General features: G+C 45.5%; 2 protein-coding genes across 3 annotated transcripts; one reads left to right on the plus strand and one right to left on the minus strand.

Annotated features, from left to right (window-relative positions):
* Positions 1 to 32039: 32039 nt before the first annotated feature.
* Positions 32040 to 32705, minus strand: LOC109760450 (ethylene-responsive transcription factor ERF061-like). Its single transcript, XM_020319271.1, has one exon. The coding sequence runs from the start codon at positions 32703 to 32705 to the stop codon at positions 32040 to 32042; it is 666 nt and encodes a 221-aa protein (XP_020174860.1).
* A 1014-nt stretch (positions 32706 to 33719) lies between these two features.
* On the plus strand, positions 33720 to 39094 carry LOC109760451 (adenine phosphoribosyltransferase 2). 2 transcript variants are annotated; one of them, XM_020319272.4, is made up of 7 exons: positions 33720 to 34024; positions 34118 to 34228; positions 35668 to 35760; positions 36348 to 36497; positions 37745 to 37803; positions 38694 to 38792; positions 38880 to 39094. In XM_020319272.4, the coding sequence occupies exons 1-6, from the start codon at positions 33829 to 33831 to the stop codon at positions 38775 to 38777; spliced, it is 693 nt and encodes a 230-aa protein (XP_020174861.1). In that variant the 5' UTR covers positions 33720 to 33828; the 3' UTR covers positions 38778 to 38792; positions 38880 to 39094. The 2 variants fall into 2 exon arrangements, with proteins under 2 accessions (XP_020174861.1, XP_020174863.1); XM_020319274.4 differs by having other exon boundaries at positions 38712 to 38792.
* Positions 39095 to 72089: the final 32995 nt, after the last annotated feature.

Below are 72089 nucleotides of genomic sequence, written 5' to 3' on the forward strand. Positions count from 1 at the left end.
TTGCACAATATAACATACTCCTAATAGAAGATCAGACAGTTAACCAAACCAAGCATGCTTGACAACTTGGAAAATTGCACCCTGAAGAATTGAACATCACATTTGCAGAATTGAGCCAAATAGTTAACTGAACACCACATTGCACGACATATAGAACATATACACTAGAGCAGAAGATTGCATGGTAAAAGTAGATAGCACAATTCACTATAATTTGTTAAGGAAAGGCAGTAGCTAGCAAACTGAACATGGGTCCTTATAGTGAGCTAATAAGACAAGCTACTCCTCATTGTCAGAGATATCGATGACGATTGGCTCCTTGGACATGGAAGAGGGCGAGGCCTCCGCCTCGTGGGTGCCCTCGTCGTAGTGGTGAGTTGCCTGAGCCGCTCCGTGCACCAACCTGCTGGCTCTCGAGATGAGGTAAGCACATGCACGCTGAGAAAACACCTCGTAGTCTTCGTCTAAGGAGTAGGGATTGCCATGCAACGGATGCACTAGAGCTATAAGTGTATGAAAGCTCAAACTAAAACTAAGTGGGTGTGCATCCAACTTGCTTGCTCATGAAGACCTCGGGCATTTGAGGAAGCCCATCATCGGAATATACAAGCCAAGTTCTATAATGAAAATTCCCACTAGTATATGCAAGTGATAACTCAAGAGACTCTCTATATGAAGAACATGGTGCTACTTTGAAGCACAAGTGTGGTAAAAGGATAGTAACATTGCCCCTTCTCTCTTTTTCTCTCTTTTTTTGTTTTTTTTTGTTTTTTTGGGCCTTCTCTTTTTTTGGCCTTTCTCTTTTTTTATTTTTTTATTTTTTTCATCCGGAGTCTCATCCCGACTTGTGGGGGAATCATAGTCTCCATCATCCTTTCCTCACTGGGGCAATGCTCTAATAATGATGATCATCACACTTTTATTTACTTACAACTCAATATTACAACTCGATATCTAGAACAAAGATATGACTCTATATGAATGCCTCCGGCGGTGTACCGAGATGTGCAACGATCTAGCGTAGAAATGACATCAAAAAACGGACAAGCCATGAAAACATCATGCTAGCTATCTTACGATCATGCAAAGCAATATGACCATAAATGCTCAAGTCATGTATATGATGATGATGGAAGTTGCATGACAATATATCTCGGAATGGCTATGGAAATGCCATGATAGATAGGTATGGTGGCTGTTTTGAGGAACATATAATGAGGTTTATGTGTGATAGAGCGTATCGTATCACGGGGTTTGGATGCACCGGCGAAGTTTGCGCCAACTCTCGAGGTGAGAAAGGGCAATGCACGGTACCGAAGAGGCTAGCAATGATGGAAGGGTGAGAGTGCGTATAATCCATGGACTCACATTAGTCATAAAGAACCCATATACTTATTGCAAAAGTTTATTAGCCCTCGAAGCAAAGTACTACTACGCATGCCCCTAGGGGGATAGATTGGTTGGAAAAGACCATCGCTCGTCCCCGACCGCCACTCATAAGGAAGACAATCAATAAATACCTCATGCTCCGACTTCGTTACATAACGGTTCACCATACGTGCATGCTACGGGAATCATAAACCTCAACACAAGTATTTCTACTAGTCCACAACTACCCACTAGAATGACTCTAATATCACCATCTTTACGTCGCAAAACTATTGCAAGGAATCAAACATATCATATTCAGTGATCTACAAGTTTTATGTAGGATTTTATGACTAACCATGTGAATGACCAATTCCTGTCATCTCTCTAAATAGATATAAGTGAAGCAAGAGAGTTTAATTCTTTCTACAAAATATATGTCCACGCTCTAACAAATATAAGTGAAGCAAAAGAGCATTGTACAGATGGCGGTTGTCTAAGTGAAGAGAAACAGGCAATCCAAACTTCAAGTGATATAAGTGAAGCACATGAAGCATTCTATAAAGCCATACTCAAAAGATATAAGTGAAGTGCAATGAGCATTCTATAAATCAACCAAGGATTATCTCATACCAGCATGGTGCATAAAATAAAAATGAAAACTAAATGCAAAAGACGCTCCAAGATCTGCACATATCACATGAATGAAACGAATCCGAAAACATACCGATACTTGTTGAAGAAAGAGGGGATGCCTTCCGGGGCATCCCCAAGCTTAGACGCTTGAGTCTTGTTGAATAATTACTTGGGGTGCCTCGGGCATCTCCAAGCTTGAGCTCTTGCCTCTCTTCCTTCTTCTCACATCGAGACCTTCTCGATCATCGAACACTTCATCCACACAAAACTTCAACAGAAAACTCGGTAAGATCCGTTAGTATAATAAAGGAAATCACTACTCTAAGTACTGTTGCAAACCAATTCATATTTTGTTTTTGCATTGTGTCTACTGTAATATAACTTTTTCATGTCTTAATCCACTGATATAAATCGATAGTTTCATCAAAACAAGCAAACTATGCATCAAAAACAGAATCTGTCTAAAACAGAACAGTCTGTAATAATCTGAACATTCACCGTACTTCTCATATTTGAAACATTCTGCAAAAATTAGGAAAAATAAAACATTTGTACAGAAATACAGTGCAAAAAGAATCAGAACCGTTTGACGTTCCAGTAAAAAATTAAAAACTGCACACTACAGCCAAAGTTTCTGTCCTGCACCGTACAAACCAACAAGCATTGTAAACATCCTAAAGGCAAACCTTGGCACATTATTTTTATAATACAATGGAATTGTACAAGGGGATAATTATTTTTTTTGAAAATTTTCTGTAATCAAGATTCACAAAGTTTCCGTGAGCATGAACAAAGTTCAAGGCTAGCTCCCACTTCAACAATGCTCGTCTTTCTCACTTTCGCTTTTCTTTTTGAAAAGTTTCGGGTTCCCCTCTTTATTTTTTTTGTTTTTAAACTATATGAAAGCACTCAACAGAAATAAATGACTCTCTAAAACTTCCAGGTTGTCTCCCTGGCAGCGCTTTCTTTAAAGCCATTAAGCTAGGCATATAGTGCTCAAGTAATGGATCCACCCGGATCCCAAAGTATATCAAAGCCAATTTTAATTAACAATGATTTAGAATTTAGTAGTGAGCACAAAGCAACATATATCATGCAACAACAAAGTCTAACTCTCTTTCTATGCATCGGCATGTCATAAAAGAACAATTCATGCATACATAGTAAAGGCCAATGCATAGTATAAACAGTTTCTTGCAATTTTTTCGTGTTGGAAACATGGAGAGGCGGAGATGTAGTTCCTCTCTCATAATAATTACAAGTAGGAGCAGCAAGCACATGCGTATTATATTCATCAAAATCATCATGTGCAACGGTAAAAGGCAACCCATCAATATAATCCTTAATAAAAGCAAACTTCTCCGATATAGTGTAGTTTGGAGAATTCAAAAAGATAATAGGACTATTATGTGTGGGTGCAATAGCAACAATTTCATGTTTAACATAAGGAACTATAGCAAGTTCTTATCCATAAGCATAATTCATATTGGCATCTTGGCCACAAGCATAGCAAGCATCATCAAAAAAGGATATTTCAAAAGAATCCACGGGATCATAAAAATCATCATAGCAATCATCCTTGGGTAAGCACGAAGGGAAATTAAACAATGTATGAGTTGAAGAGTTACTCTCATTAGAAGGTGGGCACGGGTAGCTAATCCGCTCTTCCTCCTTTTGTTCTTCGCTGTCCTCCTCATCTTTTTCATCCAATGAGCTCACAGTTTCACCAATTTCTTCTTCCATAGATTCCTGCAAAATATTAGTCTCTTCTTGGACAGCGGAGACTTTCTCAATAAATGCATCAATATCGGAATTGAATTCATAATTGGCATAGCAATATTTAAGGATAGCTAAATTTTCAGGTCTATAAACAGCATCATAAAGATTTTCAAACTCTTTGAACATAGATTCAATTTCATAAGCACCCATAAAAGCAACAAATTCTTCTTTTTGTTCCACATCATAGTAATCATATATACCATTAGCATAAGAAGCTAAGGTTTTATTATCATTAAATTTGCATGAAAAGGGGAGGTGTGGAGCCTTCATCCTAGAGCAACAAGTATAATCATATCTCAAGCATACTTGCCGAGCATACCACTTCAACATATAAATTTGATCCCATAATAGTTTCCCTTTTTGAGTCAAGCGATAATCCCTAAGGTATTCACGTTGGTCCAACGTGTCTCCCATTACATAATTAAATGAGGTTTTCTCAGGATTATCAAAGTGGTACATAATATTTTTCACATAATGATCATCGAGGGTTTTAGGAGGTTCCCCATCTCCATGAGTAGCAAGTACACCTAATATTTTTGGTATTTCGTGTTCCATATCCATATCTAAAGATAAAGAACAACTAAGAACAACAAATAAAAATTACTTAGTGATAAAGCAAACAAGCACACACGAGAATATTCACCCCACGCTATTGCTCCCCGGCAACGGCGCCAGAAAAAGGTCTTGATAACCCACAAGTATAGGGGATCAATTGTAGCCTCTTTCGATAAGTAAGAGTGTCGAACCCAACGAGGAGCTAAAGGTAGAACAAATATTCCCTCAAGTTCTATCGACCACCGATACAACTCTAAGCACGCTTAACGTTCACTTTACCTAGAACAAGTATGAAACTAGAAGCACTTTGTAGGTGTTTTTGGATAGGCTTGCAAGAATAAAAAGAGCACGTAAATAAAATCTAGGGGCTGTTTAGATAAATACAAAACTAAATTAGTTTTAGTAAAGAGTTTTTCGTCACGAGAAAGTTATTTGTCCCTAGGCAATTGATAACTAGACCGGTAATCACTATTGCAATTTTATTTGAGGGAGAGGCATAAGCTAACATACTTTCTCTACTTGGATCATATGCACTTATGATTGGAACTCTAGCAAGCATCCTCAACTACTAAAGATCATTAAGGTAAAATCCAACCATAGCATTAAAGCATCAAGTTCCCTTTATCCCATATGCAAACAACCTACTTACTCGGGTCTGTGCTTCTGTCACTCACGCCACCCACCATAAGAAAATCATGAACATATTGCAAACCCTACAGCGGGAATCCCTCACGCTTGCGCGACACGGAGAGCACCATAGGACAACACCAATAATAAAACATGCAACTCAAACCAATCTTGATCATCAAATAACCCATAGGACAAACGGATCTACTCAAACATCATAGGATAGCCATACATCATTGGGAAATAATATATAGCGTTGAGCACCATTTTTAAGTAGAGATTACAGCGGGTAAGAGAGAGGTTACACCGCTGCATAGAGGGGGGAAGAGTTGGTGATGATGGCGGTGAAGTTGTTGGTGAAGATTGCGGTGATGATGATGGCCCCGGCGGTGTTCCGGCGCCACCGGAAGAGAGGGGGAGAGGGCCCCCCCTCCTTCTTCTTCTTCCTTGACCTCCTCCCTAGATGGGAGAAGGGTTTCCCCTCTGGTCCTTGGTCTCCATGGCGTGGGAGGGGCGAGAGCCCCTCCGAGATTGGATCTGTCTCTCTGTCTCTCTCTATTTCTGCGTTCTCGTCTGGTGCCCTTTCACCGTTTCGTATATATATGGAGATCCGTAACTCCGATTGGAATGAAACCTTCGCTATGATTTTTCCCCAAAAATTAGCTTTCTTGCGGCCGAAGAAGGGCATCAACCGCCTTACGGGTGGCCCATGAGGGGGGCAGGCGCGCCCCCTGCCTCGTGGCCACCTCGGGCACCGTCTCGCGTTGATTCTTCCTCCCATATTCTCCAAATATTCCAAAAATATTCTCCGTCCATTTTTATCCCGTTTGGATTCCGTTTGATATGGGGTTTCTGCGAAACATAAAACATGCAACAAACAGGAACTGGCACTAGGCACTGGATCAATATGTTAGTCCCAAAAATAGTATAAAAAGTTGCCAAAAGTATATGAAAGTTGTATAATATTGGCATGGAACAATCAAAAATTATAGATACGACGGAGACGTATCAGCATCCCCAAGCTTAATTCCTGCTCGTCCTCGAGTAGGTAAATGATAAAAAAGATAATTTTTGATGTGGAATGCTTCCTAGCATAATCTTGATCATGTATCTAATCATGGCATGAATATTAAGACACGAGTGATTCAAAGCAATAGTGTATCATTTGACATAAAAACAATAATACTTCAAGCCTACTAATAAAGCAATCATGTCTTTTCAAAATAACATGGCCAAAGAAAGTTATACCTACAAAATCATATAGTCTGGCTATGCTCCATCTTCACCACACAAAATATTCACATCATGCACAACCCCGATGCCAAGCCGAGCAATTGGTTCATACTTTTTAATGCGCTTCTGCTTTTTCAACCCTCACGCAATACATGAGCGCAAGCCATGGATATAGCACTATAGGTGGAATAGAATATGATGATGGGGGTTATGTGGAGAAGACAAAAAGGGAGAAAGTCTCACATCGACACGGCTAATCAACGGGCTATGGAGATGCCCATCAATTGATGTCAATGTGAGGAGTAGGGATTGCCATGCAACGGATGCACTAGAGCTATAAGTGTATGAAAGCTCAAACTGAAACTAAGTGGGTGTGCATCCAACTTGCTTGCTCATGAAGACCTCGGGCATTTGAGGAAGCCCATCATCGGAATATACAAGCCAAGTTCTATAATGAAAATTCCCACTAGTATATGCAAGTGATAACTCAAGAGACTCTCAATATGAAGAACATGGTGCTACTTTGAAGCACAAGTGTGGTAAAAGGATAGTAACATTGCCCCTTCTCTCTTTTTCTCTCATTTTTTCTTCTTTTTTCTTCTTTTTTTGGGCCTTCTCTTTTTTTGGCCTTTCTCTTCTTTTTTTTTTCGTCCGGAGTCTCATCCCGACTTGTGGGGGAATCATAGTCTCCATCATCCTTTCCTCACTGGGGCAATGCTCTAATAATGATGATCATCACACTTTTACTTACTTACAACTCAATATTACAACTCGATATCTAGAACAAAGATATGACTCTATATGAATGCCTCCGGCGATGTACCGGGATGTGCAATGATCTAGCGTAGCAATGACATCAACAAACGGACAAGCCATGAAAACATCATGCTAGCTATCTTACGATCATGCAAAGCAATATGACCATAAATGCTCAAGTCATGTATATGATGATGTTGGAAGTTGCATGACAATATATCTCGGAATGGCTATGGAAATGCCATGATAGGTAGGTATGGTGGCTGTTTTGAGGAAGATATAATGAGGTTTATGTGTGATAGAGCGTATCGTATCACGGGGTTTGGATGCACTGGCGAAGTTTGCGCCAACTCTCGAGGTGAGAAAGGGCAATGCACGGTACCGAAGAGGCTAGCAATGATGGAAGGGTGAGAGTGCGTATAATCCATGGACTCACATTAGTCATAAAGAACTCATATACTTATTGCAAAAGTTTATTAGCCCTCGAAGCAAAGTACTACTATGCATGCCCCTAGGGGGATAGATTGGTAGGAAAAGACCATGCTCGTCCCTGACCGCCACTCATAAGGAAGACAATCAATAAATACCTCATGCTCCGACTTCGTTACATAACGGTTCACCATATGTCGTGGAATTGTCACGGCAGATGTCCTCAAGCTAGGACTTAGTCATGGAGCCATCGCCGCTAGGAAGCTTGAAGGGGTTAACGGGACAAGGAACACGAGGGTTTATACTGGTTCGGCCCCTTACGGTGAAGGTAAAAGCCTACGTCCAGTTGAGGTGGTATTGATTAGGGTTTCGATGACCAGGGAGCTTAACTGCTATGCCTGGCTCTCGACGAGATCTTTTTCCTGCCCCTAAACCGCTGCCGGGTCGTCCCTTTATATAGGGAGGCTGACGCCCAGCAGCTCTCAGAGTCCCGGCCGGCTCATAAGAGTGTCCGGCTCGGACTCTCAACTATTCTTGCCCTATACTACAAGTTCTACCATAATGATGATTGTAACTACGGGCTTTGAGCCATATCCTGGTCTTAAGCCCATCTTTGGCCCACCGTCTTCAAGCTTGACGCCGGGCTTCTGGCAATGACCATTATGAGTAACCCGGCCCCTCCTGGCGGGTGACTCTAAGGTCTATATCCTCAACACCATACGTGCATGCTACGGGAATCATAAACCTCAACACAAGTATTTCTACTAATCCACAACTACCCACTAGCATGACTCTAATATCACCATCTTTATATCGGAAAACTATTGCAAGGAATCAAACATATCATATTCAGTGATCTACAAGTTTTATGTGGGATTTTATGACTAACCATGTGAATGACCAATTCCTGTCATCTCTCTAAATAGATATAAGTGAAGCAAGAGAGTTTAATTCTTTCTACAAAAGATATGCCCACGCTCTAACAAATATAAGTGAAGCAAAAGAGCATTCTACAAATGGCGGTTGTCTAAGTGAAAAGAAACAGGCAATCCAAACTTCAAGTGATATAAGTGAAGCACATGAAGCATTCTATAAAGCCATACTCAAAAGATATAAGTGAAGTGCAATGAGCATTCTATAAATCAAGCAAGGGTTATCTCATACCAGCATGGTGCATAAAAGAAAAATGAAAACTAAATGCAAAAGACGCTCCAAGATCTGCACATATCACATGAATGAAACGAATCCGAAAACATACCGATACTTGTTGAAGAAAGAGGGGATGCCTTCCGGGGCATCCCCAAGCTTAGACGCTTGAGTCTCCTTGAATATTTACTTGGGGTGCCTCGGGCATCCCCAAGCTTGAGCTCTTGCCTCTCTTCCTTCTTCTCACATCGAGACCTTCTCGATCATCGAACACTTCATCCACACAAAACTTCAACAGAAAACTCGGTAAGATCCGTTAGTATAATAAAGCAAATCACTACTCTAAGTACTGTTGCAAACCAATTCATATTTTGTTTTTGCATTGTGTCTACTGTAATATAACTTTTTCATGGCTTAATCCACTGATATAAATCGATAGTTTCATCAAAACAAGCAAACTATGCATCAAAAACAGAATCTGTCTAAAACAGAACAGTCTGTAATAATCTGAACATTCACCGTACTTCTCATACTTGAAAAATTCTGCAAAAATTAGGAAAAATAATTTTTTTTTACATAAATACAGTGCAAAAAGAATCAGAACCGTTTGACGTTCCAGTAAAAAATTAAAAACTGCACACTACAGCCAAAGTTTCTGTCCTGCACCGTACAAACCAACAAGCATTATAAACATCCTAAAGGCAAACCTTGGCACATTATTTTTATAATACAATGGAATTGTACAAGGGGATAATTATTTTTTTTGAAAATTTTCTGTAATCAAGATTCACAAAGTTTCCGTGAGCATGAACAAAGTTCAAGGCTAGCTCCCACTTCAACAATGCTCGTCTTTCTCACTTTCGCTTTTCTTTTTGAAAAGTTTCGGGTTCCCCTCTTTATTTTTTTTTGTTTTTAAACTATATGAAAGCACTCAACAGAAATAAATGACTCTTTAAAACTTCCGGGTTGTCTCCCTGGCAGCGCTTTCTTTAAAGCCATTAAGCTAGGCATATAGTGCTCAAGTAATGGATCCACCCGGATCCCAAAGTATATCAAAGCCAATTTTAATTAACAATGATTTAGAATTTAGTAGTGAGCACAAAGCAACATATATCATGCAACAACAAAGTCTAACTCTCTTTCTATGCATCGGCATGTCATAAAAGAACAATTCATGCATACATAGTAAAGGCCAATGCATAGTATAAACAGTTTCTTGCAATTTTTTCGTGTTGGAAACATGGAGAGGCGGAGATGTAGTTCCTCTCTCATAATAATTACAAGTAGGAGCAGCAAGCACATGCATATTATATTCATCAAAATCATCATGTGCAACGGTAAAAGGCAACACATCAATATAATCCTTAATAAAAGCAAACTTCTCGGATATAGTGTAGTTTGGAGAATTCAAAAAGCTAATAGGACTATTATGTGTGGGTGCAATAGCAACAATTTCATGTTTAACATAAGGAACTATAGCAAGTTCATCTCCATAAGCATAATTCATATTGGCATCTTGGCCACAAGCATAGCAAGCATCATCAAAAAGGGATATTTCAAAAGAATCCACGGGATCATAACAATCATCATAGCAATCATCCTTGGGTAAGCACGAAGGGAAATTAAACAATGTATGAGTTGAAGAGTTACTCTCATTAGAAGGTGGGCACGGGTTGCTAATCCGCTCTTCCTACTTTTGTTCTTCGCTCTCCTCCTCATCTTTTTCATCCAATGAGCTCACAGTTTCACCAATTTCTTCTTCCATAGATTCCTGCAAAATATTAGTCTCTTCTTGGACAGCGGAGACTTTCTCAATAAATGCATCAATATCAGAATTGAATTCATAATTGGCATAGCAATATTTAAGGATAGCTAAGCTTTCAGGTCTATAAACAGCATCATAAAGATTTTCAAACTCTTTGAACATAGATTCAATTTCATAAGCACCCATAAAAGCAACGAATTCTTCTATTTGTTCCACATCATAGTAATCATATATACCATTAGCATAAGAAGCTAAGGTTTTATTATCATTAAATTTGCATGAAAAGGGGAGGTGTGGAGCCTTCATCCTAGAGCAACAAGTATAATCATATCTCAAGCATACTTGCCGAGCATACCACTTCAACATATAAATTTGATCCCATAGTAGTTTCCCTTTTTGAGTCAAGAGATAATCCCTAAAGTATTCACGTTGGTCCAACGTGTCTCTAATTACATAATTAAATGAGGTTTTCTCAGGATTATCAAAGTGGTACATAATATTTTTCACATAATGATCATCGAGGGTTTTAGGAGGTTCCCCATCTCCATGAGTAGCAAGTACACCTAATATTTTTGGTATTTCGTGTTCCATATCCATATCTAAAGATAAAGAACAACTAAGAACAACAAATAAAAATTACTTAGTGATAAAGCAAACAAGCACACACGAGAATATTCACCCCACGCTATTGCTCCCCGGCAACGGCGCCAGAAAAAGGTCTTGATAACCCACAAGTATAGGGGATCAATTGTAGCCTCTTTCGATAAGTAAGAGTGTCGAACCCAACAAGGAGCTAAAGGTAGAACAAATATTCCCTCAAGTTCTATCGACCACCGATACAACTCTACGCACACTTAACGTTTGCTTTACCTAGAACAAATATGAAACTAGAAGAACTTTGTAGGTGTTTTTGGATAGGCTTGCAAGAATAAAAAGAGCACGTAAATAAAATCTAGGGGCTGTTTAGATAAAGACACAACTAAATTAGTTTTAGTAAAGAGCTTTTTGTCACGAGAAAGTTATTTGTCCCTAGGAAATCGATAACTAGACCGGTAATCGCTATTGCAATTTTATTTGAGGGAGAGGCATAAGCTAACATACTTTCTCTACCTGAATCATATGCACTTATGATTGGAACTCTAGCAAGGATCCGCAACTACTAAAGATCATTAAGGTAAAAACCAACCATAGCATTAAAGCATCAAGTCCCCTTTATCCCATACGCAAACAACCTACTTACTCGGGTCTGTGCTTCTGTCACTCACGCCACCCACCATAAGCAAATCATGAACATATTGCAAACCCTCTAGCGGGAATCCCTCACGCTTGCGCGACACGGAGAGCACCATAGGAAAGCACCAAAAATAAAACATGCAACTCAAACCAATCTTGATCATCAAATAACCCATAGGACAAAACGGATCTACTCGAACATCATAGGATAGACATACATCATTGGGAAATAATATATAGCGTTGAGCACCATGTCTAAGTAGAGATTACAGCGGGTAAGAGAGAGGTTACACCGCTGCATAGAGGGGGGAAGAGTTGGTGATGATGGCGGTGAAGTTGTTGGTGAAGATTGCGGTGATGATGATGGCCCCGACGGTGTTCCGGCGCCACCCGAAGAGAGGGGGAGAGGACCCCCTCCTTCTTCTTCTTCCTTGACCTCCTCCCTAGTTGGGAGAAAGGTTTCCCCTCTGGTCCTTGGTCTCCATGGCGAGAGCCCCTCCGAGATTGGATCTGTCTCTCTGTCTCTCTCTGTTTCTGCGTTCTTGTCTGGTGCCCTTTCACCGTTTCGTATATATATGGAGATCCGTCACTCCGATTGGACTGAAACCTTCGCCATGATTTTTCCCAAAAATTAGCTTTCTTGCGGCCGAAGAAGGGCATCAACCGCCTTACTGGTGGCCCACGAGGGGGGGCAGGCGCGCCCCCTGCCTCGTGGCCACCTCGGGCATCGTCTCGCATTGATTCTTCCTCCCATATTCTCCAAATATTCCAAAAATATTCTCCGTCCGTTTTTATCCCGTTTGGATTCCGTTTGATATGGGGTTTCTGCGAAACATAAAACATGCAACAAACAGGAACTGGCACTGGGCACTGGATCAATATGTTTGTCCCAAAAATAGTATAAAAAGTTGCCAAAAGTATATGAAAGTTGTATAATATTGGCATGGAAGAATCAAAAATTATAGATACGACAGAGACGTATCAAGGTGCTCCTCCAAGATCGGGGGGTCGGCACGAATGGCAGCCATCGTGACCTCATCCACGCATGCGGCCGCAATTTGCTTCTCCGCTGTCAAGTGCTCCTTGAGATCCTGGCTATACTGCGTGCACCATGGCTTAGGGCGGCGCTTATTTGGTGGAGGGGTTGGTGATTTGGGTGGAAGGTGTCGCGCTCGCGCCGGCGATCGGGGCATTTGGTATGTGGAAGGAGGAGGAGGATGGGGGTCGGGTGTGAATTACCTGCCTGGATAGGCGAGGCCGAGCAGCGTGAAGGAGGGTCGCTGTAGGAGATATGCCCTAGAGGTAATAATAAATGTTATTGATTATCTCCCTGTTGATAATTATGTTTATGTTCAATGCTATAACTGCTGTGGTTCCCGAGCCCGTATATCCATAAAGGCTCTGGGGAGAACCCATATGCACGTGTGGAATAATAAACGGTAAAATGTATTCCTAGTCGTGCCTCTAAGACTAGCTCAAGTGTTGCATGATGATTATGTTTTCCCAATCATGGGCATGTCTATGCCAAGCAACTTTGAGGGCACAATGTCAGGAAGGACATTTGTGTTGAATCGACCCGGATTGATGTTATGCTATGAGATACATTCATCACAAGTTAATGGTTTATAACACAGAGATAGTTAATGTTTGCATAATTCCTTAGACCATGAGAGTATCGAGTTTCTTCATGCTTGCTTCATGAACTTTGGGGTTTGTTAAACGTCATCCGTAACTGGATGGCTATTACGGCGGCTTACGGGTTCATGGGAAAGTATGTTAAGTAACTTGATAGCTCGAGATTGGGATTTGCTCCTCTGACGATGGAGAGATATACTCGGGCCCACTCGGTGTTACGGTGTCCATCATCGTCTGGCCAGACACTTTGTGATTTGATCACGGGGATGCCGGAACACGAAACGAGAAAAGAGAACAAAACCGGTAACAAGGTAACTTGCATAGTGGACAAAGTGTTGGCCCACGGGGATGCAATAAATCTCACCTCAGGTGTTTGTGATATATCGTGAAGCAACAGGAATAGCTCACCTCAACTGGAGGTTCACTCGAATATTCATTCGTGTGGGTATAGGGGTCAATATGGGTGTCCACGGCTCCGATGTTGATCATTGATCGGAAGGGGTTCCAGGTCATGTCTATACTTCACCGAACCTATAGGGTCACACGCTTAAGGGTCATCTATCTGCTGAATACTAGACAGGGAGTCTGAGAGAAAATCACCGAAAAGTTTCGGACACTGAAAAGTTTTGGACAGCGGAATCATACCGCGGAGAGAGGTCACCGGATGAGTTTCGGTGAAACCGAAAAAGTTGTTTCGGGGTATGCCATTAAGTCAACATCGTTTCGGCACATGCCTGATAATTCTTGGAGGGTGCCAGAATCATTCCGGAAACTTTTTGGAATTTTCAGAAATAAAAACCGAAAATGTTTCGGAGCTGCCGATACCGCTTTGGCTGTTTTTCGCAGATGAAATTCATGAATCTGAAATTGTTTCAGAACGAATCCAAAATCATTTTAGTGGGTACTGGAATTATTCTAAGACCCACAGAAATATTTTCGGATTTAGTGGACGCGAAAAATTGTCTTCATGAATAGTGAAAACGCATCTTGTTTGCTTTTCGCAGATGAAAATCACTAAACCAAAATTGTTTCGGAACGCGTTGAAAATTATTTTAGTGGGTACTGGAAATGTTCTGAGCCCACATAAATATTTTCAGTTCGAACGGACTCTGAAAAATGTCATCATGAATAGTGAAAGTGCCTTTTGCTTGGCTTCTTGGAGAAGCCACCTTGAGGGCCTTTTTGCTATTTCCCCCTTGGCTTCTTGGAGAAGCCACCCTTGGGCTTGGCCTATAAATAGGGGTGGAGGGGGCTGCCTAAAGGATCATCTTCTCACATACAAGTGCCATGCATGATCTGGCTTCTCTCTCCCTCCCAGCGAAATAGTTTCGTAGAGCCGAAAGGCTGTCTGGGTTCCGGTGGGAACTAGTTCTGGACGGCGAAGCCCTGCCGGATAGATGACACCGTATGTGTGCAACTCTATAGAGAGATCGTAGTTTCGGTCTTAGTTCGTGAGTGCCTCCCGAAGGGCTGTCCGTGTGACCGTCCGAGTTTCGAAGGTCCTCCCGAAGGGCTGTCCGAGTGACCGTTCGAGTTTCGAAGGTCCTCCCGAAGGGCTGTCTGCGACACCGTCCGGGGGCCTGTTCGACCGCCTCCCGAAGGGCTGTCTGAGGAGCAGATGAGGGTATACATCCTCGCAGTTGGGAGGTTGTAAATCCTAGCTGCGGGGATCTGCACCGCCGATCGTCATCGACTCTACTTCCCGCTGCGCTACGAGTCGGTAACGAAAAAGATCAAACCTTGTATGCAGTCTCCATAGTGGTCCTGGGCTAGTGCGTAGGTCGGAAATTTTTTGTTTTCTGCTGCGTTCCCCTACAGTCGCCAGCGAGGAGGCGGCGCCGCAAGCAAGGAGTGAAGGTTTGAACTTGGAAAGGAAGGCAGAAACAGGGGAAATGTGGCTTTTGGTAAGGGGGAGGGGCGGGGAGGTAGATATTTCTGCGAAAGCCGAAAATTTGGAATCACTTAAGCGAAAAAACTGGCGCGCAAAGTGTCATTAGACACGGTCCCTTATTCAGAGCGGGTTGTGGACTGTAGCCGCCACACCTTCTCGCGTAAGCCGTATGCGTACTATAATCCGACGGTGGTTCAAGATATTTTGTGCTGCATCTCACACACCTTCTCGCATAAGCCGTATGCGTACTATAATCCGACGGTGGTTCAAGATATTTTGTGCTGCATCTCACACAGTTGGTGATAATAAACTGTGTGGGATCTACTTGATTTTTTGTCTTGATTTGAATTACATAATGGGGTCACAGCGGCAATGGACGGTGTTTGAATTGCTAGACCTTTTATCTGCAGTGAACATGCAACTATATGTGTGTCGTAAAAAAATTAGAATTATTCAGGGTTCGTTTGGAAATTTTACACATTAAATTGGTTTTCTAGCCATTTCAGGTGCACAATTCAAAATTAAAGCACATGCACATGCTCTGGTGCACCAACATGGGTTGTAAAATCATATATGTGTCCATGGGTTTATGCTTATGTCCCATGCAAGAAATGGGGATGAATTTCGAACACCACGGCACCGTGGCTCTCTGGCAAATGTTGAGGTACTTGCTTTTGTAAATATAGTATATCCAAAACCCGTCTGAAATCCATGAACCTTGGCACGCTATCATGGAATGGCATCAACCTGCTGGGGTAAAAAATATTGTCCCATTTGGGGTATGTTGTGGTATAAGCTTCTCACAAACCAGAGCTTCTCACAAGAAAGCCTCATGGTTCCATTAGGTAAACGTGTCACCTTTGTGGACAAAACTATATTCATCGCCTCTTCTTCCTTCCAATTTTTTTGCTGGTGTCAACATAGAACAACAAGAGTGTCGTGTTAAAATTTAGATTTTTTCGTGGATCGTTTGGACATTTTTTTTATACGTTAATTGAGTTTTGTAGGCATTTATGTGCATAATTCAAAATTGAACTACATGCACATGCTCCGTCCATAAAAACGGGTTGCAAAATCAAATGTTTGTCCTTGGTTGCAAGATTAGGTCACATGCAAGAAATGAGAACGAATGTCAAACACCTTGACACTGTCGCTCGGCCGCTAACATTGAGATACTGAAGGAAATATGCCCTAGAGGCAATAATAAAGTTGTTATTTATGTTTCCTTATATCATGATAAATGTTTATTATTCATGCTAGAATTGTATTAACCGGAAACTCAGTACATGTATGAATACATAGACAAAACTGAGTGTCCCTAATATGCCTCTACTTGACTAGCTCGTTAATCAAAGATGGTTAAGTTTCCTGACCATAGACATGTGTTGTCATTTGATGAACGGGATCACGTCATTAGAGAATGATGTGATGGACAAGACCCATCCGTTAGCTTAGCATAATGATCGTTTAGTTTTATTGCTATTGCTTTCTTCATGACTTATACATATTCCTCTGACTATGAGATTATGCAACTCCCGAATACCGGAGGAACACCTTGTGTGCTATCAAACGCCACAACATAACTGGGTGATTATAAAGATGCTCTACAGGTGTCTCCGAAGGTGTTTGTTGGGTTGGCATAGATCAAGATTAGGATTTGTCACTCCGTGTACCGGAGAGGTATCTCTGGGCCCTCTCGATAATGCACATCACTATAAGCCTTGCAAGCAATGTGACTAATGAGTTAATTATGGGATGATGCATTATGGAACAAGTAAAGAGACTTGCCGGTAATGAGATTGAACTAGGTATGATGATACCGACGACGAATCTCGGGCAAGTAACATACCAATGACAAAGGGAATGACGTATGTTGTTATGAGGTTTGACCGATAAAGATCTTCATAGAATATGTAGGAGCCAATATGAGCATCCAGGTTCCGCTATTGGTTATTGACCTGAGATGTGTCTCGGTCATGTCTACATAGTTCTCGAACCCGTAGGGTCCGCACGCTTAATGTTCGATGACGATTTGTATTATGTGTTATGTGTTTTGGTGACCGAAGTTTGTTGGGAGTCCCGTATGAGATCACGGACATGACGAGGAGTCTCGAAATGGTCGAGAGGTAAAGATTGATATATTGGAAGGTTATATACGGACACCGGAATGGTTCCGAAGAAGATCGAGGATTTTTTGGAGTACCGGGAGGTTACCGGAACCACCCGGGAAAGTTAATGGGCCTCATGGGCCATAGTGGAGAAGAGGAGGCATGCCACGGGAGGTGGCGCGCGCCTCCCACTTTCCCAAACCGAATTGGACTAGGGGAGGGGGCACGTCCCCCCTTTCCTTCTCCTTCTCCCCCCTTTCCCCTTTCCCCTCTCCGTCGGAAGGAAGGGCGGGCGAATCCTACTAGGTTTGGAGTCCTAGTAGGACTCCCCCCTGGCGCGCCTCCTCCCTGGCTGTCCACCTCCTTCCCCTCTCCTTTATATACGGGGGCGGGGGGCACCCCAAAGGTGTTGGAAATATGCCGTAGAGGCAATAATAAATGGTTATTATTATATTTCTTTGTTCATGGTAATTGTCTACTGTTCATGCTATAATTGTATTGTCTGGAAATCGTAATACATGTGTGAATACATAGACCACAACGTGTCCCTAGTAAAGCCTCTAGTTGACTAGCTCGTTGATCAACAGATAGTCATGGTTTCCTGACTATGGACATTGGATGTCATTGATAACGGGATCACATCATTAGGAGAATGATGTGATGGACAAGACCCAATCCTAAGCATAGCATAAAAGATCGTGTAGTTTCGTTTGCTAGAGCTTTTCCAATGTCAAGTATCTTTTCCTTAGACCATGAGATCGTGCAACTCCCGGATACCGTAAGAGTGCTTTGGGTGTGCCAAACGTCACAACGTAACTGGGTGACTATAAAGGTGCACTACGGGTATCTCCGAAAGTGTCTGTTGGGTTGGCACGGATCGAGACTGGGATTTGTCACTCCGTATGACGGAGAGGTATCTCTGGGCCCACTCGGTAATGCATCATCATAATGAGCTCAATGTGACTAAGGCATTAGTCACGGGATCATGCATTGCGGTACGAGTAAAGAGACTTGCCGGTAACGAGATTGAACAAGGTATTGAGATACCGACGATCGAATCTCGGGCAAGTAACATACCGATTGACAAAGGGAATTGCATACGAGATTGATTGAATCCTCGACATCATGGTTCATCCGATGAGATCATCGTGGAACATGTGGGAGCCAACATGGGTATCCAGATCCCGCTGTTGGTTATTGACCGGAGAGGCGTCTCGGTCATGTCTGCATGTCTCCCGAACCCGTAGGGTCTACACACTTAAGGTTCGGTGACGCTAGGGTTGTAGAGATATGTGTATGCGGAAACCCGAAAGTTGTTCGGAGTCCCAGATGAGATCCCGGACATCACGAGGAGTTCCGGAATGGTCCGGAGGTAAAGAATTATATATAGGAAGTCAAGTTTCGGCCACCGGGAAAGTTTCGGGGGTTACCGGTATTGTACCGGGACCACCGGAAGGGTCCCGGGGGTCCACCGGATGGGGCCACCTATCCCGGAGGGGCCCGTGGGCTGAAGTGGGAAGGGAACCAGCCCCAGGTGGGCTGGGCGCCCCCCATGGGCCTTCCCCCTGCGCCTAGGGTTGGAAACCCTAGGGTGGGGGGCGCCCCACTTGCCTTGGGGGGCAAGGCACCCCCCTTGGCCGTCGCCCCCCCTCTAGATGGGTTGTGGCCGGCGCCCCCCCCCCCCTCCCAGGGGGCCTATATAAAGGGGGGAGGGAGGGCAGCAATATCTCAGCCTTGGGCGCCTCCCTCCTCCCCTGCTACACCTCTCCCTCTCGTAGAAGCTCGGCGAAGCCCTGCCGACATCCCGCTACATCCACCACCATGCCGTCGTGCTGCTGGATCTCCATCAACCTCTCCTTCCCCCTTGCTGGATCAAGAAGGAGGAGACGTTGCTGCACCGTACATGTGTTGAACGCGGAGGTGCCGTCCGTTCGGCACTCGATCATCGGTGATTTGAATCACGGCGAGTACGACTCCGTCATCCACGTTCATTGGAACGCTTCCGCTCGCGATCTACAAGGGTATGTAGATGCACTCCTTTCCCCTCGTTGCTAGTATACTCCATAGATGCATCTTGGTGAGCGTAGGAAAATTTTAAAATTATGCTACGATTCCCAACAGTGGTATCAGAGCCAGGCCTATGCGTAGTTACTATGCACGAGTAGAACACAAAGAAGTTGTGGGCGTTGATGTTGCCAATTCTTCTTGCCGCTACTAGTCGTTTCTTGTTTCGGCGGCATTGTAGGATGAAGCGGCCCGGACCGACCTTACACGTACGCTTACGTGAGACAGGTTCCACCGACTGACATGCACTAGATGCATAAGGTGGCTAGCGGGTGTCTGTCTCTCCTACTTTAGTCGGAACGGATTCGATGAAAAGGGTCCTTATGAAGGGTAAATAGAAATTGGCAAATCACGTTGTGGTCATACGTAGGTAAGAAACGTTCTTGCTAGAAAACTACAAACCACGTAAAAAACTTGCAACAACTATTAGAGGACGTCTAACTTGTTTTTGCAGCATGTGCTATGTGATGTGATATGGCCAGAAGATGTGATGAATGATATATGTGATGTATGAGATTGATCATATTCTTGTAATAGGAATCACGACTTGCATGTCGATGAGTATGACAACCGGCAGGAGCCATAGGAGTTGTCTTTATTATTTTGTATGACCTGCGTGTCATTAATAACGCCATGTAAATTACTTTACTTTGTTGCTAAACGCGTTAGCCATAGAAGTAGAAGTAATCGTTGGCGTGACGACTTCATGAAGACACAATGATGGAGATCATGGTGTCATGCCGGTGACGAAGATGATCATGGTGCCCCGAAGGTGTGTTGAACATGGAGGTGCCGTCCGTTCGGCACTCAGTCATCGGTGATTTGAATCACGGCGAGTATGACTCCGTCATCCACGTTCATTGGAACGCTTCCGCTCGCGATCTACAAGGGTATGCAGATGCACTCCTTTCCCCTCGTTGCTAGTATACTCCATAGATGCATCTTGGTGAGCGTAGGAAAATTTTAAAATTATGCTACGATTCCCAACAAAAGGCACACAAAGATTTCTCTTAGCCGTGTGCAGTGCCCCCTCCACAGTTTACCCCTCCGGTCATAGCGTCGTAGTGCTTAGGCGAAGCCCTGCGCGGATCACGTCACCATCACCATCACCACGCCATCATGCTGACGGAACTCTCCCTCGACCCTCTACTGGATCAAGAGTTTGAGGGACGTCATCGAGCCGAACGTGTGCTGAACACGGAGGTGCCGTACGTTCGGTACTTGGATCGGTTGGATCGTGAAGACGTTCAACTACATCAACCGCGTTAACATAACGCCTCTGCTTTTGGTCTACGGGGGTACGTGGACACTCTCTCCCTGTCTCGTTGCTATGCATCTCCTAGATAGATCTTGCGTGATCGTAGGAATTTTTTTTGAAATTGCATGCTACGTTCCCCAACAGTGGTACCAGAGCCAGGTCTATGCGTAGATGATATGCACGAGTAGAACACAATGAGTTGTGAGCGACAATCGTCATACTGCTTACCACCAACGTCTTACTTTGATTCGGCGGTATTTTTGGATGAAGTGGCTCGGACCAACATTACAGGACCGCGTTCATGAGACTGGTTCTACCGACGTCCTTCGCACACAGGTGGCTGGCGGGTGTCTGTTTCTCCAACTTTAGTTGAATCGAGTTTGACTACGCCCGGTCCTTGTTGAAGGTTAAAACAGCACACTTGACGAAAAATCGTTGTGGTTTTGATGCATAGGTAAGAACGGTTCTTGCTAGAAGTCTGTAGCCGCCACGTAAACTTGCAACAACAAAGTAGAGGACGTCTAACTTGTTTTTGCAGGGCATGTTGTGATATGATATGGTCAAGACGTGATGAGATATAAATTGTTGTATGACATGATCATGTTTTGTAAAATTTATCGGCAACTGGCAGGAGCCTTATGGTTGTCGCTTTATTGTATGAAATGCAATCGCCATGTAATTGCTTTACTTTATCACTAAGCGGTAGCGATAGTCGTAGAAGCAATAGTTGGCGAGGCGACAACGATGCTACGATGGAGATCAAGGTGTCAAGCCGGTGACGATGGAGATCATGACGGTGCTTTGGAGATGGAGATCAAAGGCACAAAATGATGATGGCCATATCATGTCACATATTTTGGTTGCATGTGATGTTTATCCTTTATGCATCTCCTTTTGCTTAGTACGGCGGTAGCATTATAAGATGATCCCTCACTAAATTTCAAGGTATAAGTGTTATCCCTGAGTATGCACCGTTGCTACAGTTCCTCGTGCCGAGACACCACGTGATGATCGGGTGTGATAAGCTCTACGTTCACAGACAACGGGTGCAAGCCAGTTTTGCACGTGCAGAATACTCGGGTTAAACTTGACGAGCCTAGCATATGCAGATATTGCCTCAGAACACTGAGACCGAAAGGTCGAACGTGAATCATTTAATAGATATTATCAACATAGAGATGTTCACCATTGAAAACTACTCCATCTCACGTGATGATCGGACATGGTTTAGTTGATATGGATTACATGATCAGTGAGATGACTAGAGGGATGTCTATCTAAGTGGGAGTTCTTAAGTAATATGATTAATTGAACTTTAATTTATCATGAACTTAGTACCTGATAGTTTTTTGCATATCTATGTTGTTGTAGATCAATGGCCCGTGCTACCGTTCCCTTGAATTTTAATGCGTTCCTAGAGAAAGCTAAGTTGAAAGATGATGGTAGCAACTACACGGACTGGGTCCGTAATTTGAGGATTATCCTCATTGCTTCATAGAAGAATTACGTCCTGGAAGCACCGCTAGGTGCAAGACCCGCTGCAGGAGCAACTGCGGAGTTATGAACGTCTGGCAGAGCAAAGCTGATGACTACTCGATAGTTCAGTGTGTCATGCTTTACGGCTTAGAATCGGGACTTCAAAGACGTTTTGAACGTCATGGAGGATATGAGATGTTCCAGGAGTTAAAGTTAATATTTCAAGCAAATGCCCGAGTTGAGAGATATGAAGTCTCCAACAAGTTCTGTAGCTGCAAGATGGAGGAGAATAGTTCTGTCAGTGAACATATACTCAAAATGTCTGGGTATCATAACCACTTGACTCGGCTAGGAGTTAATCTTCCTGATGATAGTGTCATTGACAGCATTCTTGAATCACTGCCACCAAGGTATAAAGGCTTCGTGATGAACTATAATATGCAAGGGATGGAGAAGACTATTCCCGAGCTCTTCGCGATGCTAAAGGCCGCGGAGGTAGAAATCAAGAAGGAGCATCAAGTGTTGATGGTTAACAAGACCACTAGTTTCAAGAAAAAGGGCAAGGGAAAGAAGGGGAACTTCAAGAAGAACAGCAAGCAAGTTGCTGCTCAAGGGAAGAAGCCCAAGTCTCGACCTAAGCCTGAAACTGAGTGCTTCTACTGCAAAGGGACTGGTCAATGGAAGCGGAACTGCCCCAAGTATTTGGCGGATAAGAAGGATGGCAAAGTGAAATGTATATTTGATATACATGTTATTGATTTGTACCTTACTAATGCTCATAGTAGCGTCTGGGTATTTGATACTGGTTCTGTTGCTCACATTTGCAACTCGAAACAGGGGCTACGGATTAAACGAAGATTGGCTAAGGACGAGGTGACGATGCACGTGGGACATGGTTCCAAAGTCGATGTGATCGCCGTCGACACGCTACCTCTACATCTACCTTCAGGATTAGTTTTAGACCTAAATAATTGTTATTTGGTGCCAGCGTTGAGCATGAACATTATATCTGGATCTTGTTTGATGTGAGACGGTTATTCATTTAAATCAGAGAATAATGGTTGTTCTATTTATATGAATAATATCTTTTATGGTCATGCACCCTTGATGAGTGGTCTATTTTTGTTGAATCTCGATTGTAGTGATACACATATTCATAATATTGAAGCCAAAAGATGCAAAGTTAATAATGATAGTGCAACTTATTTGTGGCACTGTCGTTTAGGTCATATTGGTGTAAAGCGCATGAAGAAACTCCATGCTGATGGGCTTTTGGAATCACTTGATTATGAATCACTTGATGCTTGCGAACCATGCCTTATGGGCAAGATGACTAAGACTCCGTTCTCCGGAACAATGGAGCGAGCAACTGACTTATTGGAAATAGTACATACTGATGTATGCGGTCCGATGAGTGTTGAGGCTCGCGACGGGTATCGTTATTTTCTGACCTTCACAGATGATTTGAGCAGATATGGGTATATCTGCTTAATGAAACATAAGTCTGGAACATTTGAAAAGTTCAAAGAATTTCAGAGTGAGTGGAAAATCATCGTAACAAGAAAATGAAGTTTCTACGATCTTATTGTGGAGTTGAATATTTGAGTTATGAGTTTGGTCTTCATTTGAAACAATGTGGAATAGTTTCGGAACTCATGCCACTTGGAACACCATAGCGTAATGGTGTGTCCGAACGTCGTAACCGTACTTTATTAGATATGGTGCGATCTATGATGTCTCTTACCGATTTACCACTATCGTTTTGGGGTTATGCTTTAGAGACGGCTGCATTCATGCTAAATAGGGCACCATCTAAATCCGTTGAGACGACACCATATGAACTGTGGTTTGGCAAGAAACCTAAGCTGTCATTTCTTAAAGTTTGGGGCTCCAATGCTTATGTGAAAAAGCTTCAACCTGATAAGCTTGAACCCAAATCCGAGAAATGTGTCTTCATAGGATACCCAAAGGAAACTGTTGGGTACACCTTCTATCACAGATCCGAAGGCAAGATATTCGTTGCTAAGAATGGATCCTTTCTAGAGAAGGAGTTTCTCTCGAAAGAAGTGAGTGGGAGGAAAGTAGAACTTGATGAGGTAATTGTACCTTCTCCCGAATTGGAAAGTAGTTCATCACAGAAATCAGTTCCAGTGATTCCTACACCAATTAGTGAGGAAGTTAATGATGATGATCATGAAACTTCATATCAAGTTACTACCAAACCTCGTAGGTCAACCAGAGTACGTTCCGCACCAGAGTGGTACAGTAATCCTGCTCTGGAAGTCATGTTACTAGACCATGACGAACCTACAAACTATGGGGAAGCGATGATGAGCCTAGACTCCGCGAAATGGCTTGAGGCCATGAAATCTGAGATGGGATCCATGTATGAGAACAAAGTATGGACTTTGGTTGACTTGCCCGATGATCGGCAAGCCATAGAAACTAAATGAATCTTCAAGAAGAAGACTGACGTTGACGGTAATGTTACTGTCTACAAAGCTCGACTTGTTGCGAAAGGTTTTCGACTAGTTCAAGGAGTTGACTATGAGACCTTCTCACCCGTAGCGATGCTTAAGTCTGTCTGAATCATGTTAGCAATTGTCGCATTTTGTGATTATGAAATTTGGCAAATGGATGTAAAAACTGCATTCCTTAATGGATATATTAAAGAAGAGTTGTATATGATGCAACCAGAAGGTTTTGTCGATCCTAAAGGTGCTAACAAAGTGTGAAAGCTCCAGTGATCCATTTATGGACTGGTGCAAGCCTCTCGGAGTTGGAATATACGCTTTGATAGTGTGATCAAAGCATATGGTTTTATACAGACTTTTCGAGAAGCCTGTATTTACAAGAAAGTGAGTGGGAGCTCTGTAGCATTTCTAATATTATATGTGGATGACATATTGTTGATTGGAAATAATACAGAATTTCTGGATAGCATAAAAGGATACTTGAATAAGAATTTTTCAATGAAAGACCTTGGTGAAGCTGCTTATATATTGGGCGTCAAGATCTATAGAGATAGATCAAGACGCTTAATTGTACTTTCACAAAGCACATACATTGATAAAGTTTTGAAGAAGTTCAAAATGGATCAGTCAAAGAAAGGGTTCTTGCCTGTGTTACAAGGTGTGAAGTTGAGTCAGACTCAATGCCCGACCACTGCAGAAGATAGAGAGAAAATGAAAGTCATTCCCTATGCCTCAGCCATAGGTTCTATCATGTATGCAATGCTGTGTACCAGACCTGATGTGTGCCTTGCTATAAGTTTAGCAGGGAGGTACCAAAGTAATCCAGGAGTGGATCACTAGACATCGGTCAAGAACATCCTGAAATACTTGAAAAGGACTAAGGATATGTTTCTCGTTTATGGAGATGACAAAGAGCTGGTCGTAAATGGTTACATCGATGCAAGCTTTGACACTGATCCGGATGACTCTAAGTCGCAAACCAGATACGTGTTTATATTGAATGGTGGAGCTGTCAGTTGGTGCAGTTCCAAGCAGAGCGTCATGGGGGGATCTACGTGTGAAGCGGAGTACATAGCTACTTCGAAAGCAGCAAATGAATGAGTCTGGATGAAGGAGTTCATATCCGATCTAGGTGTAATACCTAGTGCATTGGGTCCAATGAAAATCTTTTGTGACAATAATGGAGCAATTGCCTTGGCGAAGGAATCCAGATTTCACAAGAGAACCAAACACATCAAGAGACGCTTCAATTCCATCTGCGGTCAAGTCAAGGAGGCAGACATAGAGATTTGCAAAATACATACGGATATGAATGTTGCAGACCCGTTGACTAAGCCTCTTCCACGAACAAAACATGATAAGCACCAAGACTCCATGGGTGTTAGAATCATTACTATGTAATCTAGATTATGGACTCTAGTGCAAGTGGGAGACTGGAGGAAATATGCCCTAGAGGCAATAATAAAGGTCTTATTTATATTTCCTTATATCATGATAAATGTTTATTATTCATGCTAGAATTATATTAACGGAACTTAGTACATGTATGAATACATAGACAAAACTGAGTATCCCTAGTATGCATCTACTTGACTAGCTCGTAAATCAAAGATGGTTAAGTTTCCTGACCATAGACATGTGTTGTCATTTGATGAACGGGATCACATCATTAGAGAATGATGTGATGGACAAGACCCATCCGTTAGCTTAGCATAATGATCGTTTGTGTAGGTGTGAGGGACTCGTGCGTGGCCTCCTACTCGATTGATACCTTGGTTCTCAAAAACTGAGGGAAATACTTACGCTGCTTTACTGCATCACCCTTTCCTCTTCAAGGGAAAACCAACGCAGTGCTCAAGAGGTAGCAAGAAGAATTTCTGGCGCCGTTGCCGGGGAGGCTTACGCAAGGCCAAGTCAAGATTTGGACTCCCGACAACGAGCCATTTCTGGCGCCGTTGCCGGGGAGTCTACGCAAAAGTCAACATACCAAGTACCCATCACAAACCCTTAGCTCCCGCATTACATTATTTGCCATTTGCCTCTCGTTTTCCTCTCCCCCACTTCACCCTTGCCGTTTTATTCGCCCTCTCTTTTCCGTTCGCCTCTTTTTTGCTTGCTTCTTATTTGCTCGTGTGTTGGATTGCTTGCTTGTCATTATGGCTAGTCCCCTATCTTCTCCGTTGTCTCCCGAAAATGAAGTTCTTAATTTTAAGCAAAGGGAAGGAGAAAATCTAAAAGACGCTTGGTATAGAATTTGCAATGCTCAAAATAGATCTACCAGGAAGCAATCTACTTCCGTTCTTCTCCGCAATTTTTATGTAGGCGCTACTCCTTGGTACAGATATATCTTTGATACCATTACCGGAGGGAATTTCTTGGGTAGCCATACTTTTGATTCTTATAATGCTATGATAGATTTGTTTGGCTCACCCCCTCTTTTGGTTAATGGAACTATGTTAACTTTGGAGCATGTAATGGAAAGACTTGAAATTATTGAAAATAAAGTTGCTATCGTAGAGTTAATTGAAAATTTGGATAAAAGGATCCACAACCAAATTACCCAATATGGATCTAAAGTAGGAGTCACTTTGAAAAATATTAAGGAGAAGGAACCCACAGTTAATGAAAGAATAAATCAGGATTCCACTAGAATCGAGGGTATCATTACCAACTTGGGAACCGCTTTTTCTTCTGTAAAGAATACTCCAAGTCCTCCAACTAAAATCGTCAAGCTTATGTATGTTCCTAAAAATAAGGGTGAATCCCCTAGCAAGGAAACTGCGGATCTCAAATCTATAAGTATTCATCCCAATCTTTTTGCTATCATTAAGGAACCATTTGCTACAAATGAACTTTTCAATTTTGCTCCTAGAAGTTTGATAATTAATAAAAAATACGAAACTTCTAAGGGAGATATATGTTTCATTAAAGAATTGCCAACTAAAGATGGCAATACCTAGATCTATCCTTGCTATTATGCCTAGCTAGGGGCGTTAAACGATAGCGCTTGTTGGGAGGCAACCCAATTTTATTTTAGTTTTTTTACCTTTTGCTTTTGTTTAGGAATAAATGTTTGATCTAGCCTCTGGTTAGATTTGTTTTTATGTTTTAATTAGTGTTTGTGCCAAGTTTAACCTATAGGATCTTCTTGGATGATAATTATTTGATCTTGCTGAAAATTCCAGAAACTTTCTGTTCACGAAAATAATTGTTAAAAATCACCAGAACGTGATAAAATATTGATTCCAATTGCTGCTAATCAATAAACAAATTGTCTAGGCCTTCCTATTTTTTCTGAATCTTTTGAGTTCCAGAAGTTTGCGTTAGTTACACATTACTACAGACTGTTCTGTTTTTGATAGATTCTGTTTTTCGTGTGTTGTTTGCTTATTTTGATGAATCTATGGCTAGTAAAATAGTTTATAAACCATAGAGAAGTTGGAATACAGTATGTTTAACACCAATATAAATAAAGAATGAGTTCATTACAGTACCTTGAAGTGGTGTTTTGTTTTCTTTCGCTAACGGAGCTCACGAGATTTTCTGTTAAGTTTTGTGTTGTGAAGTTTTCAAGTTTTGGGTAAAAGATTTGATGGATTATGGAATAAGGAGTGGCAAGAGCCTAAGCTTGGGGATGCCCATGGCACCCCAAGATAATCTAAGGACACCTAAAATCCAAAGCTTGGGGATGCCCCGGAAGGCATCCCTTCTTTCGTCTACTTCCATCGGTAACTTTACTTGGAGCTATATTTTTATTCACCACATGATATGTGTTTTGCTTGGAGCGTCTTGTATTATTTGAGTCTTTGTTTGTTAGTTTGCCACAATCATCCTTGCTGTACACACCTTTTAAGAGAGACACACATGATTCGGAAATTGTTAGAATACTCTAGTGCTTCACTTATATCTTTTAGAGCACTGCGGTGGATTTGTTTTAAAGAAACTATTGATCTCTCATGCTTCACTTATATTATTTTGAGAGTCTTAAAATATCATGGCAATTTGCTTTAATTATAATATCATGAGAAATTTGATGCTTGATAATTGTTTTGAGATATAAAGGTGGTAATATCATACTTGTGCTAGTTGAGTAATTGTGGAATTGAAAAATACTTGTGTTGGAGTTTGTGATTCCCGTAGCATGCACGTATGGTGAACCGTTATGTAACGAAGTCGGAGCATGAGGTATTTATTGATTGTCATCCTTTGTGTGGCGGTCGGGATCGCGCGATGGTTAACTCCTACCAACCCTTCCCCTAGGAGCATGCGTAGTAGTACTTTGCTTCGAGGGCTAATAAATTTTTGCAATAAGTATATGAGTTCTTTATGACTAATGTGAGTCCATGGATTATAGGCACACTTACCTTTCCACAATTTTCTAGCCTCTTCGGTACCGTGCATTGCCCTTTCTCACCTTGAGAGTTGGTGCAAACTTCGCCGGTGCATCCAAACCCCGTGATATGATACGCTCTATCACACATAAACCTCCTTATATCTTCCTCAAAACAGCCACCATACCTACCTATTATGGCATTTCCATAGCCATTCCGAGATATATTGCCATGCAACTTTCCATCGTTTCGTTTATCATGACACGCTCCATCATTGTCATATTGCTTTGCATGATCATGTAGTTGACATTGTATTTGTGGCAAAGCCACCATTCATAATTCTTTCATACATGTCGCTCTTGATTCATTGCATATCCCGGTACACCGCCGGAGGCATCCACATAGAGTCATATTTTGTTCTAAGTATTGAGTTGTAATTCATGAGTTGTAAGTAAATAAAAGTGTGATGATCATCATTATTAGAGCATTGTCCCAAGTGAGGAAAGGATGATGGAGACTATGATTCCCCCACAAGTCGGGATGAGACTCCGGACTAAAAAAAAGAGGCCATAAAAAAGAGAAAAGGCCCAAAATTAAAAAAAAAATGAGAGAAAAAGAGAGAAGGGACAATGTTACTATCCTTTTACCACACTTGTGCTTCAAAGTAGCACCGTGATCTTCATGATAGAGAGTCTCTCGTTTTGTCCTTTCATATACTAGTGGGAAATTTCATTATAGAACTTGGCTTGTATATTCCAATGATGGGCTTCCTCAAATGCCCGAGGTCTTCGTGAGCAAGCAAGTTGGATGCGCACCCACTTAGTTTCTTTTGTTTGAGCTTTCATACACTTATAGCTCTAGTGCATCCGTTGCATGGCAATCCCTACTCCTTGCATTGACACCAATTGATGGGCATCTCCATAGCCCGTTGATTAGCCTCGTTGATGTGAGACTTTCTCCTTTTTTGTCTTCCCATATAACCCCTACCATTATACCTATTTCCACCATAGTGCTATATCCATGGCTTGCGCTCATGTATTGCGTAAAAGTTGAAAAGGCTGAAGCGCGTTAAAAAGTATGAACCAATTGCTTGGCTAAAACCGGGGTTGTACATGATGTGAATATTTTGTGTGCGGAAGATGGAGCATAGCCAGACTATATGATTTTGTAGGGATAACTTGCTTTGGCTATGTTATTTTGATAAGACATAATTGCTTGGTTAGCATGCTTGAAGTATTATTGTTTTTTATGTCAACATTAAACTTTTATCTTGAATCATATTAAATCTGAACATTCGTGCCACAATAAGAAGAATTACATTGAAATTATGCTAAATAGCATTCCACATCAAAAATTCTGTTTTTATCATTTACCTACTCGAGGACGAGGAGGAATTAAGCTTGGGGATGCTTGATACGTCTCCAACGTATCTATAATTTTTTATTGCTCCATGCTATATTATATTATGTGTTGGACAATATTGGGCTTTATTATACACTTTTATATTATTTTTGGGACTAACCTATTAACCGGAGGCCCGGCCCAGAATAGTTGTTTTTTTTTGCCTATTTCAGAGTTTCGCAGAAAAAGAATATCAAACGGAGTCCAAACAGAATGAAACCTTCGGGAACGTGATTTTTGGAACGAACGTGATCCAGAGGACTTGGACCCTACGTCAAGACATCAACCAGGAAGGCACGAGGTAGGGGGGTGCGCCTACCCCCTGGGCGCGCCCTCCATCCTTGTGGGGCCCACGTTGCTCCACCGACGTACTTCTTCCTCCTATATATACCTACGTACCCCCAAACTACCAGATACGGAGCCAAAAACCTAATTCCACCGCCGCAACCTTCTGTAGCCGTGAGATCCCATCTTGGGGCCTTTTCCGTAGCTCCGCCGGAGGGGGCATCGATCACGGAGGGCTTCTACATCAACACCATAGCCTCTCCGATGATGTGTGAGTAGTTTACCTCAGACCTTTGGGTCCATAGTTATTAGCTAGATGGCTTCTTCTCTCTTTTTGGATCTCAATACAATGTTCTCCCCCTCTCTTATGGAGATCTATTCGATGTAATCTTCTTTTGCGATGTGTTTGTTGAGACCGATGAATTGTGGGTTTATGATCAAGTTTATCTATGAACAATATTTGAATCTTCTTTGAATTCTTTTATGTATGATTGGTTATCTTTGCAATTCTCTTCGAATTATCAGTTTGGTTTGGCCTACTAGATTGATCTTTCTTGCAATGGGAGAAGTGCTTAGCTTTGGGTTCAATCTTGCGGTGTCCTTTTCCAGTAATAGTAGGGGCAGCAAGGCACATATTGTATTGTTGCCATCGAGGATAACAAGATGGGGTTTATATCATATTACATGAGTTTATCCCTCTCCATCATGTCATCTTACTTAAAGCGTTACTCTGTTATTTTGAACTTAATACTCTAGATGCATGCTGGATAGTGGTCGATGTGTGGAGTAATAGTAGTAGATGCAGGCAGGAGTCGGTCTACTTGTCGCGGACGTGATGCCTATATACATGATCATACCTAGATATTCTCATAACTATGCTCAATTCTGTCAATTGCTCAACAATAATTTGTTTACCTACCGTAATACTTATGCTCTCGAGAGAAGCCACTAGTGAAACCTATGGCCCCCGGGTCTATTTTCCATCATATTAATCTTCCAACACTTAGCTATTTTTATTGCCTTTTATTTTACTTTGCATCTTTATTATAAAAATATCAAAAATATTATCTTATCATATCTATCAGATCTCACTTTTGTAAGTGACCGTGAAGGGATTGACAACCCCTTTATTGCGTTGGTTGCGAGGATTTTATTTGTTTGTGTAGGTGCGAGGGACTCGTGCGTGGCCTCCTACTGGATTGATACCTTGGTTCTCAAAAACTGAGGGAAATACTTACGCTGCTTTACTGCATCACCCTTTCCTCTTCAAGGGAAAACCAACGCAGTGCTCAAGAGGTAGCAGAAGCCCGCACATTGCCTTCTCCCCATCCAACAACGCACTCTCGCCCGCCTCCTTCGTCGCCGACGCCGCCGGTCAGTTGAACATAGATAGTATAAAAAGATAGTACCAAGGATCAACTGTTAAAAGAAAAGATGAACTACTCACCGGGGTGGCCGGATAGTATAAGGATACATAGATAGTTCATAGCATAGACTGTTAAAAGAAAAGATCAACTACTCGTCGTTTTCCGACTCCGACTCGGTAATGTCCTCCTCCGACGTCTGAATGTAGGGCGTCGGCATGCCGCTCATCCTCGGAGTCCCAGGACCGACGATTCTCCTAGCTTCATGTTCAATTGAGCGGCTTGCTTCCGCGCACGCTTGTCCTCCCGATAGGCGGCTCGCTCTGTCTTCCTCGCCTCTCTCTCCGTCCTCAGTTGCTTGTAGAACTGGCGCTCATTGACGATGTCCTGCGGGAAGCGTTCGCGCCACACTGCCATGGCTTCCTCGTCCATCTCGGCGATGGCGAGTCGACGCTGCCGCCTCCGGTTGTCACGACGATCCTCGTTGGTGAAAAGCCGCGGGAGAGGCGCGAGATCTTGCGCCTGTTGGCTCGTCGACACGTCGGGATAATTCATCTCCCGATAAGGCCGCCGGAGGCGCCACGCCGCCGCGTCGTACGCGCGGGCCGCCTCCTCTGCGGTGTCAAAGGTGCCGAGACTGAGGCGTTTTTCGCCAAACCAGATTTCGGAGGAGAAGTCGCCGGAGCGGCGTTCGCGGACTCCGTGAAAATCCGAAGCGCCCAGGCGGCCCATCGACATGGTGGTGCAGAGGCGGCGAGGCGAGTGGGCGGCGGACAGTGTGTGGAGGGAACGCCTTCTTATAACGCGCGCCGGACGCGGCGCGCCAAAACCAGTGCGCGCTAGGCCAATTTTTTCCCGCGCGCTGGAGCACCAAAACCAGGGCGGCGACATGGCCGCTGGCATGATCTATGGTCGTGGGCCTTTTTCTAAAATTGCGCGCAGACATAAAATCGGTCGGCGCACTGGGCGCCCTGCCGACCCAAATCTAAAAGAGGCCGGACGCCGGGCGGGCGGCCGACCCAAACGGACAAAAAGCGGATGAAATCGCCGTCCGTTTGGGTCGCCCCATTGGAGTTGCTCTTACAACTTTCCTGACGTGACTATGATTTTCCCCAATTTTATGTTCAAGATAATATCCTCTTGAGATTTTGCCATTCACGCCAATTTTCCACAAGAACATCAACAACGCATAATCAACACCGATGAATTCATGAGCGATCCAAGAGAGCGAAGAGGTCGAGGCTGAGCACACTGCACACAGGGCAGCAGCAGCAAGGGTACGGGCTCGCGGCACGGTACACCGAATACCTGGACGAAATAAAGGTGACATAACTGGCGCCGTACCGCTGCCCACTGCTGATCCTGCGCGCGGCAGGGCATGCAGCGGCACCGGCACCGGCACCGGCATCGGATCCGCTCCGCTCCGGGCGCGTGTTTGGACGTGGTGCCATGCCGAGGCCGAGCGACGAAACACGAAAGGGTGAAAAGCAGAGCAAAGGATGGTGCGCGCGCCTGTGGGAATCGGCGCCGGTGCCAAGTGCAGTAACTCCTCCCTCCACCTGTTCCATTTCTGCGAAACGGCTACCTACTGCTCACCAATAGAAGCAAGAAAACTCTAGAGAGAGAGGCGGAGGCCGTAGGTCGGGAAAGCGACGCGGCGCGCGCGCGCCCACACAGGCAGGCACACACATTGTCACGTAGTACAGGTAGGCAGTGGGTAGGCTATAGACAGGGTCTACTCCTACGCGGGAGGGTCACAGGCTATGCGTTGTGAACAGGACCCCGTGGTCCGCTGCCTGCTTGTTTCCGAGTCCAAGGATGACTCGTCGTCATAATGAAGGAAGGAACGCCCCCGCAACCGCAACCCCCCTCTCTTCTCCTCCGTTTCCTTTTCCCTGCTATATATACACCGCACCGGCACGCCACACCCGTCAGCAAGCAACATTAACTCACTTGTTGAGCTCCACACTCCAGCTCCAGCGCAGCCTCAGAGTGCAGAGGAGAGTGAGTGGGCATGGGCGAGGAGGCCAATTGCGACGCCGTGATGGAGGCCGGCAACGGCAACGGCAAGGCCAAGGAGAACGGCCACGCCACAGCCGTTTTGGCCATGCCGGACGTCAAGGCCGACGACGCCGTGGTGGCGCCCGCCGACCCTCGCCTGCAGGGCATCTCCGACGCCATCCGCGTCGTCCCGCACTTCCCCAAGCAAGGTAGGTCCTCCCCTCTCTTGGTCTTGACTCTTGATCCATCCAGCAGCGCAGCGCACGACCGACATAAAACTTGCTTGTTGGGTCGCATCGCAGGCATCATGTTCAACGACATCACGACGCTCCTGCTGCGGCCCGGGGTGTTCAAGGACGCCGTGGACATGTTCGTGGAGCGCTACCGCGGCATGGGCATCGCCGCCGTCGCCGGTAACCCACCCGTCCCTCCTTAGTAGTAATTCCCCCATGCATGTACGTGCTAGTACTTTGTCTAGCTCCCGCTCCGTCTTCGTCCCGTCCTTTGAAGGCAAAGAAGAGGCAGAGGGTGGTAGAGAAGGAGGGCTGGGCTGAGCTGTTGGCAGCGTAGTGTAGTGTTGTGAGATTCCATCCATTCCGTAATATCTTTGGGGGAGATCTCCCGTGGTCCTTTTGCTCCCCCATGCTTGTCGTCGCCCGGGTGCGCTTTTTCGCATCACTCTACTCACCCGTCCTTCGCCTTTTCTCGGGAGGACAATATCATATAGCAGCCACAATAATAGTCCCACGCCAGTTCCTGCTAACTAAGCTTTGCCACACCCTTCATCTTAGTAGAAGATGTGCCACTGTGTGTTGTGCCACTACCAAATCGCTAGTACTACTGTGCATGTGAGTAGGAGTTCTGGCGGTCACGGTTGGTAATGGTGGCGTGGTGGTAAAACGGTGCTGCGTCGGCCGTTTCCGGTCACGGGTCGAGGGCTGCCTACCAAAACGGAAAGTCGGGCGTCTGGTACGTTGTGCATGTGGGGGTTATGGTCTTTTATGCTAAGATATTGATAATGCCATGGCCATATGGTCGATCTCTCGTCGGGGCGTGCTCAAAAGCTCCATTTTCTCTCTCTCTGAGGAATCGGCAGTGAGCTGCTCGCCAAGTATATTATCAGGTCAGAACAAGGAGGCTCTTTTTTTCTTTTCATGGCGTTGTTTAGAACTAGACTAGAGGAATGTATGCGTCGACAGACCCGACCCGGCCTCGCAGAGTGCGTGCGTGCGAGCCAGAATGTTTGGCACATGACGCGGTCGCGCTTCTCTCCTTTTTTTCAAAGCCCGTGGGCCGTGACGAGTCGGAGGGGATCTGCCGCATTCAATGGCGTATCCGGGGCGCATGTAGAAGCCCTGGCACGGGCAGATCTCGCGGCCAGCGAGGGGACCAGGTCTCAAGGTCCCCCGTGGTCCGACGGCCGCGGCCGTGTCTGCCGGGGATCGGACGGTGGGTGGCCGCGGTACACCGGACGGACGGATAGGCGCCTGTAGCACCCCGTTTGCTCTGAGGTCATGCATGTGGCCAATCTGCCGTCGTTTTCACGGGAAAGTACTGCTTCTCAGATTTTGCTTTGTTCCTTTGTTGGATCCTCTGTCTGCTTTGCTTCTGCGATTCCTTGCTGGTCCTGGATTTTCCATTATGTTTCCTCATAACCTCTCCTCCTCTTTTCTTTACTAGACTAGACTAGAGTATCTTATTCTCGACTAAATCTAAATGGAGTTATTATGTTGTGTGTCATCATCTTATTATACTGATACTAGAATGCTATAGTACTCTAGTAAAGTTTATTTTAGATGTGTTAGCCGAAGCGTAGGAGCATTCTTCTGACTTGTTTGTTTCCATCCTTCAGGGATTGAGGCGAGAGGATTTATATTTGGCCCCGCGATTGCACTAGCCATCGGTGCCAAGTTCATTCCGTTGCGTAAGCCTAAGAAACTCCCAGGTGAGCTCCCCTCAAAAAGGTTCCTTTCTGCATAATTGCCATGCTCTGGAACCTGTTGCCATTTGTCTATTCAGCTGTGCGATAACGACCTAGTCGAGTAAATTTGTTTCCATCTTTTTCTCGTGCGAGCAAGTAAAGCCGCAAGTAAAACTGGTAATCTGGAAGTAAATAAACTTTACACACACACACACACAAAAAGTTGTCAGCCCCTTTATGCAGCAGCGCATGATGAAACCTGAAGAAATTTGCAGACATTCAGTACCATCTCCCTTTGCAGTTTCCAGCACATGTTCTATTACTTTTTTTTAAATGCTTGCTGAGGCATGGGCAGGAGCTCTGCTCTGCCATTTCATATTTTCATATAAGAAGAAAAGAGTTGCCCGGTTAATTTGAGGAAAACCGGGCGAACACCAAATTATTACAGACACTAAAGACAGAAAAAGAAAACTAGAGGTTGGTGGCAGGGTTTAGGCAAGATATTGTGTGGTCAATTTAAAGTTTTTTTCCAAACCGCAAAAAAAAATATAAAACTGAAGTATTTTTCCAGCACACGGATGCGCTAACATTTTCTTTTACGAACATGAAAGGTGAGGTGATTTCTGAGACCTATGTTCTCGAATACGGAACTGATTGTCTGGAGATGCATGTTGGTGCTATCGAACCCCGCGAGCGTGTTTTGATCGTTGATGATCTGGTTGCAACTGGCGGGACACTTTGTGCTGCTATAAATCTTATGGGTAAGTATCGCAAACCTTACTCCCGCCATTTCATTTACTTTGATCAAGTTTGTATAGAAAATATTGACATCCATAATAGTAAATCAATATCATTGGAGTCTGAATATATTTTCATATCATATGTATTCATTATTATGAAATTTATGTTATTGCCTATAAACTTGGTCAAACACTATAAAGTTTGACTTAGGTAAAACCTAATATGCGGAATAAATAAAAACGGAGGAAGTATAATATTATGCATCCCCTGCGGTCTTGACCTGTACTTGCATGGTAATTTCAAACCAAATGCGACTAAATAGTACAGCCTCTGTTCATTAATATAAGACCTTTTTTGGACTTATGGTCCGTCTAAAAAACGTCTTATATTAATGGACAAAGGGGATAACTGTGAATTTGGTAAGGAATCCAGACAGAATACCTTGCATTTGATCACTATTTGCTTGGGTAATTCGTATGGATGCCATTTTATTTAGTTGTCTGTTACTTGTGCAACTTCAGATTCAAAGCCCATTATTCACTGACCGGGGTAACAGTTGATCAGTCAATTCTCGATTTGTTAGCCCTTTGACACATTTGCAGAAGGCACCAGTGCATGGCATGGCAGACCGGTAGTTGCTTAGCATCAGATTCAAGTATCTTATCAAGTGGAGTATCACTTGTCTTGAAACTGTACCACACCCTGCACATCTTTTACCACCCTAATTATTCAAATCCACAACGGCATCAACACTGTCAGAAACAGCTTAAATAATCCCTGGAATGTAGTAATAGACTAATTGGATTCGCATGTACGGATGGCAGGCCTCCACACAGCTTGGTGATAACCGATACTGGCCTAGTTATATATATTAATTAGTATGAAATCTTCCGTAATGGGACATGCTTTATATCTTGGCAAGATCTCTCCGGAGAGAATCTTGTTTGAAGATATGTCCTGGTACAAATTGATGTGCAAGCATGATTTGATGTTGACACTACATGTTTTGGAGGCTTCAATCACAGAATCAAGTACTCGCCCAGAATGCTATACTATCTTTTCAGCTGCACCTTTCCTTGTCTGCACTTACTCTGACGCTGTCATGCCATTAAGCATGCGTCTTTTTAAATAGTATTTTGCACAACCTTGTTTCTAGAACGCTATGCTGCCTTTTGGATACTTTTCTAGATGAATTTTATCTTGCACTAGTAAAAAGTAGATAGGTGTTTTTTGAATACTTTTTCTGACCGAACAGTTTGATTTCCAGAACGTGCTGGAGCTGATGTCGTTGAGTGTGCTTGTCTCATTGGGCTCCCTAAATTTAAGGTATTTCGTCTTTCTACACATGAATCAGATATACTATCCAAAGTGTCGAATGGCGTCTGAATCTGATATATACACATACGTATTATATTTCTGCTTCTTCGCTCTCACAACTCGTAGTATTTGTTACCAATTCTCATCCGTTTACTGCTCTGTCTGAAGCCTAAATTACACTGTCACCGGATTTGACCACTTGAATCGCGTAGTTCTTGGCCTGTGCACCTTTACTAGTTTGCTCAGACACTATCTGCTCTGCACACTTCATATAGCCTGTTGGCGCCATGTAGCTTCAGACAGTGGCGTCAATGGTTTGTTTCCACAAAAGGCGGCCATGAACAAACATGACCGACCATGTCTATTCCTCACAATCACAGCTGAGATAGTCGTATGAGTGTTACCAGCTGGTTATCCATAGGCTTGAGTAAAACAACTTGGGAATGGGGCATCTCTTTTCCCTTTTCCTCCTCTTCAAAACATATACTCGGTATATTCCTCACAAAACGGGGCTGTGCTGCTTACTAGCTTGTGCAATTGCACTGTCATGAATAAATAATACCAGGATTGGTCAAGGAATGGGGACTTGCATCACACTACATTATTTAGCCGGGGGCATTCCTCTTTTTTTTTTAATAAAAAAATGGTGCATCCTGTGGTGCTCATGTTGCAGAATAAGTGATGCACCTTACTAGATAGCGGATAGAGATCATGTGGCATCAAATGTGTGAGGACAATGTGAAAGAAGCATCAGGAACCATTCTTTAGTATTCGCTGTCAATCTTACACCAGTCACTGCAGTTGCTTGAAAAGCTTTCCATTGGGTGTATCTGAATTAGCGAATTATCCTACTACGTAGCTTGTAAAAGATTGTTGCTTGAATCTGGTCACTGAGACAGCAGCTCGGTCCCATGCAGGATTTTTACAAGCTCAACGGGAAGCCTGTCTATGTACTGGTGGAGTCTCTCGAATATGAAAAATGAGAAACCGGTGACCAGGTGAGCCTCTCTCTAAGGCCACTTTTCTTGCAAACCCCTGAATATCGAGTCGTACCGTGCTCTCATCTGGTCCTTTTTTTTTCTCAGGGACGCATCATGGCTTCATCCTGCTGCGGTAGTATTAGGGAGTGGGGGAGGTTAGGGAGCGGTACGTGAATGGATGTGTGTAGTCTTTGTAGGCTGAGTGGTTTCTTCAACTGTACTGAAGAGCTTCCTTGTGCTCGGGAGAAATGATCGTTAGCTGATACGTGAGTCCTGTAGTTCCATTATTATTGGTTATTATTAATTGTGTGGTTTGATTTCGTTCTTTGGCACGGGCAAGAGGATGGAGAGAAATCCTGCATCGTGGTGTGTGACGGGAATCACAGAGTGCAGTGTTTTGTCCCTGGGCGATCCCGTGTACGTTAGGGCCGGCCAAAGCGTCGTGCATGTCGTGTCGTACGCCTCATGCATGCATGCATGCGGAGATGCGCCGCCCTGCTTGCTTTCAGCGTCGATCGTGGCAGGGCAGGCGACGTGTTTTGTCTTGTCACGTCGGTCGGACCGGCAGGCAGGGCTTGGCGGCTGGTCGGAGGCGGCAAATTTGACAAATTTGACCTATAATCGAAATCAAATCACAGAATGAACTGGTTTCGTAACTATTTCACACCCCTGATCCTTTTGTGTAGCGCCTGCCACGCCGGCGCCACACCCTACGGTGCAGCGTCTAGCTCCGGGGCGTTGCACCAGTGTCCACCGTGGCAGCCCACGGGCCCGCACCCAGCAGTGCAACGCCTCCGAGCTAGGCGCTGCACCTGTAATGTGCAGCGCCTAGCCGCTAGGCGTTGCACGTGTAGGCGCTGCACTGTGACTTATATGCAAACGCGCCAGCCCTCTCCTCCCCCACCATTGGTAGTTACAGAAAAAAGGGCGGCGGCCATCTGCACTGCCCCTCTCAATCCCCTCTCCCAAATCCTTCCGATCCGACGATTTGGTCCGTGCATTTGTTCACCAATCCATCGTAGAAGGTACTCTCCTCCGATTCCCTTCTTTCTATCCATAGAAAATATTATGTTTTGAAGATTTGGGAAACCCTTGTTTGAATCTTGCATGTATTAGATTTGGGCAACTTTTGTTTGAATCTTGCGTATATTAGATTTGGGGAACCTTTGTTAGATTAGAATGTGGTTTGGATAGATAGGTTGACATGTTATTTATGTAGTTTGGATACATAGATTGACATGTTTTTTGTATGGAGAAGTAGATTGACATGTTATTTGTATGGAGAAGTAGATTGACATGTTATAGTTTGGATACATAGATTGACATGTTATTTGTATGAAGTAGGCCCAAGTAGGAGGAAGCACCATATGCTTTGGATCTTGCATGTAGTAGGCCTACTTTAGTTTTTTTGAATTGAAAAGATAATCGTGTTGACATGAATGCTTTGTTGAAATTGTTAGGATGGTTTGGCTTCTCGATGATCACTGGGACCATCAACACCGGTCGTACGCTATGGCGGTGCAGCAGCGGGTAATACTGAAAGTGGCCGGTGTTATGAATTTCGTATGTTTGTTCAAACACAAATGCCCCATATGTAATGTTATGATTTGTTTGTTTGTAGGAGCTTGCACCTCTGAAGCTTCGGTCTCACGGGATCAGCCTTGGAGGGATGAGCTATGATGAGCGGTACACACCTTATGTTAGGGAGGCAGGACTTCTCCCTTTCATTGAGTTGGTCCGCCGGTCGACGCCACCCAACAATGCTGCAGCACTCACCGCGCTTATTGATCATTGGAGGCCGGAGACACACACTTTCCATCTTCGGACCGGGGAGATGACCGTGACGCTGCAGGATATCGCTATGATCACCGGTCTTCCTATCGATGGCAATCCTTTATGTATGAACACCGATTCTGAAGGGTGGCGCGCGCAGATGCAAGCCCTTATCGGTATGGTTCCTCCGGAGCCTCGGGAGCCAGAAAGGGAAGATAAGAAGAAGGAAAGAGTCGCAGCGGGCGCTACTTTCACGTGGATATCATCGCACTTCGCTCATTGCCCCGATGATGCTAATGAGGACATGGTGAAGACTTATGCTCGTGTCTACATGTGGTACGTGGTATCGAGGACAATGTTTGCTGATGGCACCGGCAAGAATGCTCCATGGATGTGGCTGAAGGCGTTGACCGTCTTTGATAGCAAATGGAGTTGGGGTTCGGCGACACTAGCTTACTTGTATCGACAGGTATGAAGTTGTTTCCTTTTCACTTCATTGATACATTATCAATGCGCTTTTGCGGCAAATTTGACCATGTTCTTTTTTATGTGCAGTTGGACGATGCCAGTTGTAGGCACACTGGAGGTATTGGTGGTTGTCTGCTCGCACTTTCCATATGGAGCTGGGAGCGTTTGCCGGTTGGATGACCTAAGACCGTGAAGTACGAGGATTGGGACGATAAAGACGACCCACTACGGCTCCCCACTTGGGCTTACAAGTGGGATGTGTTAAATGAGACGACGGATGATCCCTCTATAATGTACAAGTTGTACAAGAGCGAGCTGGACGCCATCACGCCTGAGCAGGTGAACCGACCTTGCATAAGTGATTATCATGCTTAAATGTTCACTCGATATCAATTTTGCATTGAATCCCATTTTGCAGGTGGAATGGGAGCCGTATGGAAAAGGAGTGAGTTTTGGTAACCCTATAGAGTTCAGGCTTAATCCGATGTGCATTAGGGATAGGGATCTCTGGCATATGCGGTGCCCACTGATATGCAACTGGGCGGTTGAGCTTCACCTGCCACATCGGGTGTTCCGCCAGTTTGGTTTGTTCCAGTCACACCCGCCGGAGTGGGAGGACACGGACAAGTTGCTACATGCGTAAGATATAATTAACCTTGAGCACTTAGCAGCTTCTCGACGGTTTCGATGATGCTAATATCTTGTTTCTAACTTGCAGGTTGGATAGGAAAAAGCAGCGGAAGATCAAGGATTGGGCCAGCCATCACAGGAAGTATGTCGTGCAGTTCGCTCTTAGTGTGGAGCAAGCAAGGGCTGGAAAACGAGCCCAGCTTTGTGAGCACTGCCCGGATGCGTTCAACAACTATCTCACATGGTTTCTTGCAAGTACCCGCGTGGAGGTATGCCAGCCGGCGTATGCTGAGGAGATTCTGGAGGAACCCACCGTTTTTGATGAGGTAGCCCAGCACCAGTACAACGCATTAGTCAGGAAAGGCAACTCGGTCATCCCTTCAGCTCCAATGATGAACTTTGTGGTTAGCCCTTTTTGCTTTTCCATTCGCACTTTTCACATCTTCGCTTGCCTAACACTTTGATACCGTTTCTGTTCATAGCGTGCCCAGATCAAGAAAGCAGCTGACGAGACCGAGACTATTCTGGAAACAACCCCGGCTGGCAAAAGCGATGGGGAAGGTGCACTTCGAGAATTCATTAAGGTTCACATCTCCTTCAAACTAGCACTTAACATTTGTTGGTACGTTCCATGTCTCATTCATTTGTACATGTTGCAGCGCCAGGGATCGGAGATTATTACCTTGAGGGAGGGTTTGACTTCGAAATCCACGAACAAATTCTTCAAATTTGCAAGATTTGGAAGAAGATTTGAGAGGGGGGGAGAGTGGGAGAGGGGGCAAAGCTCGGGGGAGGGGGGAGAGAGTGTGTGGTGGGGGGGGGGGTGGGGGAGGGGGAGGGGGGCCCAGCCAAGTGGCTGGATAAGTCACAGTGCAGCGCCTAGCGGCTATGTGCAGCGCCTAACTCGGAGGCGTTGCACTGCTGGGTGCGGGCCCGTGGGCTGCCACGGTGGACACTGGTGCAACGCCCCGGAGCTAGGCGCTGCACCGTAGGGTGTGGCGCCGGCGTGGCGGGCGCTACACAAAAGGGTCAGGGGTGTGAAATAGTTACGGAACCAGTTCATTCTGTGATTTGATTTCGATTATAGGTCAAATTTGTCAAATTTGCCGTCAGAGGCTACAGCCTACAGGAGTCGTTCTCCGGCTAGCTAGCCTGGGCGCGGCCTGTCGTACGGCTCAGGCGTGTCGTACGTGAAGTTGTTGCCGGCGGCGCAGCGGTGGTAGCTGCATCAACGACCATGACTTTTCTACCGTCAGACTGGACCGAATCTGAACCTGTGGCGCGGCAGCGTTGCGTGTTGCGAGACAACTATATCACGTTGCGCGGCAGCGTTGCATGTTGCGGTATATTTTCTTTTTTCACAGTACAAACACTCAAACAAATACAAATACACTCACTCTACTTCTATAAGCATCTTTGAGAGGCTCAGCCGGCACATCATCTTGAATTGACAACGTCGTCACAGATGCCTTCATAGCAGGGGCGAATCTAAGGGCCAGGCTTCGCATGGCTTGAGCCTACCCTCAAAAATCGTCAATATTTTTTTAGTACTAAGCCTCAACATATTTGGCAGGCCCAGTCCAATAAAAACAGGTTCAGCCTACCCTGCATTTCTGTCCTAGATTCGCTGCTGCTTCGTAGTCAACAGAAACGTATCCTTCCACTGAAGGCACATCGCCGAAAGGCCTGGAATAAATATAGAATGCGAACACCAGTGTAAGTCTAGGACTTGAATGTCCACTGTCCTAACCATCCAATTGCAAGTTGGTTCGCACTGCATCTTCTTTATATTTTTTAGAGGAAAAGGGCATCTACTCCGGTTCCATTCCATCGGAAATGAAACCAAACCGAATACAACTTATTACAGCACGCGGGGGAAGATTGGTGTATGCCCTGCAACATTCAACCTAAACAAAATAAAAAGAGTGCTCCTCACAAGGGAAGAAACCAAAGCCCCAACCATACAGGGGTGGAGAAGATACAAGAACTAACGAGAGCATAGGGGAGGACAACACATCTTTTCAACATGAAGCCAGGACCACCATGTTGTCAGCACCCATCCATCCTCCCGCCTTCCTCAAAGAGTATTGCAGCCACAACTCACGTTTCCTCAGCCGGGCTCTGGCCAAAGCAGCAGGGGTGGTCTTCTGGCAACCTCCCACAGAGACAATGTGATCATCTCCACACACTCTTTTGCGTTTCCTGTGCATATGATTTTCCAAAGCAAGTAGTAACCAGCAATTTTCCCTAGGATCACTTGCACTCCAACCCTGGTGGCATTGTTAAAACACATATCATTTCTGCATCCCAGATAGCCTAGAGAGTAGCTGAATTGATCATGTTATTAGCTTGCAGAGATTTATTCTTGACCCACAGTAGCCACATTCTCGAATGTGGCCAGGGGTATACACCCAGTGAGGGAGTGAACAATTCTCCAAATCTGTGCAGCAACATCACACTAAAAAAGAGGTGACTAATGGTTTCATATTCACAGCAAAATAAACAAGTAACATCATTTAACTGTTGTCTTTTAACTAGGTTCCCCCTCACCAGCAATTTGTTATGAGCCAGCAGCCACAAGAAAATGTGAACATTGGGAGGAAATGAATATGCCAGATATCAGGAATAAAAACAGGGCTAATGCCTCTAAAGTTAACCATGGCATACATAGATCTAACAGAATATTTACCATTAGATTCAAGCTTCCAAATTAAAGCATCATCCTCATCAGAAATTTCGATAGGTTTAGCAATACTAACTAGGTCAAACCATAAAAGCGGTAATCTATTGTCCACACATCTCCTAAAGGTGATCTTAAGATCTACCCCATCCCACACATCAACAATAGGGATGTTATGTTCATTTGCAATACTATACAGCTCCCAAATTGAATGGCCAAGCTGCAAGACCCAAACCAGTGATCTTCCCAAAACTTGATTCTCCTACCATTGCCAATTCTCCATTGGAAACCAATTTTTGCAGCTTTGGCAGCCCACAAAACCCCTTTCCAGAGGGCGGGGGGGGGGGGGTTGTTATCAGGACAGGAGAAAAGTTGGCTTTTCTGGTTCTATATTTAGAATCAACAATCTGTTTCCACATCTTCTGGTCCCCTAATTGGTATTTATAAACCCAACAAGCAAGGAGGCTAAGGTTCATCTCAGCAATGTTAGGAATCCCTATCCCACCATATTGCTTTTTCTGGGTCAAAAGCCCCCAATTAGCTAAATGGTATTCATGACGCCCCTCATAATTATCCCAGAAGCAATGAGCCATTTGGTAGTTGATTAGGTTAATAGCCCATTTTGGGAATTTGATCATACTCATAAGATAGGTAGGGATACTAGCTAAAGAAGACTGGACCAAAACTAACTTCTTATCATATCCTAATAGTCTCCCTCTCCAACCAGCAGCTCTTTTAAGGACCTTGTCAACCACAGGTTGCAAGTCTTCTCTCCCAAGCTTGGAGAGATGTAGAGGGAGTCCTAAATATTTAAAGGGAAGGGACCCTAGAGCACAAGATAGAGCTTGGGCCACAAGTTGGGCATCTTCCTCCTTAATATTGATTGTAAATAGATCACACTTATGAAAGTTGATCCTCAACCCAGACAGTTGGTCAAAGTAAGAAAGCAACCATTTTAAGTTTTTAGCAGATTCAAGATTGTTTTCCAAGAAAAGAAGGTGACATCTGCATATTGCAGACTAATGACTCCTTGAGGAAAAATGTTAGACATCAACCCAGTTAGCATCTTATTTTTAGTAGCTTTAATCAGCATTTTGCTAAAGACATTAGCAACTAAGTTGAAGAGGAGGGGGGAGGCAGGATCACCCTGTCTCACCCCTTTAGAAGGCTAAAAAAACTCACTACTGCAATCATTAATCCTAACAACTACAGAACCTTTATAAATCAGAGATTCAATCTTCTTCATCCACTTGGGGCTAAACACTCTATGGTCCATCATATCTAAGAGGAACTCTTTACTAATTATATCATAAGCCTTCTCATAATCAAACTTAAAAACAAACCCTTCTTTATTATTGACAACCACATCATGAATAATTTCATGAGCTGTCACTGCACTATGAACCTACCTTTGATAAAGGCAGTTTGGTTCTGGGAGATAAGCTAATCACCTACTTCTCCCAAATGATTAGTAACACACTTAGAAAAAATTTAAAGCTACAATTGGTCAGGGCAATTGGCCTAAATTTTTGAATGGTGCTAGTGAAGGAAATATGCCCTAGAGGCAATAATAAAGTTGTTATTTTATATTTCCTTATTCATGATAAATGTTTATTATTCATGCTAGAATTGTATTGATCGGAAACCTAAATAGATGTGTAAATACATAGACAAACACTATGTCCCTAGTGAGTGTCTACTTGACTAGCTCGTTGATCAAAGATGGTTAAGGTTTCCTAACCATGAACACGAGTTGTCATTTGATAACGGGATCACATCATTAGGAGAATGATGTGATGGACAAGACCCATCCGTTAGCTTAGCATATTGATCATTCAGTTTTATTGCTATTGCTTTCTTCATGTCAAATACATATTCCTTCGACTATGAGATTATGCAACTCCCGGATACTAGAGGAATGCCTTGTGTGTGCTATCAAACGTCACAACGTAACTGGGTGGTTATAAAGATGCTCTACAGGTATCTCCGAAGGTGTTTGTTGAGTTGGCATAGATCGAGATTAGGATTTGTCACTCCGAGTATCGGAGAGGTATCTCTGGGCCCTCTCGGTAATACACATCATAAGAAGCCTTGCAAGCAAAGTGACTAATGAGTTAGTTGTAGGATGAAGTATTACGGAACGAATAAAGAGACTTGCCGGTAACGAGATTGAACTAGGTATAAAGATACCGACGATCGGATCTCGGGCAAGTAACATACCGATGGACAAAGGGAATTACGTATGTTGTCGTAACAGTTCGACCGATAAAGATCTTCGTAGAATATGTAGGAGCCAATATGGGCATCCAGGTTCCGCTATTGGTTATTGACCGGAGAGGTGTCTCGGTTATGTCTACATAGTTCTCGAACCCGTAGGGTACGCACGCTTAACGTTCGATGACAATATTGTAATATATGAGTTATGTGATTTGGTGACCGAATGTTGTTCGGAGTCCCGATTAGATCACGGACATGAAGAAGAGTCTCAAAATGGTTGAGAGGTAAATATTGATATATAGGACGATAGTATTCGGACACCGGAAGTGTTCCGGAGGGTACCGGGTACATATCGGGTCACCGGAAGGGGTTCCGGGCACCCCCCCGGCAAAAGATATGGGCCTAATGGGCCAAGAGGGGAAACACACCAGCCACCAGGGGCTGGTGCGCCCCATATGGGCCAAACCAGAGGAAAAGGAAAGAGAGGAAGGGAGAAGGAAAGGGGGGATTCAGCTCCCCCTTCGTTCCCTCCTCCCTCCTCTTTCCTTTCCCCTCCGGTAAATAAGGAAGGGGAGGGGGCGGCCGGCCTAGGAGGAACCCAAGTAGGATTCAGTCCTACTTGGGGCGCCTCCTGGCCTCTCCCCTCTCCCTCCCACCTATATATATGTGGGGGCGCCCCCTAGCACACCCCAGACAATTGTTAGCCGTGTGTGGCGCCCCCTCCACTGTTTACTCCCACGGTCATATCTTCGTAGTGCTTAGGCGAAGCCCTGTGCGGATCACTTCATCATCACTGCCACCATGCCGTCGTGCTGACAGAACTCATCTACTACCTCGACAACTTGCTGGATCAAGAAGGTGAGGGACGCCACCGAGCTGAACGTGTGCAGAACACGGATGTGACGTGCGTTCGGTACTTGATCGGTTGAAGCGCGAAGAAGTTCAACTACATCAACCACGTTGAGAAATGCTTCCGCTCACGGTCTACGAGGGTACGTAGACACACTCTTCCCTCGTTGCTATGCATCTCCATGGATAGATCATTGCGTGTGCGTAGAATTTTTTTTATTTTCCATGCAACGTTTCCCAACACTGGCATCCGAGCCAGGTCTATGCGTAGATGATATGCACGAGTAGAACACAAAGAGTTGTGGGCGGTGATATTCATACTGCTTACCACCAACGTCTTATTTTGATTCGGCGGTATTGTGGGATGAAACGGCCCGGACCAACCTTACATGTCCACGCACATGAGACTGGTTCCACCGACAGACATGCAACTAGTTTTGCATAAAGGTGGCTGGCGGGTGTCTATTTCTCCTACTTTAGTTGAATCGAATTTGACTACGGCCGGTCCTTGTAGAAGGTTAAAACAGTAAACTTGACGAAACACCATTGTGGTTTTGATGCGTAGGTAAGAACGGTTCTTGCTAGAAGCCCGTAGCAGCCACGTAAACTTGCAACAACAAAGTAGAGGACGTGTAACTTTTTTTTGCAGGGCATGTTGTGATGTGATATAGTCAAGACATGATGTGATATACGTTAGTGTATGAGATGATCATGTGTTGTAAAAGTTATCGGCAACCGGCAGGAGCCTTATGGTTGTCTCTTTATGGTATGAAATGCAAACGCCATGTAATTGCTTTACTTTATCACTATGCGTTAGCGATAGTTGTAGAAGCAATAGTTGGCGAGACGACCACGACGCAACGATGGAGATCAAGGTGTCGAGCCGGTGACGATGGAGATCAGATGCTTTGGAGATGGAGATCAAAAGCACAAGATGATGATGGCCATATCATGTCACATATTTTGATTGCATGTGATGTTTATCTTTTATGCATCTTATTTTGCTTAGTACGACGGTAGCATTATAAGATGACCCCTTAACTAAATTTCAAGGTAAAAGTTTTCTCCCTGAGTATGCACCGTTGCGACAGTTCGTCGTGTTGAGACACCACGTGATGATCGGGTGTGATAGACTCTACGTTCACATACAACGGGTGCAAGACAGTTTTGCACATGCGGAATACTTGGGTTAACCTTGACGAGCCTAGCATGTACAGACATGGCCTCGGAACACTGGAGACCGAAAGGTCGAACGTGAATCATATAGTAGATATGATCAACATAGAGATGTTCACCATTGGTGACTACTCCATCTCACGTGATGATCGGACATGGATTAGTTGATTTGGATCACGTATCATTCAGATGACTTGAGGGATGTCTATCTAAGTGGGAGTTCTTAAGTAATTTGATTAATTGAACTTAATTTATCATGAACTTAGTCCTAATAGTATTTGCATATCTATGTTGTAGATCAATGGCCCGTGCTACCGTTCCCTTGAATTTTAATGCGTTCCTAGAGAAAGCTAAGTTGAAAGATGATGGTAGAAACTACACGGACTGGGTCCGTAACTTGAGGATTATCCTCATTGCTACACAGAAGAATTATGTCCTTTATGCACTGCTAGGTGACAGACCTATTACAGGAGCAGATGTAGGTGTTATGAACGTTTGGCAAGCTTGATATGATGACTACTTGATAGTTTAGTGTGCCATGCTTTACGGCTTAGAACCGGGACTTCAAAAACGTTTTGAATGCCATGGAACATATGAGATGTTCCAAGAGCTGAAATCGGTATTTCAGACTCATGCCCGTGTCGAGAGGTATGAGACCTCTGACAAGTACTTTGCCTACAAGATGGAGGAGAATAGCTCAACCGGTGAGCATGTGCTCAGAATGTCTGGGTACTACAATCACTTGAATCAAGTGGGAGTTAATCTTCCAGATAAGATAGTGATTGACATAGTTCTCTAGTCACTATCACCAAGCTACTAGAACTTTGTGATGAACTATAATATGCAAGGGATGACGAAAATGATTCCTAAGCTCTTCGTGATGCTGAAATTGGTGAAGGTAGAAATCAAGAAAGAGCATCAAGTGTTGATGATTAACAAGACCACTAGTTTCAAGAAAAAGGGCAAGGGAAAGAAAGGGAACTTCAAGAAGAATGGCAAGCAATTTGCCACTCCCATGAAGAAGCCCAAAGCTGGACCCAAGCGTGAAACTGAGTGCCTCTACTGCAAAGGAAATGGTCACTGGAAGCGGAGCTGCCCCAAATATTTGGCGGATAAGAAGGATGGCAAAGTGAACAAAGGTATATTTGATATACATGTTATTGATGTGTACCTTACTAATGCTCGTAGTAGCGCCTGGGTATTTGATACTGGTTCGGTTGCTCATATTTGTAACTGAAATAGGAGTTACGGATTAAACAAAGATTGGCTAAGGACGAGGTGACGATGCACGTCGGGAATGGTTCCAAGGTCGATGTGATCGCCGTCAGCACGCTACCTGTCGTGGAATTGTCACGTCAGATGTCCTCGTGCAAGGACTTAGTCGTGGAGCCATCGCAGCTAGGAAGCTTAAAGGGGTTAAACGGGACAAGGAACACGAGGGTTATACTGGTTCGGCCCCTTGCGGTGAAGGTAAAAGCCTACGTCCAGTTGAGGAGGTATTGATTAGGGTTTTGACGACCAGGAGCTAAACCGTCCTGCCTGGTTATCGATTTGGTCTTGCTTGTCCTTAAACCGCCGCCGGGTCGTCCCTTTATATAGAGAGGTTGACACCCAGCGGCTCTCAGAGTTCCGGCTGGCTCATAACAGTGTCCGGCTCGGACTCTTAACTATTCTTGCCTTACACTACAAGTTTCACCCTAACGGCGGTTATCACTACGGGCCCTTAGCCATCTCCGGGTCTTAAGCCCATTATTGACCCGCCGTCTTCAAGTTTGATACTGGGCTTCGCGTGATGACCATTATGATGTAACCCGGCCCCTCCTGGGCGGGTGACTCCAATGGTTATATCCTCAACATTAGGCCCCAGATTGATTTGAACTGGTTCATGTCAATCTTCAATCCCTTTGAGAGAAAATCTTCCGGCTTATATTTGTGCGAAGGTTATAACCCGCCGTGACGTCATCTTCTGGATTCCTGGTAACCCACCATGACGTCATCTTCCATTAAGTCCATTTTTTTATTCTGTCACACTCCAACGGATCTTTATCTTTAATGGCCACCCTGAAAATCGAGGCGCTTCTATAGCGAGATAATCACGCCTTGGCCTCCTCGTTTCTCGCACCCACTTATTAGCCTCACCTTATAAATAGGCCCGGCCCGTAAGCCTTCATTTGCTTATCTCCTCCATCGTCTTCCTCCTCTGGCACCCGAGAGCTCGAGCTCCGCCGCCGCCGCCGCTCTCCTGGTCTTCGTCAACCTCGGCCGCTGCATCACCCTGACCTGTCCAGAGAAACGGCGGCGACCTCCGTGACTCATCAGCACCCGTAAGTCCTTGCCACTCCATAGAATAGATCCGCATTAGGGTTCTTGCCGTTCCCCCTGTTCTTCGCAGTTCGTCACCATTTCTTCACAGTTTCTTCTACACGGCCCCCTTAGATCCAGAAACCATATAGAATTCGTGCGGCTGTGGTTTCGCACCCATTTTAAATAGCAGCATGTCCCCTTTACTTGCAAAGAGATCCCCTTAGAGCTCATGAACTTCTCTGTATCAGCTTTTTAGGTCTAGAAATTTTTTCTTTCCAGTCGATCGTTTGATCCAAAATAATTACTGCGATCTGTGAAACTTGTTTGTGCCACACTTAGTCAAAAATTGCATCTGTTAGCTATGGCGGCTCATATCTCCGGCTTAAAAGAGGCCATGCACTGTGAAATTTCCGGCTCACTTATGATAGAGTTTTAAACAACTTGAATTACTCACGATGCCCACAGCGGCTTAGATAACCCGACACAATTAGCCATATGTCATTAGGCCCCTTCATAAGCCGCCATCTTGAATACTGAACTGTAAACTTCCTCCGGCTTATAGTTGAACTGGACATTTCTTTTTGTCATAGGCTTTCGTCTTTCGCTCCCAAGGCACCCATCACGTGCAACTGGATGAGATCCAATGTTACTGATGATACTTTAGCTGATTTCGTGAAGATGGGTTACCTGCCTAAGAAGGAGGTCATGTCTTATCGTGCTCCTGACCCGTCCGAAGAAAAACCTCAACCAAGAGACGGAGAGGTTGTGATATTCGCTGATCACATGAGCCGGGGTTTTGCACCTCCCGGTTCAAAATTCTTTAGAGACGTTCTGAAGTTCTTCGATCTGCGGCCGCAAGACATAGGACCCAATTCCGTGTCAAATATTTGCAACTTTCAAGTGTTCTGCGAAGTATACCTTGGAGAAGAGCCCAGCCTACTGCTCTTTAGGGAGCTGTTTTATCTGAACCGCCAGAATGAGTGCGCCAACGGGCCTAGCTTGGAACTTGGCAGAATCTCCATTCAACGACGGAGAGATTGCCTCTTTCCTTATGCTGAGCCGCCAAGCCACCCAAAGGACTGGAACCAGACATGGTTCTACTGCCAGGATACTTCTCCGGCTGATGAGAACACTCTGCCCGGCTTTCGTGCTCTGCGTCTGGAGCCAAATCACCCCCTGCCAGATAAACTATCTCAAGCTGAGCGTTAACCACTGATCCCCACCATCAACAAGATTAAGGCTCTTCTGGGAAATGGCCTCAACGGCGTTGATCTGGTCCGGGTCTGGCTTTCTTGGCGGGTGATTCCCCTGAGCCGCCGCCCCGGCTTAATGTGTGATTACACGGGCCGGAAGGATGACCCTCTGCGGCACAGCCCCAACGATCTACCTGAGGACGTCGTGGACGACATGACCAAGTCCTTATTGAACGAGAGCTTAGCAGACTGCGGGAGGACCGGCTTAAGCCCCTTCTGCCAAGCTAACCCGGCTCTGGCGGTAAGCTACCAATCTGAGCACTTTACCTTCCATTTTAACAATTTTCGTTTTAACCTCAAGGAAACCTTTGTTGCATTTTTCAAGGCTAATGACAAGTTCTAGAAGGTCAAGTATGACCATGAGGCTGCTAAAAAAGCCAGGAAGGCTAAGAAAGCCGCCAGGAGAGCCGCTCCCCGCAAGAAGGGAAGTAGGCCTAGCGCCTCAGAGCTGCTTCAATTGGATGATAGCTCTGAGTCAGAGGTAGCCCTTGATTCGTTAGGCTCTTCTTTTGTTTTTCGTCTGTTTTTTAACCACCTTATTGACTTGTTTATCCGCAGGATGATACCGGAGCGAGTAACCCGGTGACTGAAGAGGTAACTATACTTTCCTCCGACTCGGACCCCTTGCCAAGGCTGAAAGTCCGAAGAGTAACCCGGAAAGTAAGATTTTCGCATCCTTTAGCTTATCAAGATCCTCAATTTCTTTTGAAGCAACAGATTCATGAGAGCCGGAGGCAAACCCGGGCCAGCAAGGATGCAGACCTCTCCTCCGGCTTACCCGAAGCATCCAGAAAGCGCCGGACTGAGGTTATCTCCAACTTATACCCTTTTCATCCTTTAGCGGGCGTCACTCGTCAACCACTCAATTCGTCTGATTCAAACTATCAGGAAACTTCACCTTCGTCCGGTGACTCCATGCAATCCAACTTGCCGGCTTTCAAGACCGCACCCGGGTGATGACAACCACCTCATTTTGTGCTTATCTTACTTATGTTTTTTGTACTAACCTTTTGACTTTCAGTGCCCAAGCCAAGCTCAGCAAGAGGGCCAAGAAAAATAAGCCGGTCGAAGAGCCGGACTTAACTGAACCCAATGCCTCTGCCTCTGAGCCGCCATCTGCACCAGCTCCGGACACCGCCGCCTCAACTGAAGAACAAACCATGGCGGGTTCCGACAACCCAGAGATTCCCAGCTCAGCTCAACCGGCCGATGACCCGGATGTGGTGATTACCCGGACTGAATATGTTGAGCCGGGAAGACCCACTGTGCTGGCCAGATGCTCTGCCAAGGAAGAGCTGCTAGACTGGAGATCACTGACTATGCTAACTTGAGCATTGGAGACATTGTTTCTGGTTACATTGGTCAAGTGCACAACAGCCGGGACCTGGAGATTGACATGGTGAAGCAGACACAGCAAAAATCTGAGGTACAACTCTCTTGCTTACTCCATAGTCAGTCTTACCATGCTAGCCCCCAAGTCTATTACTTATGATAGAATATGTTGTAGACTTAACTTTCCGGCTTACCTTCATGAACCGGCAATTGTAAATAGAATCTTTCAGCCTACATTAGCCCCCAAGTGCCAAGTGTCTTTGCTTGCAAAGTGCTTGGGACTTTAATGTTGCATAATAATCACTCACACTGTAACCCGGAATTTGTACAGGCTGCCTGCAAGAAATTTGAAGCTGAAATCTCTGAGCTGAAGAACCGCCTGAAGACTCAGGAAACTGAGACCCGGAAGGCCAACGCCAAATTTGAGTTCAGTGTTGCTGCACAAGAAAAGCTGAAGAAGAAATTTGAAATAGAAAGAAAGACTTGGGCCGAGGAGAAAACTGCTTTGCTCAGCCGGGCCGAACAAGCGGAGGCCGCTCTGACGAAGAGAACCGCCGAACTCTCCGGCTTAAAGCGCCATGTGTCACAGATGGTCGCCGCAATCTTCGGTAAGTCATTCTGCAAGCCTTTAACAAGCTTACATTCTTTATGTCTTAGAAGTCCCACAATTGCCATCAGCTCACCTAACTTTGTTATGCAGGCCCCAGAAGCTCCAACCTTAATCAGAATGTTCTGACCAAGTTAAAGGCCGTGTACACCTTGGTGGAGCAACTCTACACCGGGTCACAGCATGCGTTAGCCGTTGTGGCTCTGTCCAACGAGGTTCCGACTCACCTGGCGGACGTACTCAGGCGGCTTGCCGTTCTTCCTCAGCGCTTCCAAGAGCTAAGACGGGCCTCTGCAAGAGCCGGAGCTATAGCTGCTTTGAGCCGGGCCAAGGCTTTTCTCCCGGAGCTAGACCTGGCCGACATCGCTCTTGGATACCCCAGCCTAAAGGAAGACGGCACCCCCTTTGACCAAAAAGATTTCGCTGCCTGTGTGAAGAGCGTGCGCCCGGTGGCCACCCTGATTGGGAATGACACCGACCTTACCAAGTATCAGCCGGGCTATGACGCGGAAAATCAGAGGATCCCCACTCCACACTATGAAGCAATCAGCTTGATCCCTCCGACTCGTAAGCATACCTTCGCCCAGAAGTTGACCCGGCTGGGTTAATTGATGACGAGGCTCAATTTGAAGCTTTGAGCGGCATTGACTGGAAATCATCAACCTTCCAGGTCATGGAATCAGCCGGAGGAGCGGAGAGGGATGAGCCGGAAGCTTCGACCCAACAAGCACCTTGATTTTTAGGCGGCTCATGGTTACACTTTAAAACAATGCCTCACCTTTTGGACTCGGGGAGTCTTGTAATAGAGTAGGTCAAGCACTTAACTTTGTCGTGCCATTGTGCATGTGTTGAATGCTTAACCCCATTGAAGTTGCTTTTTGATATTCCTCCGGGTTACAATTGATCATTTATTTTTCTTAAGCTTGAGGAACTGTCTTTAATTGTCCTGCATAGAAAACAAATCACAAGTCTCTGGGCGGCTTACCGCCCTGAGAATCATAGACTTTATATATAACCCGGAATATGAACCAAAGTCACCAAAGACTGGCCCTCAATTATATCCTCGATGTAACCATAATAGCATACTTACAAGCCTTCAAGTATACTTCCGGTTTATGTAACCCGGATGATGAGGTTGAGATCTCAACTCCGGTTCACCAGCATCAATAATGCTTACTATGTGCTATCAATGTTGTGAATCAAAGTTAAGTCAGCGAAGTAAGAACTGCCCTTACACACTGTTGATATGACCAAAAGGACTTTTTGCAAATCAGAAGATCAACACTTAGGGGCTTCCGGTTCGAATACGACCAGAGAACCGTCCCAAAGGGGTTAAGCTAAGATTCGAATACGATCATATAGCCCCCAGTGGCTTTGGCGTTGCCGATCAAGAGGGTACCGACAGCTATGTTCTCTTTGGTTCGAATACAACCCATGTTTGAACAGGAAGCCCCCAAATGACTTTAAGAGTTGTTTAACGACGCTGATTCGAATACGATCCACGTCGGTTCCCAAAGGGGGTTGAGCTATGATTCAAATATGATCAAAGAAAACTCCCCAATAAGCTCGGCAATTTGCCAATCAAGTGGGTATCGACAGCTATGTTCTCTTAGGTTCGAATATGACCTATGTTTGAACAGGAAGCCCCCACGTGACTATATTGTTAACGGCTAGATTCGAATACGATCGTAAGCCGGATCCACCTCCAAGTGACCATGTGATGTTGTAATGGAAATAACATGTTTACCTTTGGAGGAAAAAAGGACAGAGGTCCTGCTTTATTATATATCATAATATATACATGGCTATAGAAATATGTACATTATGAGAGCCGGTGGCTCAAGTGTAATAAGGCCGAAGCTGAGCTATGTTCCACGGCCGACGGGTCTCTTCCTCCGACTTGCGTGAATCTTTGTGCTCCCGAACATCGATAAGGTAGTATGACCCGTTCTGCAAGTTCTTGCTGACCACAAAGGGCCCTTCCCAAGGCGGGGATAACTTGTGTGCATCTGTTTGATCTTGGATAAGCCGGAGCACCAGATCACCTTCCTGGAAGACCCGGGACTTAACCCGGCGGCTGTGATAACGGCGCAAGTCTTGTTGGTAAATCGCCGAGCGAGCTGCTGCCACATCACGCTGTTCGTCCAACAAGTCAAGAGCATCTTGGCGCGCCCGCTCATTATCCACCTCAACATAAGCCGCCACTCGAGGTGAGTCATGACGGATGTCGCTAGGGAGGACTGCTTCCGCTCCATAAACCATGAAGAAAGGCGTGTAACCCGTAGATCTGTTAGGAGTAGTATTGATGCTCCATAACACAGAGGGTAACTCTTCCACCCAACAACCCGACGTCCATTGCAAAGGGACCAAAAGCCGGGGCTTGATGCCCTTCAAGATCTCCTGATTAGCTCTCTCAGCTTGACCATTGGATTGAGGGTGAGCCACTGATGAAACATCAAGCCGAATATGCTCTCGTTGACAAAACTCCTCCATGGCGCCCTTAGACAGATTGGTACCATTGTCAGTTATAATGCTGTGTGGAAAACCAAAGCGAAATATCACCCTTTTCATGAACTGAACTGTTGTGGCCGCGTCACACTTGCTAACTGGCTCCGCCTCCACCCACTTTGTGAACTTGTCAACTGCCACCAAAAGGTGGGTCTTCTTATCCTTGGACCTTTTAAAAGGCCCAACCATATCAAGCCCCCAGACCGCAAATGGCCAAGTAATTGGAATCATCCTCAGCTCCTGAGCCGGCACATGAGCCCGTCGCGAGTGTTAGAGTAGTCATTATGGTATACGACTTCTAGTCCAAGTCAGTTTTGTACCCCTACCCCAAGTCGGTTTGTACCCTCTTATATACTCTTGTATGCCGCACCAAATCATCAATAAGCAACAATTTTATTCAGCTTTCATGGTATCAGATACCGGTCCCAGGGTTTAGGGTATGGCTCCGCCAACGCCACCGCCGCCGCCGCCGCCCGACTACTTCGAGCGCCGGGCCGCACTCATCGCCAAGGCTGCCAACGCCGCGGCCGCTTCTCTCTCGGCCCTCACCATAGCTCCACAAAACTACCCTTCACCGATCCTCGCCGCACCAATATCTCTTGCTGACACAATCTCCGACATCAGCCCCTACATCCCCATAGTTCTTGATCTCGCCGCCCACAACTACTACCATTGGAGACATCTCTTCGATCTCCACCTCGACCGCTGCAACCTGCGCTCGCATGTCGCCGCCAACTGTCTTCCCCGCCCCGACGATCCGCAATGGTTGAAAGACGATCTCGCGATCGTCCAGTGGTTCTACACCCGCATCACCACCGAGATCTTCAACATGCTCGATCACGACGGCGCCACCGCTGCCAACATCTGGCACTCCCTCCGTCAGCTCTTCCAAAGTAACACCGACGCTCGGAAAAACGGTCTCCACACCGAGCTTCGCAATATGGTGCAAGGAGACGCCCCGGTGAACCTGTTCTGCCAGCGCGTTAAGACCATTGGTGATGAGCTCCGCGAACTCGGCGATACAGTTAGCGACTCACAGCTAATCAATTTCGTCGTCGTCGGCCTCAGCGAAGACTTTGACAAGCAAGCCTCATTCATACTGATGATACGACCCCCTCCTACCTTCGCCGAAGTTCGTTCCTTGCTACAACTCGCGGCGAAAACACAAGCTCGCAAGGACTCTCGCCCCAAGGTCTTTCATGCTGCGGCTCGTCCTCCTCTGTCGTCTACACCAGCGCCGCCTTCCAGGCCGGCTCCTGCCGCCGGGCCGTCCGCATCGTCATCTGTTGACCGCCCCCAGCTGGCGTCCTAGTCCAAACTACCGCGGCAAAAACCCTATCAACAGGCCGCCGTCGACTCGTTCAGTTCCGCCTACGACATCCCCAGCACCGAGTCCTGCACCACCCACCAGTGCTCCATCTGCGGTTGCATGGCGGCCTCCTCATGATCCTTGGATGGGGCTTGTTCAAGCATGGCCCATGCCCTGGTCCGCTCCGTCCACCCTCGGTGCTCCGCCGGCATACTCAGGTGCCTGGCAACCCGGCCTTCGGCCGCCTACTGGTGCTCCCGGGGTTCTCAACCCCCGACAGCCGGCCAATGCCTATCACGCCGCCCCGACGTATGCTCCTTATGGTCATTACAGCACCGACGGCGGCGCCTACTACACACCTCAGCCGGTCCTGCTCCGGACGCCACCCCCACCACAGCCGGCCAATGCCTACTACACTCCCCAGCCGGCCCTACTGCCTTCACCATCGTATCCGCCGGCACCGCTTCCGACGCCACCCTCACCTGCGACGCCGAGCTGGGATCAAGCTGCCTTTCTCCAGGCCATGAATAACTTTGCTGCACAAGGAAACTCAGGTACAGATTGGATCTTTGATTCAGGGGCCTCTAGTCATATGTCTGCATCTAGTAATTGGTTATCTTCTTGCACTAAATATCCTTTCCCTTCCATTATCCTTGGAGATGGATCATCTATTCCTATATATTGTGTTGGTCAGGCTCAACTTCCCTCTTCCACCAAACCTCTTTTACTTCGTGATGTTCTAGTTGCACCCGCCCTCATTAAAAATCTTATCTCTGTTCGCCAATTTACTTGCGACAATCTAGTTTCGGCTGAATTTGACCCTTTTGGTTTATCCGTGAAGGATTACCTGACCAAGGCCGAGATCGCTCGCTTCAATAGCTCCGGTGATCTTTATTCTCTTAATGGAGTTCCTGCCGCCACCCCTCCAACATCCATGCTGGCCTTCGTCGATCTCTGGCATCGTCGCTTGGGCCATCCCAACCCCGCCGTCTTAGCTTCTATGCTTAGTGAATTTACCATACCATGTCATAGGGACTCTCATAATTCTGTGTTTTGCGAGTCTTGTCAATTAGGCAAACATGTGCGTCTTCCCTTTAGTTCCTCTAGTTCTTGTAGCACTTATCCCTTTGAATTAATACATTGTGATTTATGGACCTCTCCCATTGCAAGTATTTCGGGTTTTAAATACTACCTTGTTATCCTAGATGATTTCACCCACTTTGTCTGGACTTTTCCTCTACGCAACAAATCCGAGGTCCATTCTCTTTTCCTTAATTTTCAACGCTATGTGTCTGTTCACTTCTTCCTCCCAATTCGCTTTATCCAATGTGACAATGGTCGCGAGTTTGATAACATTAAAAATCGTACTTTCTTCTTACAACATGGCATCCTGCTTAGGTTCTCATGTCCCTACACCTCCCCTCAAAATGGTAAAGCAGAATGCTCTCTTCGCACCCTCAATGATATAGTTCGCACTCTCCTCATTCAATCATCTATGCCTCCCAAGTTTTGGGCTGAAGCCCTACACATGGCCACCTTCCTTCTAAATATTCGACCTTCTAAAACTAAACCCAACACTACTCCCTATTATTCCCTCTTTCTTTCCCACCCCGACTACTCCACAGTTCGTGTTTTCGGCTGTCTCTGTTTTCCCAATGCCTACGCCACTTCTGCAAATAAATTGTCACCACGCTCTATCCCATGTGCTTTTCTCGGCTTCTCTGACGAGCACAAAGGCTATCGCTATCTCGACCTTCACACCGGACACGTTCATGTCTCTCGTCATGTCACGTTTGCTGAGCACATTTTTCCTTTCTCACAACGCACTACTACACCATCCAACACCCCTAGCTCCGCAAACACCCCCTCTCCCCGTCCTTTCCAACTATATACTCCCCTACTTGCCGAACACAACTTATCACCACCACCATTAACACCCACCATAGCCAATCCCAACCATACACTCACCCCACCCGAGACGTCTCCAACTCCCCCGACCCCTGCTTCCTCCCCAACACCCCCGGCCCCTACTCCCACTCCACCACCCAGCCCTGCTCCCACTCCACCACCCAGCCCTACTCCTTCGTCTGACTCTTCCGCTGCGCCGGACTCACCAGTACTCACCTTACCCCCTCGTGCTATTCCTACAGCAGCCCCGATTAATGATCATCGCATGCGTACTAGGGCCAAATCAGGATTTCATCAACCCCAAGACCGCCTAAACCTTCATACCTCCGTATCTCTCACTTCTCTTCCAAAGAATTACAAAACTGCTCTACTTGATCCCAATTGGGCCGCTGCCATGCAAGAAGAATATAATGCTTTACTTCAAAACAACACCTGGCAACTTGTTCCTCGTCCTCCCAATACAAATATTGTTTCTGGCAAATGGATTTTTCGCCAAAAGTTCCACTCCGATGGGAGCCTCTCACGATATAAAGCCAGGTGGGTTTGTCGTGGCTTTTCTCAGCAACAAGGAATTGATTACGAAGAAACCTTCTCTCCTGTTGTTAAACCTAGCACCATTCACACCGTTCTTAGTGTTGTTGTCTCCTCTTCATGGCCCATTCACCAACTTGATGTTAAAAATGCTTTCCTCCATGGTTCCCTTCAAGAAACTGTCTACTGCCAGCAACCTCTGGGTTTTGAAAATCCATCCTTTCCAACTCATGTATGTCTTCTTCAGAAATCTCTCTACGGTCTTAAACAGGCCCCACGAGCTTGGTTTCAACGCTTCTCCTCCTTCATTCAAACAATAGGCTTCACTCCATCTCTCTCCGACACCTCTCTTTTTGTGTATCATCAAACTTCTGACACTGCCTATTTACTTCTCTATGTAGATGATATCATTCTTACCGCCTCCTCTCAAAAGTTCTTAGATCATATTGTCTCTCTTCTTAGATCTGAATTTTCTATGACTGACGACTCCTTCATCATTTCTTAGGCATTGCTGTTGTTTGAGATTCCTCCAGCCTTTTTCTTTCCCAACGCCAGTATATTCTTGATCTTCTTAATCGTGCTGGTATGCTTGACTGTCAATCATCTCGCACTCCTGTCGATACTAGTTTTAAACTTTCGGCTACCGGTGAACCCTTTTTCGATCCTACTCTCTATCGTAGCCTAACAGGTGCTCTCCAATATCTCACCATTACTCGTCCTGAAATCTCTTTTGCTGTTCAACAAGCATGTCTCTATATGCATGATCCCCGGGTTCCTCACTATAATCATGTTAAACGCATTCTTCGGTATTTAAAAGGAACTCTCAATCATGGTCTCCACCTCAATAATTCTTCTCCAAACTCGCTTACCGCATACTCTGATGCAGACTGGGCTGGTTGTCCTGACACTCGAAGGTCCACTTCCGGTTTTTGTGTTTTCCTTGGTAACAATTTGATTTCTTGGTCTTCGAAAAGACAGGTTATAGTCTCACGTTCGTCGGCCGAGGCTGAGTATCGCGCTGTGGCACATGCCGTTGCAGATACCATCTGGATTCGGCAGTTACTCTCCGAGCTACACAGGCCTATTGAGCAGGCCACTATTGTCTACTGTGACAACATATCAGCAGTCTACATGACCAGCAATCCAGTTCAACACCGACGCACAAAGCATATTGAGATTGATATTCATTTTGTTCGTGAAAAGGTTGCTCTTGGTCAGGTTCGGGTGCTTCATGTTCCCTCTACGGCTCAGTTTGCTGACATTTTCACCAAGGCACTGCCTACTAAGCCGTTTCAAGATATCTGTTTCAGTCTCAACGTCGTCGAGCCTGCCGTTGATACTGCGGGGGGATGTTAGAGTAGTCATTATGGTATACGACTTCTAGTCCAAGTCAGTTTTGTACCCCTACCCCAAGTCGGTTTGTACCCTCTTATATACTCTTGTATGCCGCACCAAATCATCAATAAGCAACAGTTTTATTCAGCTTTCAGCGAGAACCTCTGACAACCGTCACATCTACTGACCAAGTCCTCCGCATCAGCATGAGCCGTCAGCCAATAAAAGCCATGACGAAAAGCCTTGGCCACAAGAGATTTTGAGCCGGCATGATGGCCACAATCCCCCTCGTGAATCTCACGCAAAATATCTTGGCCTTCCTCAGGGGAAACACAATGCTGGAAAATTCCAGTGACACTGTGATGATGTAGCTCACCATTGATAATTATCATTGACTTAGACCGCCGGGTTATTTGTCTGGCCAAAGTTTCATCCTCAGGCAACTCTCCCCGGGTCATGTAAGCCAAGTATGGTACTGTCCAGTCTGGGGTGATGTGGAGAGCCGCCACCAACTGTGCCTCCGGGTCAGGGATAGCCAAGTCTTCCTCTGTAGGCAACTTAACAGAAGGGTTATGCAAGATGTCCAAGAAAGTATTAGGCGGCACCGGCTTTCGCTGAGAGCCCAGCCGGCTTAATGCATCAGCCGCCTCGTTCTTCCTGCGATCGATGTGCTCTACTTGGTAACCCTGAAAGTGTCCAGCAATGGCATCAACTTCACGGCGATAAGCCACCATGAGAGGGTCCTTGGAATCCCACTTGCCTGATACTTGTTGAGCCACTAAATCTGAGTCGCCAAAGCACCTTACCCGGCTCAAGCTCATCTCCTTAGCCATCCGAAGACCATGGAGTAAGGCCTCATACTCAGCCACATTGTTAGTACAGGGAAACATCAACCGTAGCACATAACGAAACTTGTCACCTTTAGGGGAAGTCAATACAACTCCAGCCCCCGAGCCCTCCAATTGCCTAGACCCATCGAAGTGAATAGTCCAATATGTATTATCCGGCTTCTCTTCAGGCACCTGCAGCTCTGTCCAATCGTTGATGAAATCCACCAATGCTTGAGATTTGACAGCGGTGCGTGGTACGTATTTCAGACCATGAGGCCCAAGCTCTATAGCCCACTTAGCCACTCTTCCTGTGGCTTCTCTGTTTTGGATGATATCTCCAAGGGGAGCAGAACTAACCACAGTGATGGGGTGACCCTGGAAATAATGCTTAAGCTTCCAGCTTGCCATGAACACACCATAAACAAGCTTCTGCCAATGTGGATACCGCTGTTTGGACTCGATGAGCACTTCACTGACGTAGTAAACCGGCCGCTGAACCGGATACTCCTTACCCTCTTCCTTGCGCTCCACCACCACAGCCACACTGACGGCTCGTGTGTTAGAAGCTACATACAGTAATAAGGGCTCCTTGTCAACCGGAGCAGAAAGAACTGGGGGCTCAGCCAGCTGTCTCTTCAAATCCTCAAAAGCGGCATTAGCAGCATCATTCCAGACAAAGTCATCTGTTTTCTTCATCAACTGGTACAGTGGCATGGCCTTTTCACCCAAACGGCTTATAAACCGGCTCAAAGCAGCAATGCGGCCTGCCAAACGCTGAACGTCGTTGATGCACGCCGGCTTAGCCAAAGAGGTGATTGCCTTGATCTTTTCTGGGTTAGCTTCAATGCCTCTGTTAGAAACCAGGAAACCCAAGAGCTTGCCTGCGGGAACACCAAAAACACACTTGGCCAGGTTAAGCATCATCTTGTAAACCCAGAGATTATCAAAGGTTTCTCTAAGGTCATCTACCAGGGTCTCCTTCTCCCTGGACTTAACCACGATATCATCCACATAAGCATGAACATTGCGCCCAATCTGGTTATGAAGACAATTCTGCACACAACGCTGATAAGTCGCCTGTGCACTCTTGAGTCCAAAAGGCATAGACACATAACAGAAGGCTCCAAAGGGAGTGATGAACGCCGTCTTTTCCTGGTCCTTAACTGCCATTTTAATCTGATGGTATCCAGAATAAGCATCCAAAAAACTTAAGCGCTCACAACCCGCCGTAGCATCAATGATTTGATCAATACGGGGGAGAGCAAAAGGATCAGCCGGACAAGCCTTGTTTAAGTCCGTGTAGTCCACACAAATCCGCCAGGTGCCATTCTTCTTGAGCACGAGTACCGGGTTAGCTAACCATTCTGGATGAAAGACTTCAACAATAAACCCGGCCGCCAAGAGCCGGGCCACCTCCTCACCAATGGCTTTCCGCCTCTCCTCATTAAACCGCCGAAGGAATTGCCTGACCGGCTTAAATTTCGGATCAATATTGAGAGTGTGCTCAGCGAGTTCTCTAGGTACACCTGGCATGTCAGAAGGTTTCCATGCAAAAATGTCCCTGTTCTCACGGATGAACTCGATGAGCGCTCTTTCCTATTTCGGATCTAGATTGGCACTGATGCTAAACTGCTGAGAAGGGTCCCCTGGAACGAAGTCAACAAGTTTAGTCTCATCAGCTGACTTAAATTTCATTGCCGGCTCATGCTCCGTGGTCGGCTTTTTCAAAGATGTCATATCTGCCGGGTCAACATTGTCCTTGTAAAACTTCAACTCCTCTGTTGCACAAACAGATTCTGCATAAGCCGCGTCACCTTCCTCACACTCCAAGGCTATCTTTCGGCTGCCATGAACCGTAATGGTCCCATTGTGACCCGGCATCTTGAGTTGTAAATACACGTAACACGGCCGTGCCATGAACTTGGCGTAAGCCGGCCGCCCAAATATAGCATGATACGGACTTCTTATCTTAACTACCTCAAAGGTCAATTTTTCCGCCCTGTAGTTGTATTCATCTCCAAAAGCCACTTCCAGCTCGATCTTACCAACTGGATATGCCGACTTACCAGGCACCACACCATGGAAAACAGTATTGGACTGGCTGAGGTTCTTATCAATCAACCCCATACGACGGAAGGTCTCATAATAGAGGATGTTGATGCTGCTGCCTCCGTCCATGAGCACTTTAGTGAACTTGTATCCCCCCACCCGAGGAGCCACCACCAGGGCCAGGTGACCCGGATTATCAACCCGGGAAGGGTGATCTTCCCTACTCCACGCAATAGGCTGCTCAGACCATCTTAAATAGCGTGGAACCGCCGGCTCAACAGCATTCACAGCCCTCTTATGAAGCTTCTGATCTCGTTTGCACAGACTGGTGGTAAACACATGATACTGTCCACCATTGAGCTGCTTTGGGTTGGTCTGGTATCCCCCCTGCTGCTGTTGATGACCCTGGCCGGACTGCTGATTAAAGCCCCCTTGAACATTCTGAGGATTGGAATTTGAGCCGCCGCCCGGGCCATGAAAGCCGCCAGCGCCTGAGCCGCCGCCCGAGCCATTGTTGCCATTAAAGGCATTGGAATTCTTAAAGGCCTTCATGATTGCGCAATCTTTCCATAGATGAGTAGCTGGCTTCTCCCTAGAGCCATGCCTTGGACAAGGCTCATTCAACAACTGCTCAAGCGCCGGGCCTGACCCGCCGGCTCGGGGGGTGGCCTCCCCTTACGTCGCTGGTTGTTGCCCTGTGAGCTGGCGTTGGCCACAAACTTATGCTGCCATCAGCCTTACGCTTGCTACCTCCTTGGTTCGCCGGGTTATGCTGAGGACCCTTGCCATTGCCGTTCTTCTTTCCCTTCCCTGTCCTTTCATCATCCGACACGGGGTCCTTGGTACTATCAGAGTCGGCGTACTTGACAAGAGCCGCCATCAGCGTACCCATATCATTGCAATCGCGCTTGAGCCGCCCGAGTTTCATCTTCAGGGGCATGAAACGACAATTCTGCTCCAACATTAAGACTGCAGAGCCGGCATCCATCTTATCAGATGAATGTATTATCTCTTTGACCCGGCGAACCCAATGGGTTGTAGACTCACCCTCCTGCTGTTTACAGTTAGTCAAATCCACAATTGACATAGACTGCCTACAGGTATCTTTGAAGTTTTGTATGAACCGGGCTTTCAGCTCAGCCCAAGACCCGATAGAATTCGGTGGCAGCCCTTTCAACCAAGTGCGGGCAGTCCCATCTAACATCATGGTGAAGTACTTGGCCATTGCCGCTTCGCTGACCTCCAGCAACTCCATGGCCATCTCGTAACTCTCGATCCAGGCTCCGGGTTGTAAATCAGCCATGTAATTAGGCACCTTCCTAGGCCCTTTGAAGTCCTTGGGCAGACGTTCATTGCGGAGAGCCGGCACCAGACAAGGGAGACCTCTAGTCCTCGTAGGTATACCCACGTCGATGGAAGCCGTCGGATAAGCCGGGGGTGGCTGGTAAGCCGTCAACTGAGGCACCTGCTCCGCCTCTTGCCGTGCTCTGTCTTGGTCTACCGCGTGAAAGGCTCCGTTATGAGCCGGGCCGTGGCCAGGAGGTAAGTCATGGCGTCGGACATTACTTGAGCCGGTCGCTGAGACCATGTGTCTGCTATAGCTCGGGCTCCGGCCTGGATGAGGGGTTGAATGAATCCTGTCCCGGTTATAAGAATATGCCTCTTGCTGCGCCAGAGCCGTCTGAAGGAGTTCTCTGACCCGGCGGGTTTCAACCGCCATTGGAGAGTCACCATCAATTGGGAGAGCCGCCAGCCGCGCCGCCGTGGCGACCATGTTTTCCAACGGGTTGGCATAATGACCCGGTGGTATTGGCACGTACTGAGGCGGGGCAGGGTTCACCCGGGGAGGTCCCATCACTTGGGGCTGAATTGGCGTTCCAGCCCCGGGCACTATGATCTCTGGCGGGTTACTAGGCCCTGCCCCAGGCGTGTTGAAGAGGTTTCGAGGATCGTAAACCAGAGGGAGTCGAGATTGGGCCTTTTGATGCCTCCTTCTCATGACCTCATTGGACGCGTTTTGATCCATCGTGAGCCGGAAAGACTGCGCCTGGATCAGCTGAGTCTGGGCGTCGAGAGCCGCCCTCTCTGCAGCCATCCTGATCCCTTCCACCGCCAGATCCTCCTTGGCTTTTGCTAGATCCAACTTTAACTGCGCCACCTCCGCGTCATGCTGAACTTGATCCGCCGGGGCAACCGTAGCGGTCAACAGGACCGTCATCTTGTCTGTGAGATCCACCAGCACCTGAGCCGGCGAAGGCACAGGGCTTCCTGACCCGGCGGCGGGGTTTTGAACAGGTTGTGCGCCGGCCATTAAGATTCCAACCCGGCTCGGCGGCTCAAAGGGGTCCGGAATGCTGTCGCCATCGGAACAACCCCTGAGCCTGCCATCTTGAAGTTGATACAACGAGTTTGACTCATCCGTAGACGACTCGCCGTCAGAGCCGGCGGCCGTCTCATTACCAGATCCAGATCCTTCAGAGAGTCCTCCATGGATACATCCCACGAAAGCATGCTTCAAGGCAGGTAGAGCCCGGGCGGGTCGTGCACGCTGAGCCGGTCGCTGAGATCGGCGCAGAGATCCGGCTCAGGGCCCGGCTCACCAATCTTGCCAATGAAGACATGGATTCCGCCGAAGGGGACCCGGTACCCGTACTCGATTGAGCCGGCGTCGGGGCCCCAGTTTCCATCATCGATGTAGAGCTTGCCGCGACGACTCTTGGTCATCCGGCCCACAGCGTATCCCTTGAGCCCGTCGAAGCTGCCCTTCAAGAACTCAAATCCACCGTGCGCTGGCCCCACGGTGGGCGCCAACTGTCGTGGAATTTTCACGTCAGATGTCCTCGTGCAAGGACTTAGTCGTGGAGCCATCGCAGCTAGGAAGCTTAAAGGGGTTAAACGGGACAAGGAACACGAGGGTTATACTGGTTCGGCCCCTTGCGGTGAAGGTAAAAGCCTACGTCTAGTTGAGGAGGTATTGATTAGGGTTTCGACGACCAGGAGCTAAACCGTCCTGCCTGGTTATCGATTTGGTCTTGCTTGTCCTTAAACCGCCGCCGGGTCGTCCCTTTATATAGAGAGGTTGACACCCAGCGGCTCTCAGAGTCCCGTCTGGCTCATAACAGTGTCCGGCTCGGACTCTTAACTATTCTTGCCTTACACTACAAGTTTCACCCTAACGGCGGTTATCACTACGGGCCCTTAGCCATCTCCGGGTCTTAAGCCCATTATTGACCCGCCGTCTTCAAGTTTGATACTGGGCTTCGCGTGATGACCATTATGACGTAACCCGGCCCCTCCTGGGCGGGTGACTCCAATGGTTATATCCTCAACACTACCTCTACATCTACCTTCGGGATTAGTTTTAGACCTGAATAATTGTTATTTGGTGCTAGCGTTGAGCATGAACATTGTATCTGGATCTTGTTTAGTGCGAGACGGTTATTCATTTAAATCATAGAATAATGGTTGTTCTATTTATATGAGTAATATCTTTTATGGTCATGCACCCTTGAAGAGTGGTCTATTTCTGTTGAATCTGGATTGTGGCGATACACATATTCATAATATTGATGCCAAAAGATGCAAAGTTGATAATGATAGTCCAACATATTTGTGGCACTGCCATTTAGGTCATATTGGTGTAAAGCGCATGAAGAAACTCCATGCAGATGGACTTTTGGAATCACTTGATTATGAATCATTTGATGCTTGCGAACCATGCCTCATAGGCAAGATGACTAAAACTCCGTTCTCCAGAACAATGGAGCAAGCTAATGACTTATTAGAAATAATACATACCGATGTATGTGGTCCGATGAGTGTTGAGGCACGTGGCGGGTATCGTTATTTTCTGACCTTCACAGATGTTTGAGTAGGTATGGGTATATCTACTTGATGAAACACAAGTCTGAAACATTTGAAAAGTTCAAAGAATTTCAAAGTGAAGGGGAGAATCATCGTAACAAGAAAGTAAAGTTTCTACGATCTGATCACGGAGGTGAATATTTGAGTTGCGAGTTTGGCCTTCACTTAAAACAATGCGGAATTGTTTCACAGCTCACGCCACCTAGAACACCACAGCGTAATGGTGTGTGTGAGCGTCGTAACCATACTTTATTAGATATGGTGCGATCTATGATGTCTCTTACTGATTTACCACTATCGTTTTGGGGTTATGCATTAGAGACAACCGCATTCACGTTAAATAGGGCACCGTCTAAATCCGTTGAGGCGACACCGTATGAACTATGGTTTGGCAAGAAACCTAAGCTGTCGTTTCTTAAAGTTTGGGGTTGCGACACTTATGTCAAAAGGCTTCAGCCTGATAAGCTCGAACCCAAATCGGAGAAGTGCGTCTTCATAGGATACCCTAAGGAAACAATTGGGTACACCTTCTACCACAGATCCGAAGGCAAAATCTTTGTTGCCAAGAATGGAAAATTTCTAGAGAAGGAGTTTCTCTCGAAAGAAGTGAGTGGGAGGAAAGTAGAACTTGATGAGGTAATTGTACCTTCTCTCGAATTGGAAAGTAGCTCATCACAGAAAACCGTTCCCGTGATGCCTACACCAACTAGAGAGTAAGCTAATGATGATGATCATGAAACTTCAGATCAAGTTATTACCGAACCTCATAGGTCAACCAGAGCACGATCCGCCAAAGTGGTACGGTAATCCTATTCTAGAAGTCATGTTACTAGACCATGGTGAACCTACGAAATATGAAGAAGCTATGATGAGGCCAGGTTCCGATAAATGGCTTGAGGCCATGAAATCTGAGATAGGATCCATATATGAGAACAAAGTGTGGAATTTGGTGGACTTGCCCGATGATCGGCGAGCCATAGAGAATAAATGGATCTTCAAGAAGAAGACTGACGCTGATGGTAATGTTACTGTCTACAAATCTCGACTTGTCGCAAAAGGTTTTCGACAAGTTCAAGGAGTTGACTACGATGAGACTTTCTCACCCATAGTGATGCTTAAGTCTGTCTGAATCATGTTAGCAATTGTCGCATTTTATGATTATGAAATCTGGCAAATGGACGTCAAAACTGCAATCCTTAATGGGTTTCTTAAAGAAGAGTTGTATATGATGCAACCAGAAGGTTTTGTCGATCCTAAAGGTGCTAACAAAGTGTGCAAGCTCCAGCGATCCATCTATGGACTGGTGCAAGCATCTCGGAGTTAGAATAAACGCTTTGATGAGGTGATCAAAGCATATGGTTTTATACAGACTTTCGGAGAAGCCTGTATTTTCAAGAAAGTGAGTGGGGGCTCTATAGCATTTCTAATATTATATGTGGATGACATATTGTTGATTGGAAATGATGTAGAATTTCTGGATAGCATAAAAGGATACTTGAATAAAAAAATTCAATGAAAGACCTCGGTGAAGCTGCTTATATATTGGGCATCAACATCTATAGAGATAGATCAAGACACTTAATAGGACTTTCACAAAGCACATACCTTGACAAAGTTTTAAAGAAGTTCAAAATGGATCAATCAAAGAAAGGGTTATTGCCTATGTTGCAAGGTGTGAAATTGAGTCAGACTCAATGCTCGACCACTGCAGAAGATAGAGAGAAAATGAAAGTAATTCCCTATGCCTCAGCCATAGGTTTTATCATGTATGCTATGCTGTGTACCAGACCTGATGTGTGCCTTGGCCTCCTCCGTCCCCGTCCGCCGGCCGTCGCCTCCCCCTGAGCCTCTTCTCCGGTGAGCAACTCCGGCCATCCTTGATCCGCGCGCCGACGAACCCTAGATCTCGCACGGTTGACTTCTCTCCCTCCTGGAATTTTTCTCCAAGTCCCGAAGATTTTACATTATATGCTCCTGTTCATCGCATCATAACTCCATGCATACTGCTCTGTTTTGTGTGCATGATGTATCAAAATGTTCGCCTCGAGATGCTCTTCATTTTGTTCCATTATGCCATGCTCTTTTGAGTCCATCTTGATGCCCAGATCTCTGGTGCAAGAGTGCTATATGCTGTTAACTGCTGTTACTTATCAGAACTTGGGGTTTTGTTATTTTTGTTGCATTTAATGTGTGCATCTTATGGGCATGAGCTCTACAGGTGTTTTGATCTATGCCATGCCATATTTACAGAGGTGTATGTCATGTATTTTTGTGATCTATATGGTGACTAGCACAAGCATGCAAACTAGGCTTCGTGATGTTTCTGTTTTCAGGGACTTAGGATTTTCACCAAGTCTGTTACTGCTGTTATTTTGTTGCTATGTATCCATGTGGCTACAGAGAGATCCATGCTTCTTTTGGGCATGTTCAGTAAGGATGTTTTGTAGATATAGTTTTGCTCTATTCATCCATGCCCCTGTTTGCAATTATGGAGTGCCATAGCATGTCTTAATCTTGCTCTACTTTTGCTATAAAATATTTCTGGCAGAATGTCAACATGATATTCAATTTTGCCAAGGTTGTTTTAGTTGATCCATACCTGCTATGAACTTGCTCTTGCCATGTATAGCTTCATAAATATGCCATATTGCTGTAGGTATGCTTGTTTTGTCATGCATTGCTTTGTGATGAGTGAATCAAGCTCACCAAGATGCCTTCATAATACTGTTTCTGCCATCCTCTGTTTTCTTCCAAGTCTGGAACCTGTTAACGAAACTTGCTATGTTTACATGGTTTCCATCATATCTTCTGGTCCTTTCTGGCTCATGGTCATTAAGGGACTTTTGTTCTATGCATTTAGTAGATTCATGCCATGCCTTGTTTTGCTATGTTAAGTTCCTGTAGCATGTGTTTTGCTTGCTCTGAAAATTGCTACCTGATGCTGTTTCAGCCTTGTCCAGTAATTTCACCAAGTCTGTGAACCTAATATCTTTTGCACTTTTGCCATGTTTGTTTGAACCTGTTATCTTGTGATCTAGCTGTAGCTTAGTGTTCATCTTTTGTCAAGCATCTCCTGTAGATTATTGCCATATGCTGTTTTGCTATGTTGGGGTGCTGTAATATAGTTACTTGATGTATTCTAAGTGCTTTCATGCTGTTAATCGCAGATTCGTGCCATTTTTGTTTTGCTTGCCATTTGCAAACCGTGCATCCGTTTCCGGTGATCTTTATATCGATTTCGACCGAAATCATCTCATATTTCCAGTGGAATACTTGGTTTGCCAAGTTACTGCCTTGTTCATCCTTTTTCTTCCGGAGCACGCATACGCATCGCATATCATATCTCGCATATCGTTCATGTATTGCATCATGTTGCCATTTCCCGTGATTGATTGTGGTTCCATTGTTTGTGTTCTTGCTGTGGGTAGAGCCGGGAGACGAGTTCGTGAACGAGGAACCTGTTGAGTACGCTTACGAGGATCAAGCTTTCGACAACTCTGAGAACCTTGCAGGCAAGATGACCATACCCTCGAAATCACTTCTATCTTTGCTTTGCTAGTTGTTCGTTCTATTGCCATGCTGCGCTACCTACCACTTGCTATATCATGCCTCCCATATTGCCATGTCAAGCCTCTAACCATCCTTTCCTAGCAAACCGTTGTTTGGCTAAGTTACCGCTTTTGCTCAGCCCT

This window comes from Aegilops tauschii, chromosome 6 (assembly GCF_002575655.3).
Source record: "Aegilops tauschii subsp. strangulata cultivar AL8/78 chromosome 6, Aet v6.0, whole genome shotgun sequence".
Lineage (NCBI taxonomy): Eukaryota > Viridiplantae > Streptophyta > Magnoliopsida > Poales > Poaceae > Aegilops > Aegilops tauschii.

Excerpts from the sequence above, each read along its gene's own strand:
- LOC109760450 (XM_020319271.1), bottom strand. The coding sequence starts at position 32,705 with ATGTCGCCGCCCTGGTTTTGGTGCTCCAGCGCGCGGGAAAAAATTGGC.
- LOC109760451 (XM_020319272.4), top strand. The coding sequence starts at position 33,829 with ATGGGCGAGGAGGCCAATTGCGACGCCGTGATGGAGGCCGGCAACGGC. Across the intron at positions 36,498-37,744 it reads TGCTGCTATAAATCTTATGG|AACGTGCTGGAGCTGATGTC; the intron begins GTAAGTATCGCA and ends TTTGATTTCCAG. Across the intron at positions 37,804-38,693 it reads TTGGGCTCCCTAAATTTAAG|CAGCTCGGTCCCATGCAGGA; the intron begins GTATTTCGTCTT and ends TCACTGAGACAG.